General features: G+C 36.4%; 9 protein-coding genes across 24 annotated transcripts in view; 2 read left to right on the forward strand and 7 right to left on the reverse strand.

Annotated features, from left to right (window-relative positions):
• The first annotated feature begins 8,371 nt into the window (after positions 1-8,371).
• Positions 8,372-9,691, forward strand: LOC7479120 (protein MIZU-KUSSEI 1). Its single transcript, XM_002306976.4, has one exon. It carries the CDS (start codon positions 8,713-8,715, stop codon positions 9,424-9,426), a length of 714 nt encoding a protein of 237 aa, XP_002307012.1. The 5' UTR covers positions 8,372-8,712; the 3' UTR covers positions 9,427-9,691.
• An 8,096-nt stretch (positions 9,692-17,787) lies between these two features.
• LOC7479122 (protein LYK5) lies at positions 17,788-20,350 on the reverse strand. The gene has a single exon (XM_002307794.4). The coding sequence runs from the start codon at positions 20,003-20,005 to the stop codon at positions 18,041-18,043; it is 1,965 nt and encodes a 654-aa protein (XP_002307830.3). The 5' UTR covers positions 20,006-20,350; the 3' UTR covers positions 17,788-18,040.
• A 1,460-nt stretch (positions 20,351-21,810) lies between these two features.
• On the reverse strand, positions 21,811-24,759 carry LOC7458447 (uncharacterized). Of its 2 annotated transcripts, none has more exons than XM_052453056.1 (9): positions 24,586-24,759; positions 24,176-24,313; positions 23,954-24,075; positions 23,731-23,791; positions 23,482-23,622; positions 23,206-23,313; positions 22,791-23,019; positions 22,451-22,696; positions 21,811-22,154 (listed from the first exon to the last, which is right to left on the reverse strand). In XM_052453056.1, exons 1-9 carry the CDS (start codon positions 24,757-24,759, stop codon positions 22,072-22,074), a joined length of 1,302 nt encoding a protein of 433 aa, XP_052309016.1. In that variant the 3' UTR covers positions 21,811-22,071. The 2 variants fall into 2 exon arrangements, with proteins under 2 accessions (XP_052309016.1, XP_002307831.2); XM_002307795.4 differs by having other exon boundaries at positions 24,176-24,403.
• A 268-nt stretch (positions 24,760-25,027) lies between these two features.
• LOC18099719 (uncharacterized) lies at positions 25,028-26,270 on the forward strand. Of its 2 annotated transcripts, none has more exons than XM_024600633.2 (4): positions 25,028-25,192; positions 25,535-25,669; positions 25,779-25,811; positions 25,985-26,270. In XM_024600633.2, the coding sequence occupies exons 1-4, from the start codon at positions 25,028-25,030 to the stop codon at positions 26,075-26,077; spliced, it is 426 nt and encodes a 141-aa protein (XP_024456401.1). In that variant the 3' UTR covers positions 26,078-26,270. The 2 variants fall into 2 exon arrangements, with proteins under 2 accessions (XP_024456401.1, XP_024456402.1); XM_024600634.2 differs by having other exon boundaries at positions 25,575-25,669.
• Positions 26,177-27,215, reverse strand: LOC7479123 (probable calcium-binding protein CML31). The gene has a single exon (XM_002307796.4). The coding sequence runs from the start codon at positions 26,905-26,907 to the stop codon at positions 26,314-26,316; it is 594 nt and encodes a 197-aa protein (XP_002307832.1). The 5' UTR covers positions 26,908-27,215; the 3' UTR covers positions 26,177-26,313.
• Positions 27,216-28,325: 1,110 nt separating this feature from the next.
• Positions 28,326-32,192, reverse strand: LOC7458449 (uncharacterized protein At1g76660). Of its 5 annotated transcripts, XM_024600632.2 has the most exons (4): positions 30,958-31,193; positions 29,181-30,273; positions 28,872-28,986; positions 28,588-28,735 (listed from the first exon to the last, which is right to left on the reverse strand). In XM_024600632.2, exons 1-3 carry the CDS (start codon positions 31,039-31,041, stop codon positions 28,895-28,897), a joined length of 1,269 nt encoding a protein of 422 aa, XP_024456400.1. In that variant the 5' UTR covers positions 31,042-31,193; the 3' UTR covers positions 28,588-28,735; positions 28,872-28,894. The 5 variants fall into 5 exon arrangements, with proteins under 5 accessions (XP_024456399.1, XP_006383805.1, XP_024456398.1 ...); XM_024600631.2 differs by lacking the exons at positions 28,872-28,986; positions 30,958-31,193 and adding an exon at positions 31,213-32,192 and having other exon boundaries at positions 28,326-28,735; XM_006383743.3 differs by lacking the exons at positions 28,872-28,986; positions 30,958-31,193 and adding an exon at positions 31,213-32,172 and having other exon boundaries at positions 28,326-28,735; positions 29,181-30,270.
• Positions 32,193-35,443: 3,251 nt separating this feature from the next.
• On the reverse strand, positions 35,444-44,255 carry LOC7458450 (histone-lysine N-methyltransferase ATXR7). Of its 10 annotated transcripts, none has more exons than XM_024600623.2 (21): positions 44,115-44,252; positions 43,851-43,931; positions 43,391-43,588; positions 42,734-43,274; positions 42,496-42,612; positions 42,086-42,400; positions 41,674-41,991; positions 41,276-41,590; positions 40,645-41,145; positions 40,038-40,479; positions 39,811-39,939; positions 39,304-39,725; positions 39,102-39,224; positions 38,857-38,937; positions 38,235-38,288; positions 37,991-38,142; positions 37,859-37,905; positions 37,716-37,769; positions 37,153-37,300; positions 36,802-36,999; positions 35,444-36,658 (listed from the first exon to the last, which is right to left on the reverse strand). In XM_024600623.2, the coding sequence occupies exons 3-17, from the start codon at positions 43,567-43,569 to the stop codon at positions 37,884-37,886; spliced, it is 3,711 nt and encodes a 1,236-aa protein (XP_024456391.1). In that variant the 5' UTR covers positions 43,570-43,588; positions 43,851-43,931; positions 44,115-44,252; the 3' UTR covers positions 35,444-36,658; positions 36,802-36,999; positions 37,153-37,300; positions 37,716-37,769; positions 37,859-37,883. The 10 variants fall into 10 exon arrangements, with proteins under 10 accessions (XP_024456391.1, XP_024456393.1, XP_024456387.1 ...); XM_024600625.2 differs by having other exon boundaries at positions 43,851-43,910; positions 44,115-44,246; XM_024600619.2 differs by having other exon boundaries at positions 37,153-37,212; positions 43,851-44,255.
• Positions 44,256-64,324: 20,069 nt separating this feature from the next.
• Positions 64,325-67,283, reverse strand: LOC7458452 (UDP-rhamnose/UDP-galactose transporter 2). Its single transcript, XM_002307800.4, has 5 exons — positions 66,602-67,283; positions 66,338-66,522; positions 65,951-66,151; positions 65,107-65,268; positions 64,325-64,998 (listed from the first exon to the last, which is right to left on the reverse strand). The coding sequence occupies exons 1-5, from the start codon at positions 66,729-66,731 to the stop codon at positions 64,639-64,641; spliced, it is 1,038 nt and encodes a 345-aa protein (XP_002307836.1). The 5' UTR covers positions 66,732-67,283; the 3' UTR covers positions 64,325-64,638.
• Positions 67,284-68,479: 1,196 nt separating this feature from the next.
• Positions 68,480-69,906, reverse strand: part of LOC7458453 (chaperone protein dnaJ 10) — a 7,058-nt gene continuing 5,631 nt past the window's right edge. The window contains exon 10 of the mRNA XM_002307801.4: positions 68,480-68,990. Coding sequence (XP_002307837.2) covers positions 68,880-68,990 — 111 coding nt within the window. The 3' untranslated portion in view covers positions 68,480-68,879. The remainder of the gene's footprint in view (positions 68,991-69,906) is intronic.

Raw genomic sequence — 69,906 nt, forward strand, 5'->3', positions numbered from 1 at the left:
CTGCTTTTTTAGATCTTCCAGCACTCACCATCATCTTCAGTTGGTATGTGTGTTTATTGTCTGAATGGCCGTTTGGTCAATCTAGTCTTTTCAGACTGTGGAGAGCAAAGGCTCTCTTCTTACTCTTGCTCACAGATCTCTTCCAGTTGTTTTTCATGTACTGTTGAGGCAGGCAGTGTTTGTCGCATTTCATTCCATTATAGAAAATGAAAAGCAAAAAATTGATCAAGTTTCATGGTTTAGGATATTACTTAGCCCAAAAATTCTAGTAAAGTTCAGAAAGGATACGAACTTAGTTTCTTGCTCAAGATGAACGTCAGTAGCCATGTTGAGATCAAGAGGAAAAGTGGGTTCTGGAGAGCTCTTTAGTAATAATAATAAAAAAAAATACTTGGTGGATACCTGAAACCGAGTAGAATCGGGTTGGGTTCAGGTACGTAAAGAAATTAGATTCAAGTTTTTACACGAACATTGCATTAAAAACCAACCCGTATAATCCCGGACTGCAGCTTCTATGATATACTTGCTAAAATGCATTACAATATTGAAGCTGGGTTTATTGGCAATGCATTAAGACTACTGCTGAAGATGAAAAGAATTAACTTTAAAATTTGACTTCTTTCTCAGTTTCTTGTAATGTCTGATTCTCCTACGCTCATGCATTTGGAAAAGAAAAGAAACGAAAAGAAAAGAAAAACTCACTACTACTGTGATCATAGACTGTAGGAGCTGAAGTAATTAATCATGATGTGATTTATCTTTTAAATTCGATGTCCACTAGTTCACGGTTTGAGAGCATGCATTAATTAACGCAAGTTGAATGTTGCTAGGGCATCCATTATCCCATGTCAGAAAAACCCGTGCTGGTCGCTCTGACCTCTCCCGCCGGCATCCACAAATATTAATTACTACTACAAGTACAGCTTGTTCCGATGTCAACCTTGTTTTAATACGTGTCACCAGGAAAACAGTTAATTAGGCCGCTGAAGTCTAAAAACAGGAGTCCGTAAATTTTATTCAAGAGAGCATGCACCATAAATCATGCTCGCCGCAATTAGTTTACGGTCGTAATCAATTGATGGAGGTCAACAATCCCCTGCCATACAGGGTAAATGGAACGCAAAACGCCACCCCTGCTTGTTTTTTTTTTTTGCATGTTCAACGCTCTTATTATATGGTTTCATACTAACATAAATTTTTTAAATTTATTGACTATTCAAGTTCGATCATATACACACGTACACTCATACAAGGATCGATGGATATGTATACACGTCGTCGTCGTGATGAAAATCATATTTATGTTCATACTCAAAAGGATCATTCATGCATGTAATTGGGATCAAATTTGTGCCCTCCAAACCACATCTAGGGACCGCAACACTAATAGTAAACAAACTCCAGCTTGATGATTCATTCAGACGATAAACAATACGATCGAGGACCCAGAACCCTTTAAACATGCATGGAGATTTGATGCATTTCTCTTAATCTCCGGCCACTACTCATTTCCTTGATGATGTTCAGTGCCATGATGAAATTCAATTGATTAATTCTTGAGGGGCAAGGAACAATTTTCTCATCTCCTTTTCTCTGCACGTCTAACTTCTTACTATTTGTTATAAGCCGTTACGCTTCCCAAACATTAACTCCTTTCTATTAAACTTTGTCAGTATACCTAATTTAATATTCAAATATTAACCTGTCAATGCTGTAAAAAACTCATATCCACCTTGTCCGTTATAAGTCATGATTGTTATCAATTGTTAAGCTAAATAACTTATTAATTACTTTACATGACATCCTCAATTATTGTATTTTTTGAATAATGTAACATACACTCTATTTAACTTTTAGCAAAGTTTCTTCAGGATCGTACCAAATTATCAACATCTTCATTTATTTTACCATTCAATATAAATAACAGTTTTAATCTCACTATTTGCAACCCATGTATAAATCATGCATATCCTTTTATTTTTTAAGATTGATTTAATACCTTCATAAATAAACAAATATAATAATGTCACTGGCTCATTTTTCAGGAATTAGCTCCAATATCAAGTAACTAGTTCCACCGTTTATTATTGAGTAACTAGTTTCTCATACATTAATATTAATGTAGAAACATTTCACATTCAAAGAACTTGTAACTACTTGACTTGATAAATTTATTAAATAAAAGTATTAAGGTGTCAAGCACCTATCCCACGATAATATCCAACAACTTCTAATTAATAATAATAATTAGTGTACACTCCACTAATTTAAATTCAACCATGACATATCCATGTATCGCATTCTTAATTATACCCAAATCCTAATATTTACGCATTTATAATTTCTCATGCTATCTTCTCTATTTGGTATCCCTTTCTGATTTATTGCAAGTATCTCATATATATATATATTTCATAATAACATAACATTTTACTTCTTTCCTCATTTGTTACATCATTATCAATACCAATTATGTGTACTTTTCTCAAGTACATTTAAACTCATCTATTTATGTTTACTTTTCCCAATTACATGCATGTACACTAAATAAATACATCATTAAAATGATATCAACTACACATATGTACTCAAAATTCTTCTATTGTGAAAGGTGTTTCCCTTACTCTTTTTTATTATGGCCAAAATCCATGTCTCTTATTTATCAAGTGCCCTTCTTCCTATTCTTCTCAAGTTTAACATGTTCCTAGACTTCATAATATCCTTTGACTTCTATCATTCAATTTTCACAACAAGCATTCACTTACATTGAATAAATCCATTCAAGATTATATCCTTATAAATACACAATCTCATTCCATGACGTCACCATAAATTTACTAAAAAGGTATTCATCTTAAGCATGTATATACAAGATACACAAATGAAGAACCTCCCCGTAACTTTTCCATTTGGCTGAAATATAGGCTTTATGTTCATTAACACTCTTCTTCCATTCTTTCCTCAACTTTACATGTTATCAAGCCCATACAATATGTTATAGTTTATTTTACACAAATCATAGTCATACCTAAGCTTCACCCATTATTTGTTTAAGAATGTATTTTTTATGCTTATTCACATAATAATTATCCCTTCCAAACAAGAAATTACACCCCATTTCAAGCAAAAAATTAGAAATGACAAGTCCTGAATTGGTTTGGTCTAACCAAACATGAATATTGTTTGGTGTTTTGATCATAAACGGAGTTATTGGGCTTAGTTTGTCTTGTTGGAAAGCTAAGATATAAAATTACAACTTTTAGGAAGAACAAAACACCCAACTATACCGTTTGGAAGCTTAAAATAACAAATCACAGTAACATCCAAAATCTATCCAAGAGTTATATCGGTTTAGATATTTACTTAGTGTTTAGCTGATGTTAGGAGTCGCAGATATCAAGACCAGTTTTTGTGAAGGCCACTTTCATTTCAAAGTTAGCATTCATATCTATAACTTTTATGAAGAAACCTATCCAAAATGCCATTATTTTCAAGTTTTAATTTCTGTTAGAAGACAAGTAATAAATTTGTCTGAAATTTTAGCTTCATGGAGAACATAAGTTTGGCAAGCAACTAGATGTTTTCCTTAATCCTTAAATGATTTTACACACATGTACACATTCAATTCATCTTAATAACATATAATTTCAGTCCTAATATAACTCTTCCATGGACAACCACAACTTGATTAAATTCTCGAAGATTTTTTTTTTCAAAGCCTTTTTTTTTTTAATCTTAATTTGTTCATGTCTTTACAACCCTAACTTGTTATGAGTTCATTCAATTTAGAATTTCCATTCAAAATCACATGAACCCTAAAAAATCACAAATTAAAGATTTTGTTCCCCTAAGCATTAAATTAAACACAACTTAACAAGAAATTAGGTTACTAGAACACTTTACCTAATGATTTGAGAAGAGTTCCTTACAAGCTTCCTCCTCCTTCTACAACCATGTTTCTCTCTCTAATCATACCCCCCTCTCTCTCTTGTTCTTCTTAACCCATAAATTCTTGGTGTTAATCTCTTACAAGAAACCCTCACTCCTACTTTCCTAAGTTAAAGCTCCATTAACACTTTAAGGAAAGAAAAAGAATAAAGAAGATGAAAAGTTTTGATTTTTCTCTTTTCCTTTGCTGCTGGACCCATCAGGAGATAAACATGAAGGGGCTATTTATTTTGACCATTTACCCTTCATTTAATCCTTTATGTTTTTTTATCTGTTGAAACCCGCTACCGATTTCATCGATGTTACGAATTTTAAACTTAAAATTCGTAAATCTCTTTTCAACTTTTACAATACCTTTAGATTTATTTATGGAAGTAATCCTCTCCATTACTCGTCTTATTTATTATTATTTTTATCATTTATTAATTTCTCTTCATTCCAAGTTTTCATTACATCGCATCTATTAAGGTCCTGTTTGTCATTGCAGTCCAATCATGCTTTTGAAAATTTTAAAAAATATTTTAGCTTGAAATTAATTTTTATATGTTTTTGGATCGTTTTGATGTGCTAATATTAAAAATAAATATTATTTTAATATATTTCCAAATAAAAAATAATTTATAAAATAATGCATAATATACTCCAAGACATGCGCTATGCAGATGAAATCCAATAACGGCTTGAAATATTTAAAATCATGGAAGCGATACGTGGAGGAGGAGATGATGGGGACATTGGAAGCAAAAGTGAAGTTTGGGGATCCAGATTAGTTAAGTGGGAAGATCTGGCCTCAAAGGTACAGGCTGACCGTTGAATCTTTGTTTCGGCCTGTTAGTAACTGAAGCCCAAAGGCTATGCTTTAGGAGGCTAAGCCCAAAGTTGTTTTTCTTAGAGGCGGCGACAACGAAGAAGGGGGAAGAGCAAAAGGCAAGAAGCTCCTGCCTGCTACAGGCTACAGGCTACAGGCTAGAGCACAAGGGCTGCGTCAAAATGCAAAAGGCACCAAGGAGAAATATTTGGAGTTGATGCAAAAGTCAAATGGATGCGTAAATTCTCAATCAATATTCACTTTTGAGCGAAACAGGATGCAACTATTTGCCCCTACAAGTTTGCCACTAACCCTTCCTAATTACGTGGCATGTTGAGATAGAAACCTCCACTTTAACAGCAAAAACTATACTTGTCCCCCTCCCCCATGTAAAAGCTTGTTTGTACCCAACTCCATCGACATTTGTCACTCTGATCATGACAAGCGTTTTTGTAGTGTATATTTAACAGCCTGGGCGCCATAAGTCTTAAGGTTCGTCGTATCTATGTTCCATCACGACAAAAAGAAACATGTATAATGTAATTAATATCATGGATCAGTCATACATAATTTAAATTAAATTCAAATAAAATGTGCGATATAAAGCAAAGAGAGATTCCATCTTCCACTAATTATAGGTGCGAGCACTAGATCTTGCTCCTAAACCCGGCCCGATTATTTAATTATATGAATATACATGCATACTATGTTACAAACAAAGAAAAAAAGAAAGTCATTAAAAAATCTATTATATTCCGTGGTGGAAATGGAATGTAAAGGCATCCATTAGAACAATATATTAATCACAGATAAGTTAGAGTAATCATATTAATATGCCCGGTAAACCTGTATGTACGTAGACCAAGACGAGATACAATGATGATGAGGGAGAGCCAGATAATTCTGCCATGAATATTGTGAAATGAAGTCTCATGCGTTCGATCGATCGAAGCAGGCACATTTGAATGGGGGCAATGACATGATTGCAACCCATTATCAAAAGAACAAAAGGCAGGCTTTGCTTTTCATAAAGGAAAGAGGAATATATAATTATGTGGGGGAGATCCTGTCATTTTGTTTTGTTCTTGCAATGAGTCGACATAAAAAGTGCAGATGCTCTTTCCCGGCGCAGTTGGTTCGATGCAAAGCTGAGAAAATTGTGTTTTTCTTCTTCCATAATAGCAGCATTATATCGAACGTTTATAGTTAATTGTTTCTTTCAGACTAGTAGCTTTATATTTTGATGTCTTGATGAAAACTGATGGCATGTTTTCTTTCAAAAAAAGCATGCTTTTTTTTGTTGCTGTATCTGCGTGTGCTTGCTACCCTTTTCCAAGGTGGAGAGGAAAGTATATAGTGGTGGGGAAGCCTTGAATTATTGAATAATTAAGCTAAAAAGGTACCGAAGCGTGCAAAAACCTAAGTTCTGTTCCTGTGGGGGACAAAATTAATGTTCTGGACATGATTGCAATGGCTTCGTTTTTCTCCTCTAATTCCTGGGGACTCAACTAGCTTTACCACATGTTCAAAAAGAAACCTGCCTTTGCCACCCTTTGATTTTCCAGTGGCATCAAAACATTGTTTAGTTTGAATAATTACATGGTAATTACCTTTTTGTTCTAAACTATCATCGAAGCAACCCAAACCAAAAGCAAATATAACCTCGTATTCACACACACATACATGCACTCTGACAAATTAAGAAATTAATCTTAATTAGAACCATGATTATGTATGCCTACATTAATGATTATGATTAGTACTTCTTTGTGTTGGTCGATCTAATAAAACTTGTTAAACATGTTAAAAAATGAACTTTGTACGATCCCTTTTTATTAGTATTGCTATGCTCTTAAAACACCACAGTTATTATTATTTTTTTAAAACTAAAAGAAGCATTTGATTAATTAAGTTTCATTATAATATTCTAAAAGCAGCACACAATTCTTGTAACTTTGGCACTTGTCTTTTATAAGATATCGCGTTTGAAATTTGGAATTTTTACTGAAAAGTAAAAATTTTAGAGTGTTAAACAAGAAGCTATAAATTAGAACAATAAATAATTTAAAACCATTTTTAGGGTTGGTTTAGTATTAGAGTTAAGAGTGGTTGAAACTATTTTTTATCCTAATTATAATTTTTAAAGTATTTGATTAATTAATAGACATTAAAGTTTTATATGTACCCCGCTAGAAGCTTACAAAAAAAACTATAATTTATACTTTTTTTTTAAATATAATTTTTTAAATTGCAATTACAAAAGATATCATAATACCAAAAACACTCTTCTCAAAGTTTTTTAATTTTTTTTATATTTTTAGATTGTTTTGATTTAATTATATCAAAAATAATTTTTTTTTTAAAAATAAATAAATAATTTTAATATATTTAAAATAAAAAAAAACATTGAAAAACATTATTTAACCAATAAAAAAACGTTGCCTTGGCTCCCTTTTTTCCAGTCAAGAGGGGCATAACGTTTAAGTTAAAGAAGGAAAGATGAGTCGTAACGCGCAATCGCTGAGGAATGTGTAAATGTAAGGAAAAAAAACTTTTTATGCCGAGGTGATTACTAAATTTCTTTCTAACGAAAATATTATCTTACGAGAAAGGAACCTTTTTCTGTCCTGCCGGGTGAATGGTTGGATCACAATTGGGAAAGACATCAGAGTAACGTAGAGAAACAGCTCAGGAAAAGGGAGAGAGTGCATAGCGAATTATCCCACAATAATTGCTTTGTTAAGTAGCAGTTTAGGGGTAAATGGGAGGCAATTATTGTGAACTTGATTGATTCATTAGGGTGTCTATTATGGACAGTGAATTATTCATAATATCGTGAAATCCTGGTGTGAAATTTAGCAATCATACAAGTAAAGAGACTGGTGCCGTGCCGGGCCGGGGAGGGGAACATCAGGTCAGGTCGATATCTTTGAGCAGGAAATGGTTGGGACAGGGCAAGACTGGTCGGGTCTAATCATTGCCTCGTGCATGCCATCTCGATATCTATTACATTCTTAAAGTATTTGCATGGAAATTAAAAAATGAAAGTATTTTGGTGGTGGAAAAAGCAAAAGCAAAATCAAAATCCAAATACCCTTAGTAGTAGTATATTGTTTTAAACTTGCTTTGATCTAAAAGATTTATAATAAAAAATCCAATAAGTATAAATTGAATTCTTGATTAGTAATTTACGATTTGAAATCTAATTCAAAAGGGGTTTTAAGTAATAAGAACACGTAGATGATTTTTAGTAATTCAAGACTCATTCAAATTTAGCTCAAAAAATCCAATCTCTTAGAACAAAACGCAAATGTAACTAAAATAATTGATACTGATCACTCCGATAATCTACAAATTAACCTTATATTAACCCACCCTTTTCTGGTCTTACAGTCATGTTTTTTTTTTTTTAATCTTTGTTTCACAATCCAAGAAGTCATATCACGCGCTCCACCCTCACAAGTGCTTCCAAGAGCAGACCCCACATTCCCTCGTGGGCAGAATTATTGCCCCCGATTCCAGGGCCCACCCACCACCCACACCACCCTTTTTGCCCCTGTCCCTCTCTCATCGACGCCTTTGCTTCCTCTGCTTCTGCTTATTTATTGGCTCTACGACTCCCTCCCCTCTTCATAACCATAATCCATCCCTTCTCTTTAGCTACTACCACTGCCTCTTTCCTCGTCTACTTTGAGCTTTCCAGTTCACTAGTACTAACAATATTATTCTCTCGCAGCACCCACAGGTATCATCCTACCTACAGTAAAATACATTACCTAATCATATATAATTATATTCTTTCTTGAATTAATCCCTCCCGCTCAAATATATATCTGCGGAGTAGGAGTACTATATTCTCCCTTAATTTCTAGCTAGCTTGCTAATGCTTATATAATTACCTTGACTATATAGATAGATAGATTCCTAGGATCGATTTATTCAGCAATATATAGAAGATGAGGATGATGATAGATTTGGGCAACCAAAGAGGTATGGTCCCTATAATGGACACCCCGACCTCCGTAGATTGTGGTAGGGAAGTGAGGTTCCGCAGGTCCTTCAGGTCTCTTGTGGAATGTATGGTCCCTGCCTGTTGTGGCTTTCAAGCATCCGCAGATTCCCTTGCCAGTGATACCGACGAACGATACACATCATCATCACCTTCCATCACCACCACCACCGTAACAGGCACCTTTTTCGGTTACAGGAAAGGTCGGGTGAGTTTTTGCCTCCAAGACGACACGCGTAGCTCTCCTCTCTTACTGCTAGAATTCGCAGTCCCCACAGCCTACCTTGCAAAGGAGATGCAGCACGGGTTGCTCCGCATAGCACTGGAGTGCTGCCACCCAAGGCAAAATGATTCCCAAAAGGAGCGCTGCTCTCTCCTTGAAGTGCCAGTTTGGTCCATGTACTGCAATGGAAGGAAGGTTGGTTTTGCTATTCGGAGGAAGATGAGTGTGAGCGATGTGGCTGTACTCAAACTCATGCAGTCTGTCTCAGTAGGTGCTGGTGTTTTGCCATTGGCAGCCGGGGAGGCAGGGGACCTCCTCATGTACTTGAGAGCCAGTTTCGATCGAGTTGTTGGCTCTGCTGATTCCGAGTCCTTTCACATGATTAATCCTGTTGGCAGTTCTGGACAAGAACTCTCTATATTTCTCCTGCGATCATGACAATAGAATCTATATATCCAGTATCAATTAATTTCTACCATGCATATTGGATTCTACTCTCCATATAGTGCATATAAATTATTATTATTATTTAGGATTTGTATTTCTGTAAATTATGATGATCAATTGCCTTAATGTAGTCCTTACTCGATTGGTAGCTAGCTAGCTCTAGTTAATTAGTTTATGCTGGAGGGAGTATCAACTGCACTGTACTGTGATATGTATAAACCTCTCGCTAATTAAATCCCATCCAGTTAGTGCACTAGCCGGTACCCTTTACTGCAACATTCCAAATCTACTCCATTTCGTTTCGATCATCTATAAATAGTCGCCTTCCTGTCTCTGATCGCCCCGCTGCTGATCCTACATCACTGACAGTAATTTTGCATCTTGCCATACCCCTCATTGTATAAACTGATAGGGTCTTGGTATTTTCCTGAATTACTAAGAATGAAGCTTGATTTTCCAGGGGTTCTGGAGCAATAATAAAGAACAAATGCCAGCACTTTTGAGCAATTCTATAGTTGGCTTTCGTTTTCCTTAACCAAATTGTTTAGATTGCAAGAAGTTAACAAACAAGCAATTGGATAACAGTTTAGCGGCGTGACAATTGCAATCTTCTCCTTTACCAATACAAGGCATTATTATGCTAAGCACGTACGTCTGGATGAACATGATTGAATGAGCAGGTTGCCTAACATGCATAATCCCTATCAATCTCCCACTGAGTCTCATTTCGAACGTTATGTGTGTGTGATTTGGATTGATAATTACTTGAGAGAAAGAGGTCGATTGCCAGGCTAGAACTTATGCAATCGATACATCGCTTGGGTTGGGCATGGCGTATGAAAACAAATAAAAAATGGAAGTTTGCTTCTTCTCCTTACAAAATATAGGTTGAAATTCGGAATTTCATTAATATTGAGCTACTGAGATACGAGATAAATTAAGGCCATCCATATGAATTAAGGATCGGGACAAAAGGAATGCTTGGGGTTTAGTGGACGGATTCATATCTATAATTAATGCGCTCCGGGTTCAATAGCCCTGTCCATGTAAGGACGATGAATCAAGCTTCCCACTGACTATTCTTTTGCCGTCTAGTGCGAAATTCTACGAACTAGAGCTGGCAGGGGAAGAAAATAAAAACAAATGGGAAAAAGAGACTAAACAAGGCTAGCGATGCACGCCCTATTTTGTAATTTAGCTCTGGAACAAGAAGATTTTATGGTCCAATTCATTATTCATCCTTGGATTGCTCGCACGAGATTTGTAAGGTGTAACTAACATGAGTAGAAGCTGAGTTGTCCCATGAAAAGCGTCGTCCCTGGCTTCTACTCCCTATCGATATACCAAGGAAAGAATCAATAGAGATGGATTTGCGTTACGTTGCAATGTGATTGACCGTTTGACTGAATACCACTTTAATTATCAAGTGGCTGGCTCTTTAGATCTGGGAGGGATGTTGTTGGTTGTTAGCTAGTGGAGTAGTGGTGGCTAGATGACGATGATGGTGAGTTCCAGCAAGGTTGTGGTTGTTTTTTCCGTGTCCCCTGCAGAAGACTCCTCCGATGGATCCTGGCACCATTCCACTGGTCAAAAAAATCGAAAAAGGGTGGATAAGATGGAAATATCATACGGACATGCACACGAGTGGTCATGGCGTGGTTTCCGACATGAGGGCTCCACGCCCTCCCGCCCATCTCATCTCACTGGAGAGTGAGTGACCTTTCTGGAATTGAATGGAAGCCCGGGCTCCAGAGATGTCCAGTACTCTAATCTGATGTATACTTGATAATGGGCTTAAAGCACCCTCTCAACTTCAAGGTCCTTACCAGTTTAAGGTTGGGCCTCTGCTTTCCTCCGACCCACTAGTAATCTAATCCATCTTGTCTCTTTGATTTTTTCATCAATGGGCTTGTGCTTACCTAGCCTTTGAAATATTGGGCCCTTGCATCTTTCTAAAGGTCCCCAGCCTAGACCAAAGCTATCTGTCCTTGCAAACATAAAATGAAAAATTAACAAACAACAAGTTATATAGCACGGGGGTGAATGGAATGGCATGGATCACTGCATGAAATATGAAAGGAACGGTTAATTTTGATGAGTAGTAGTGCAGTTAATATAGTTGAATGTTTTATTAATTATAAACCCCTTTGTCTCATTTCTTATTTTGATCTTTGTTAACAGAAGGTGTTGTTAGCAGAGGCAATCTACACCCCTGACTGCCTGGCTGCTAAACTTCTTAAGGACATCGACTTGCTTGGGTTCTAGACAATGCCTTGGTCATGCATGTGTGTAGAATAATTTTGTTGATAGAACGAAAGAAGAAAAGTGAGTAGCTCATGTGGTAGCAACCTCTTGTTCTTTGTAGTTTCTTGTAAATGATGCACATCAAATGCCAAAGCTTCCAAATGATACGAGCTTGTCCTTTAAACAATCTGAAACTGAAAGAGCAGAAACAACCGGTGGATGTTCCATATTTTGCTTTTCAATCCAGATGGTAGTGATTATCTTGTCTCGTTTTATTGGCTTTATAGCCTGTAGTGACATGTATGTTGAATCACCCTTTTTTTTTTTTTTTTTTTGTTATGTGTAATTGTATTAAAGGTAAAACTGTATAAAATATTTGGAGCAAACACCAAGAAGTACAAAGTTTCGTTACCCAGATCTAAATGACCTTAAGCAACATAAAACAAAGCAAAAGTTAAAGAAAACTCAAAACTCTAGAAAATAGATAGCCGAAGCAATAATATGATAACTAGTTAACTCGTTTATAAAAAACCTAGAATCGGACAACCGGTTATTCAAACAAAAAACCAAAAACCTGGGAACCAGTCGACTGGTTTATAAAAAACCCAGAATCAGTCAATCGGGTAAGCAACAACAACAAACCTAAAAATCAGAACTCGGGTAACAACAAAAGCAAAATACCTTATAACACTGGAAGACGCCAAATGGACTTGAGATTAAGAGGAATTTGATACCTTGGTTCTAACTCCACCAAACAAGACCAGACAAGCTCAAGAATCTCCTCACTAACATCCTGATGAGGTCAACAAAACTAGTGGAAGACATGGCTTATACCAGATGAGATAAATTGTGGCTGAGATGACTAACTGAGCAAATAGATAAATGAACTCCTTTTTCTTCCTTAAGTGTAAGGATGCCCATTGAAGTAAATATCACCATGTCATAGTAGGCTAACCCAGAAGGGTCCAATTCATAATAGCAATGTATAAGCTCCTGAGTCAATAAAATGACATCTGATATCCGTCTACCAGGAACAAAAGTAGTAAGAGTAGGACAAATTAGGAAAAATCCTTTTCAATCTACTCATAATGACTTTAAAGATGCATTTGTACATCATATTACAACATGAGATAGGTCTAAAGTCATTCATAGTGACAAGATTCTCAATCTTAAGAACGAGAACAATCCTAGTAGCATTAATACATCTAGGAATAACATAAGAAGGAAAGAAGTACCTCACAATAGCTAGCAATGAAGTCCTTACTAACAATGTCCCAACTTCTCTTGTAAAACAAAAAAGTATAACCATTTAAATCAGGAGCCTTTTCATCTAGGATGAAGAATAAAGTTTATTTGATCTCATCATCAATGATATCAGAATCCAAGATAGGCACCATGTCAAGAGGAGTCTTACTAGAAAAGTGCTTGGAGGCATACCCGATAAGAATGGACGAGTGAGAAAAGAGTAGACCTTGAAAGTAACGAACTGTCAACTGACCTAGGCCCTGCTGATCATGAACCTGAATTTTTGCCTCACCAGTCAACCCATGAATTTTGTTCTTAACCTATATGTGGAGTAATAACTTATGAAAGAACTTAGTGTTTTTGTCTTCCAAGTTTAGCCACTGAATTCTGGACCTCTGCTTGTAAAAAGCCTCCTCATCCTTACTTAATTGGAAAACTTCCTAATAAGTTCCCTCTCATCCTTCACATACTCCTCCGACTAAGGAAAACCATCAAGAAGGACTTGTGATATATCTCATTTCGCTTTTGCCTCCACCACACGGCTAGATATATGGCTAGTGTGATGGTGATGCAAGGACTTCAGCTTAGGCTTTAACAAATCCAATCTTTTAGTAAACTTGTACATAGGGTTTCCATCTACAGGGGTTTGCAAGGTATCCCCAACTAAATCCAAGAAATCATCCATGTCAGCCCATAGATTTAAGAACTTAAATGAAGTTTTGAACTTGGAAGGAGGAGGACCAAGTTGTACTATCATGACACTATGATCATAGGCATTTTTGGGTAAGAACACCAAGCATGTAGTCGGGCAAACAGAGAACCAAGTTGTGTTCCTGAATATTTAATCGAACTTCTCAAGAATAGTATTCCGACCATGTTGACTATTGTGCCAAGTGAACCTTAACCTTAAATAAAGAACTTTAAGTAGTTTCACTTCCCACTCATAACAACCAAAGTCATCCATATACCCATGCCAAGTAGGATCACCCTAGATTTATCCCTCTAACTCATAATTGCATTAAATTCACCCAATATGAGTCAAGGTTTAGATTGAAAGGCTAGTGCATGTTGTCTCAAGTAAGCCTAAAGATCTTGACAACCAATAGGAATGTTGAGACTATACATATAATTGACAACAAAATCATAGCCATCGACCAGACCTTACATGTGACAATTCATTGGAGAAAGGAGTGCAAGCAAGAGACATTATATACAATTGGATTCCATCTGATAAGAATACAACAACTAAAAGTATTAGAGATATTTGATATAAATGGCCAAGAAGATGGGTTTATAGAAGACTCAACTTTCCCCATCTGATTAGAGGTAACTTTAGTCTCCACCAAATGCTCAAACCATGTATGTTGAATCACCTATACATGTGCCATGATTTATCTACCTTGATTCATCCCGCTAGTGTTTTGCACATTGATATCATTATTGCTCTTGTTGTCAATGCATATTAGATGTGCTTGTGAGGTTTTCATGGCAGGCATATTTAGCATATGGGACGTATAATATCTGGTGAGAAGTGCTTCCATTTTGAAGGTCAAGAATGTTTACACCAATATACCTATAACTTTGTAGTCAGAAATCTTATTTTGTACCTGTTCTTGTGTCGTTGTATTCTCTTATTTCAGGCAGCATACAATGTGGGTGGACATTGCATGGACGCATGCATTATAAAAAGCTTCATCTTAGGAATTCTGTCACACTACTCATCCAATATGCCTTTCACTTTTAAATCCTAATAGAAGTTATATACTGATCACATCCAAGGATGTTCCTGCATATATAATAAGAGGGCGTACATGATTGTGTTGTGAACGAATACACAGAGAATTTATTGGACAATAAAATCCAAACATAATGGAAAACATCAGGTTCTATGTTGCTTGTTCCTCTGTGTTCTTACAGCTTTTGGTTTCTTAAGTTGGAAAAGTATCAGAGGCCAGAGGAATGATCAAAATGCCTTGGTTTAAAGGGCAGTAAGGCAACTTTAGGATGAAGGAGGGTGTTAAAGATGCGCTGTGATGCGATGCAAAGAGTATTGAAAAGCGATCAAGTTGATGACATTCTCAATGATAGGCTGAAGTGGAGGGCAAGTTGCACTGTATCATGATGTTTTTTTTTTCTATTTTCTGTTCAGCTACTGTCTATGGTGGTTAGGTTGATAACGTTTCGTTAAAATTTAAATCTAAGACTATAAAAAAGGTGTATTGAGTGTATGATCTGTTAATCCTATTACACATTACTTTGACGCCGCCTTAATAATGAGCCGAGTCATTGTATACAAGAAATAGAGCAAATCTATTCATAGAGTTATTCTACTTTCAAATAAGCAATTATGTTCTTTGAAATATTTTCATGCGTTATTTTCCTTTCTTAACCCTCGTGAATGCAGTGGCTAAAGGGAATTTTTTCTGCAGGAAGGAGATCTGAGACGCGGAGCATCAGACATGTACTATGTCTTGGAATACCCAGAGCCACTCGTTCATTTTGCGCTTTGTTAATTAGGGGGGCACCCAGCAGGATGAACATTCCTCTTCAAATTCTTTAAAATTCCTTAACTCCATTAATTATATATGTTGCATGCATTCAGTCTTGTATAAAGTGAACTTACAACTGGTTTCAAAATAAGTTTCGAGTTTACACGGAAAAGAATATCTTTCAGGAATTAAAGCGTTCTAAAGAAGAGTTCATTCAATCCAAGGTTAACGTGCACAAGGAGTCAAAGATTTTTCTACTGTCAATAGATACGAGAGGGGTGATTGTGATTGAGTTGATAAGTGAGTGTCTGACAGAAATGCAACTGAAGGCTATGAGAAAATGCATGAGGGGAAAGGTTAACGAATGCATCATCCAATGGTTGTCAAAGAGTACATCCTTTCGGTATGTGATCCATGGAGAATTAGCAAAAGGGAGAATAATGGTCTGATCTCATCCGAGGAACACTGTCCCAGCTGTATTTGTATCTCTGCAAATTCTCTCTCTCTTTTTCCCCCCTTGAACAAAATAATGAGCAAATGTTAAGAATGTTGTATAGAAACAAGTAGTACTAAACTATCTAATGAGATTGGAGAGGTTTTGTGAATCTACTACAACGTTAAAAGTTGTGGGATGTCCTAATGAGTAATTTGTTTATTTTAAAAAGACTTTGATAGGGGTGACTAGTGTAGTTATAACAAACTTTTGAAGTTATCCTAGAAATTTACCTTAATGATTAAAAAAACTGCTTGGTTATTTTCATTTATTTTTTTCGATGTAATTGAATCATTAATGATTTCAGGTGTCGCATGGATGGAACTTGCCTTCCAGACAGTTTTGTAGCTCTGATACTTATCTCTTGCCTCAAGGAGCCTCACCAGTGCTCATGCAAATTCCGTCATTCCCTTGCCTGCTGTATTGTTGTTGTTAGCACAAGCAGAAGGGAGATCTTTTTACTGGGAGAAGAACCTCCGCCTTGAATGGTATTCTTGGCCACCAGGTGTGAACAGTTTAAGATACTGGAGATCTTTTTATTATTTACATTATTCTGAAATGCCGATTTTCTTGCAAGTTCATTTTGCATCAAATTGCACTGCTATTAGTGGTGCTGTGGTACTAGAATTCCACAAGCCAGACGTTTTTACTTGATGGTTTTGTCAATAACTGCTAGCTATATCAATTTTGAAGATGCGCAGGTAAAATCTTTTAATGTCAAATCAAGAACTGTTGGTTACGATGACATAAAAGGCCAAGAAAAAACGTATGAAATGCATTATTGATGGGCTATATGATGGGTAGAGGGCCAAAAGTGCAGATGAAAATAGACACGGTTGGCTGTTGTGTATGTAGGGGGAGGTAGTCTTTAGCTTTTAGTTTGCATTTCTTCTTAAATAAAATTGCAAACCAACGCATCATGTGACCACTTCAAATGATTTGTCTTTTGATATAAATTTGAAGGCAAAAAGCTTTGATTTTGCAGTTTTACAATGTTACGATCAGCATTTTGGAATCTTCATCCATCATATCAATGTGGTTCAACCATTCTAGATAAGAAATTTGTTTAAACAATGACATGCATAGCATTCAAGATTTTGAACTGTCAAAAATTATACTCGTGCCCGCCCAAAAAAAAAAGGATCAGAAGGCCCAGGTAGATATTGATCTGGTCACTGGCTGCATATCTGGTGGTAGATGCATATTATTTCTGAGCTCTGATTAATTAATCATTAGTGGTGTTTAACAAACACACTCGTGGTTTTTTTTTGTATGGTTCACGTTTGTACAGAAATGAGACCTGCGGAACTCTTCGTTCAAATGCATTTGCTTGCAAGACATTCAGAAGCTGGGTTTAAATCTCCATCCAGGGTGGAATTCTGTCAAAGCCAACTTAAATGGGTTCTCCGGGCAATCCATGCAAATCCTTCTTCTTTGAGCTATTGGAAAATTTTGCATAAGCTTACGGAATGAGTTCCATGCTCAAAGATGCTAGTTTGGAAAGGATGGTGCAGAGGCAAAATCCTGCATTGTATGGCTTAGAAGAACTTGTTTCACCCTCCGGTTTTTATATATATATATATGATTTACCAGCATTAGTCGAATAGTCTGTAAATTATAGTATCATGTTGTATCCTACTGGTTAAAAAACCTAACGATTGTAATGTACTTACAGCATGCTAGAACCTCAAGGTTGGGTTTTACTCATTGGAGTAGCTCAAGAGGAGAAATTGCACGGTTGTAAATTATGTTAACTAACAACTGCAATGTGTTATTATACTATGTTCCTTTAAAACCTGGAATTCCCTTGTTCATGGCCAAAAGCATAACTGGCAGGAGTAGATGTTGGTAACTGGTATCCTTAGGAAAATTTTACACGGGTTGTAAGCTCGAGAAATCAAGTAGAATAAGAAGACAGTGACAATGACACTCTTGGGAACATGTTGTGTTAAGAAAGTACATTTCAGGTGTCCAGTTGCATGTCTGATAAAATGTAATAGCTAATGCCAACAACATTGGCATGTCTGAGAAAACGTAATGGCTTCACTGATATGTGAGAAGTAGCCTTGTGCTCTATCTACCTGCTATTTCATGTTCTTAATACTGATGTGAATTCAAACGTGCTATTATTTATCTACCTGCCACTGTCTATAGACCTAGATCGATTGAGCTCATCGGATGGATCCCAGTCCAACGAAGACGAGAGGATCTTGGACAACATCATGAAAACTTGAGGCATTGAAGGTCGTGTATTGAGATCATGCTCGACACAGCTTTTAGCCAGTTGGGCCATTGAGAAAGCTAGATCCAAGGGGTACTCGTCTCTTAGGCAAGGGTCCAGGAAGGCAGAGAGTTTCTCTCTCACATTGTCCCCCTCAAGCACACGCATTATCATTACAGAGAGCAAGTCGTCTCCTGCAATCTTGTCAATAGCTGTAGCAGCTGCTTCCTTCCCAGATAAGAGCTCCAACATCACAACCCCGAAAGCAAAAACATCTAATTTCGGGGTGATAACTCCATTCTCGATGTACTCGGGGGCCAAATAACCTTGAGTGCCTACCACATGTCTTGTCAGTTGCAGTCCACCATCTTGGCCATTTTCCAGTGTTCTTGCCAAGCCGAAATTAGCAACCTTGGCTCTCAAGTTGGCATCCAAAAGAATGTTGCTGGTCTTCAAGTTCTTATGGATATAGGACGGGTTGGTGTAGTTGTGAAGGTAATTGAGGGCATCAGCCACATCGTAGGCAATCCGAACTCTCTGCTTCCAAGCAAGAATTCGGTATATGTTGTTAGAGTGAAGCCAATCAGTGAGAGAGCCATTGTCGGCGTACTCATAAACAAGGTAAGTGTTGCCCTCATGTAAGCAGAAACCAGAGAGCCTGACGACGTTGGAGTGATTGATCATCTTCAAAATGTTGATCTCGCTGGAGACATCTCCTTTCACAACCTTGACTGCGGCTGTGTCACCCTTGAAAGATCCCCTATAAACCGAGCCCTTGATCAGATTAGCTTGGGCGAAGTACCCGGTGGCCACTTGTAAGTCCTCGTATTTGTAGACAGTCAAGGACTCAATAGCATATCGGGCGTCATGAGAAGAGAGAGACCAAGATTTGTTGTTGGAGACTGGGAGTACAGTGAAATCAGTAGAGACTGATGGCAGCGTTTCGGGTTCTGAAGTGGAGACAGGCTTCTGTTGCTTACGAGATTTGCGGTGCCAAAACAGAAATCCAAACGCAGCAAATAAAAGAATGAGGAAAGCAGCTCCTATCCCAACACCCACATACAAGGCTTTGTGATCGGAAGAGCCCCCAACGGAAACATTGGGAGTCTGCGGAGATGGTGCGGCAGGCGGAGGGGCTGCCGATGGCTGTTCAATTTTGGTGGGCTCAGTGGGCAGAGGAACCAGAATCGGAGTGAAGGGGAAAATGATATTGGAGGAAGACAGCTTGTTTGCATCAAGTACCCTCTGCTTGTCAACGCCAAACAGCTGGGCAATGGAAGAGATGGAATCGCCCCAAGTGACCATGTAGGTGAGCAAGTGGTTGATCCCTGAAGCATTCTGGTTGGAAGTTGGGCAAGCACACCTCAGGGGTATTTGGAGAGTGAGACCGAGTGACAGATTCCGATCGCCGTAGGGATTCTGAGACATCAAGGACTGGCATGTGGTGAGGCCTTGGTAGGTGTTGTTGGCCACGCTGAAGTAGGTTTCGGATTTGTCCTTGAGCTGATAGGTGGAATTGTGCTGGTAATATTGACGGGCATAACAGGAGCAGTTGACTGGAACCACGACCTGGGTGTTGGTGGGAATAGTGGCAGTGTCAGAGGAGAGGTTATTGATGGAGGCGATGCGAGTGGCGGATTGTGGGACGCCTAAGAGATAGGCAATAAGGACAGGAGAATTGTAGGGAGGCATAGATCGGAAGGTGAGGTAGGATTGGCATGATGATTGAACTCCGTTGCACAGAAATCCCTTGGTCGTTTCATTGAAGGCATTGTTGTAGCAGTCCAGTTGGTGGTTGGCTACATAGGTTTGTTGCCCTTGTACCAGTGCTGGTGAGAGCAGCAGCACCACATACAGATACAGTAGAAGAAAGTCCATGGAACAGGAGCTCAGGTGAGGGATGGATGGATCAAGCAACTCAAGATCTGTTAATTCACTAATTAATCAGTTCTGTGGTTGAATAATAAATATATGGTTAACAAGGGGGTGGAGGATGTTGATTGGATCCGGGTGGAAAGAATTAGTTTCAGCGAGAAGATAATTTTTTTCTTTGGTTTTGGTTTTGACTATGGATATCGATTCCGAGAACATGGAAAGCAAGGAAGGGGAGTGGATGATAGGCATAGCAGTCGTGGGCGTGGGTTTTGGTCTTAAACTGTCATTGTCTTGAATTGATTTAACAATGGGGGGAGGGAGAGAGAGAGAGAGGGCTTGGAAATTAGGGATCAACAGGCAAGTCAATAATATAAACGCGTTAGCTATTGCTGCTGCTATTATGAATGATTCCGTAGTTTGACCCACCACCCTTCTTTCCTGTCAAACAAAATATTTCCAAGTCCTCGGAGAATTTGCTAAACCTTAACACGCAATAAACTTCTTTTCTTCTTAACTTTCATGTAAGGTTAATCAAAACGAATTGTCTTCTTCTTTATTTTATTTTTTTAAATTAAATTTTTTGTTGTTATCAAATTTTATCCATATTATTTAATATCTATTTATTTTATATAAATAATTTATAAAATTATATATTTTTTAATTTCATCAATTTTTATCTTTATTATTTTAATTATTATTTATTTTATTTAAAATAATTTATGAAAATATTTTTTTCTTTAATTTCATCCTCCTTTAACCTTTTTATCTATAAGATTTGATTATTATTATTTTAATAAACTTGAAAAAAAAAACTAAAACATTAATAAGTTATTTTTCGTATCAATTCCAAACACTGAAAAAAATTCCCAGCTTATTTTTCATAATACTAGCAAATATTAAAAAATAATTCATTTTTTAGAAATTTATTTTTCATAAAAACTAGTTTTCAATAAATAAACATGCAATTAACTGTAACTTGGTAAATCTAAATTCATTGTCGAGCAAGTCTAGGATTCTACTCCATTCAGCCTTATCATGGCTGGTTGAGGTTAGAATTCAAAACGATGGATAGAAATGTTTACAATCAGTTAAGAGCCGACCACTCTACCACCAGAACACTATTTGGCAAGGCGGTGCGCACCACAACAAAATCATTATTTTTTATGTTTTTGTTGGCGAAACACAGATAGATACAAGTTTAAGACACCGCGTTGCCAAGGGTTGCCCATGCGTCTATCAAGAGGTGCTTCTAAGCTAAATCACTTCTTTCGCCTTTTGCGGAATGTGATCTTTGCAATTGAATTGAAGCTAGCTATTCTCAAATAAGCTCTTAGCCTTGAGGGGGTGGAAAGGTCCTAACATAGTAAAAAAAAAAAAGTAGGTTCGAAGAAGAAGGCATGTAACCCTAGATTGCATCACCTACTCACTCAGGAGGAAAGTCAGAAGGGAGGCATACCTGATAGCAAACACAGGAAAGATCCAAGTAATGGATATTCCAATTTCCAACTCTCTCTTTGCTTATTTGACTAGAGTACCAAATTCATATAAAACATTGTACGCAAGTTCGTACAGCGCTTTCCCGGTTGAACTACCTGAACCACTTATCCCCCGGGCAAAAGAAAAAATGTCCAACTTGCATGTGTGTGTGTGTATATATATATATCGCTAGGATGGCAACCACAATTCCATCCCAAGTTCGCAACTGTTACTTCCTAATTGCGCGATCCATAACTAGTAACCACCACATCATATATATATATATCTATATATAGACACACACACACACACACACACACACACACATAACAAAAAAGGAATGGAATTCTTTGTTAGACTAAACAACCCATTACATGTTTGTTATAAGCAATTGTTCAGTGGAGGACTATGACAGCGAAATGTAGAATGTAGAGCCATGGAACCAGTAAAAGATGGAATCCACATTAATAAGATTAAAAAAAAAGCTCACGAATTTGAGGTTGAAAAATTGTACCCATTTGTGAGTCTTTGATATCAGCACCATGATGGCAAGAACCTGTATCCTAAATCTTATCCTCTCCACTAAGGCGTATTCAATCTAGCTTGCATTTGTGGAGGAACAGTCTGAAGGCTAATGTGGCTGCATAAGCCAGCCCAATCATAGCAAGAAGCAATGCTGCAACAAACAATAGTATAACAATTAATAAAATGGAGCGCAAGAATATAATATAACCGAATACTCCACTTCGTTTTTGTATATTGCCAGCAAGAAGATTGAAAAAGTTGGCTATCCATTGATCCAACTAAAATAAAATGGTTCAAAATTAGGGATTTCAGCATGGAATACAAGGCTCAAAACCCATTAGAATAACTCAACATGAAATGGCATGCGGGCAAAAAATTTCTACCAATGAGAAAAATTCATATGAGATGAACAGGATATGGATGCTGCTAGTATGAGAGATAGCATACCAGATACAGAACAGTAGAATAAAATTGCCAGGCGATATTTGATCATCCATGGCAGATTAACTTCAAGGGAGCAATGCCTTCGATGTTCCCCTGCTTTAACTGATGGCACTGAGCCACGTGATTGCAATTCCACTAATGGAAATTTTACACCAGTGACGGGGTACCCTACGATGTCCCTGACCTCAAGTTTCAAGGTTACTGGGGTTGTGCTCCAGTCAATTTCAATTGCTCCAAAATTTGGCTGACCTAAAAGAAATTTACAGTTGATATACCAAGAAACGCTTTAAAAATAGAACCAGAAGCATTATCATAAAAGAAACCTGAAAAAGCCACTCCTTACCATACGTGCATGACTTGAATCTGCAATTTGTGCTGATCACTCTCATTGTCGTTGGTGTCAGCCATGCCACAAATCTCACTATCAAACTAAATACATGTGGGACCGCTTTCTCAACAGCTTGTGTAAGCCCACTTGCAGTAACATCATATAGTGGATATCCAGTAGCACAGTCATATCTAGAAATTTCTCCAAAATGAACATCTCCACTGATGAAGAAGACACCTTCTCTCTGCACAGGAACGCAGTAATGGAAAACATGTAATGCGCACAGATAATAGGCATTTATTACTCTCTGGAATAAAAAAATCAAATGCTCCACACCGGCTTGTATTAATACACTCGAGATCATTAGTGCTACTGAAAGCAGTTCGTTTCCTCAGGGATATGCATTGCGGCGATAATTAAAGGCTATTACCTTAGTATCTGCTATCAATTTGAAAAGACGATCCCTTTCCTTTGGGAAACGTCCCCAGGACTCCAAAGAAAACAATGGGCGAGTGGTTGCTGAAAGATTTGATATAACCTGAATTATGGGGAAAAGGAGATTGCAGGATTAACAGTGAATAACAGACAAAATATGTCTCTACAGCTTGCTTGCATGGGTGCTCGCATCAATGCTTCCTTGTGCATGGATATAGAACTATTCAATCGCAAATCTGATAATTTTTAGACAGTAAAAACCCTACAATACCTGCACTGAAGACCCAATGATGGTAATGGCTGATTTCGGTCCGTTCAACTCCTTTTCTAACCATGTCCACTGAGAACTTCCCAGGACACTTCCATCGCTGCGCAAAGGGTCTCTGTGGTACCTCGTGTCTAAAAGGATGACCTAAAGAAAAATGGCCAGTAAGGATATGGGTTCGTCCCCAGGAAAATCACAATTGAACTGCATATCTAAGAGGACTAAGGAAGTATGTGAAGGCATTCTCTTTCGCACCTTGATTTGTCTGCCCACTGGGCCAAACATATATGAAGTATATACACCCTCCTGGTTGCGCCTATAAATATAATAACGTAGAAACAATGATTAAATTGGCCATCTAAGCATTGTAGGGTGCTTATAATTTACAAACTCGCAGCATGATCAAGTTTTTCATAACTTGATACAAGTGAAAACAAAAGGAAAGGATAAGGAATTTTAAAGGAAAAGACTTAATCACCGAGGACTGTCTTGAGGCTCGTCTAAGAAATCGAGGAGAAGCTTTTGGTTAGTGATTTTACCACCAAACTCTTTTCCAGCATCATTTAATCCATAGTCATGGTCATCCCAGGTACCAATAACCTGCGATATTGGTAAGACAAGTGTGAAGAGAGGGATCACTTGTTACTATTGTAATTATAAGGTGAGGTGAGGTTTAAGGAAAGTAGTAGGTAGGTGGTACCTGTGTAGTGTGTCGAAGACGAGAATAACCGGGATTACTCTTAGCTTTCTGGTATCTGGATTCCAATTCCTTTGGGGAGGAAGGGATAAACCTAGGAGCATTCTTCCAAGGCCCAATAGTCCTTTCCTTTCCAAATAACTTAAAAGGACGTTTAGTGTCTCCATAAACGTTGTCTCCCAGCCAAATAAAAACTTGGGGATCAAAGTCAATTATGGCATTCCAAATGGGCTGCCAATTGCATAACAATAATATCATTGATTGACTGACGAGGAGTGAATATATGTGTTCAGCCATGGGTGAGAGAAGAGTAAGAGGAAACAGTGAGTGAGCTATCTATAGGTGATGTGAAGGGATGTGTCGAATGATGATGAGAAGGAAAAGCAAAATATGAAATTGGAGCTTACGATTACCTGAGGAGCGCTTTGGTTGGCGCAGGATCCAAAGGCAATTCTGGTGACGAGAGGCTCTAACACTTTCCCTTTTCCTTCCCCTTCCCCCGCGCCGCTCTTTGTGCCTGTCGCCACCACTCCTACTACACCTACAGCCACCACCATCCACCACAACCACCGACTCCTCTTGCCCATTTATTACTCCTACTACTATTAGCAGCACTGTTGTATTAATAAAAGATACTATAGATTAAAGCACCGTAGAGTAGACATATCGAAAAATGTCGACGACAGGGAGAAGGGCAGCCACAGAAACAGGGCCTGTGAATGGACTAAGGAGCCCATTAAACCTTTCAATAAAATTAATTTTGCACGCTTGGGCTTCTTCTAATATCCATCACCAACTAAATTTGTGGGCCTTTTTTCTTGTTCTTCAACAAATCATGTCCTCCACGCTTCTTCCATGCTCTTCTCCTCCTCGCCTCCTCCTCCGCTGCTCCGTGTCAACTCCCTCTACACAGCAAAGCCTCCCTTCACCGATTCCATGGTTGCTGATGCTCCCAGGTGGGCTCAGAAGACTATTACTCTACTCCCACACCGCCGTGGCTGTCATCTTATTACTCCAAAGGTTTTCTTTTTTTCTTTGTATCGAAATTTTACTTGGGAGTAGTTTGTTAGCAAGAATATATTCAAACATTTATGCATCGTGTAGATATTGAATGAAATTGGGAGTGACTTGTCAGAATTCAAGAGCGGCCTTGCTCATCTCTTTTGCAAGTGAATCAAAATTTTTCCTCACCTCTCTCTCTCTGTTTTATTTTTTTATTTTTTTTTATTAATATAGATATTCGGCCAAGATTAATTTTACGGGCTCTAAAATAAACCGAAGAATAGTTTTATTTTATTATTGATTGAATTATATCATCTCAGTGCATCACACAATTTTTATTTATTGAATTGATGAATGCAGATTGAATTATATATGTTTACATATATTTATATCATCTCAGTGCATCAAACAAGCGCCTCTCTCACTATCAATGAGAATTACGACTCTGATGTTCGAGACGACACTGAGACTTTCCTCAACAAAATTGTTCCCGAGGTAAAAAAAAAAAAACCCACCTTGTTTCATACTTTTATTATTTAGGTTGTGTATTTGCTTCCTGTTTTCCTTTATAGATAGTATATCATACACGTGTCTATGTTTTCAGGGAAGATCTGCCCTTGGAAGCATACCCTCGAAGGTCAGTTGTCCTCTACTTCACTCTTAATTTTAAACGCAATGAATCATCTTTATCATTTTGGTTTCTTTCCTCCCACTCGAGGGATTGCAAAAAGTAATGCTATTTTTACCAAGTTTCTATTCTTGTGGTTTGCTTACTATTGCGATGGCAATGCTTTATGAGATGAATTATAGTGCTGGGGGATCAACTGCTTCCCCTTCACAGAGGGGCCAAGTGAAAAGTGGGTGGAAAATATGGGAGCAGCAGAAATTTTCGTTCTCTGTTAGTACTTCATCATTTTCAGGGTGATATTGGGTAGCAAATGATTTCTAAGTTTAGCAGGCAATAAGATTGCGAAGAATAAATGCATGCAAGTAAAACAGATATTGATCTCCCGAACGAACTTAAAGTTGATAAAATTCAAGTATGTGTGTACAGAAAAAGAATGAATAATTAAGCACTTGAACGAGAACAAATGAATTGAATGTATATATAAGGGCAGGGCATGGATGAGAATATTGGGCTAGCGCATCATGACAGAAAACTCGTGGAAGCTAAGGACACCGTCTCCATTAAGGTCAAAGGTACGAATCATAGCCTTGCAGTCGTTGATGGACCTAGACTTCCCCAGTCGACTCAACATCCTCTTCAGGCTGGTAGGAGTGATGCAGCCTGAGCCAGGCTCAGTCTCGTACATTCCAAAAGCCTGTCTGAGCTCTTCTGTCTTCTCCTCCTCTGAAGCACTCCCTGCCATCAAGCATTGGAAATCCTGGAATCCCAACAACCCATCTCCATCCATATCAGAGAAGCTGACGGCGGCCTCAGCTTCCTCGATGGAAAGCTGACCTCCAACAGTAGTAATACAGCTCCGCAACTCAGCAGGAGATATCCTTCCATCTCCATCTTCGTCAAAGTAATTGAAGACCCTTTGTAGCTGGTTGTTTCCAATTACATTAATAGCACTAGTCGAGTTATTAACGTTTGTGGGAGCTGGAAGAGAAACTGGGTGGTTATTGTCGGGTTTCCGGGGAGATAGTTTACGCCGTAATCTTGCAAGAGGAGATGAGTTGCCGGAAGGTGAAGATGAAGGTGAGGATGAAACTGAGTGTGACTTCATGATAACAGACAGGTAAAATATATAGAGATATTCAGATAGGTAGTTTGAGGTTTCAACTAATTAACTACTAGAACGTGCGTGCGTACTCGAGTATAAGTTGTAGAGGAAGAAACGGGAGATGGAATTAGATAGATAGAGAAGAGAAATTGTTGTTTGTATTGGGTTTTCCGAAAGAAGATTGGTGATGGCTATATATATCAGTTTGGTTTCTTGGGGATATTGATGGCCTGATCTGGTCAGCAATCGGGTGTCAGACGTGGCGGAAAGACACGAATGGATTAGAGAGAGAGAGGACACGGTTTTTGTTGGGCAATAAAATATGGCTGGCTTGGCCAGGCAACTTGTTTTTCTTAAATAGGTGAAGTTCCAGGGGCGGCGAGGCAGCGCGTGGCGGAACCTTCCTCCTTGACTTCTATTTCCTCCATTTTCCAAGTTCTGGGGATTTCTGGAATTTTCTATTCGGAAAAATATCTAATAGGACTGGACGGGCTTGAATCCTGATTAATTGACACGTGTTGCTTTTTTACTTTTATTTAATAAGCTTGTGGAGCATGATGGCCATTAGCAAGCAAGGAAAATATGGAACAAATCCAGTGGTAGTAATGGCCAATAGTATGCTGTCGGTCACCGTCAGGTATGCAGTCATGGTCAAAGCGGGGGGGGTCTTCATTTCGTCACGCATTGCCTTTGCAAAACTCCTCACTCGTCACTCCTAATTTCCTCAAACAGATTTCTGGAAGTTATGGTTGAAATTATAAGTTCCTGTTCATTAATTTTTTTTCGTTGATAAAATTAGTTGGTTAATATATTGCTACAATCTTGGGTTTAGGGTCCGCAATTCAATCCATTGCTCGCAATATTCGAAACAAAATCCATATAAAAAATAAAATCCCCAGCAAATCCACTACTTCCTCGTGTCACGTTGATGACTCTTTTCCATGATAACAATTAGCACAGAGAAAGGAGATGGAAGGAATAAAGCCTTTTCCTTTCTTTGCCAAGTAAAGGCAAAGTTTTGGATTAAAAAAATATGATTCATTTACCTAGGCCTTTGTTTTTATTAAAAATTCAAAAAGAAAGAAAAATCGATACCAAGATTGTGCTGCCGTAAACCTACTGCCACCACCCTCGTGTATTATCAGGTATCGCTGATTGATGCCTCGTTTTCCATTTTATCAAATAAAAAGCTAATCATACGATACGCACAGGTCTCTTCGACACATGATAGATGAAGATATCCACCAGAAGGTTGCTATTGCTCAACTGATCTTCCAGAAGACATGACATCGAAGCGCACTTGAGATGAAAATTGCATTTTCACCACTTAAGTGTAAATAATTAGGCATCGCATATATATATATATATATATATATATATATATATATATATATATATATATAACTTATAGAGAAGTGGAATTTTAGGAACAAAAGCAATACACTCATCAATCAGAGATACCAGGCCACACACCTGAAAGAGCAGCAGGGAAGACAGAATAGGTTAGATCACAGGTTAGATCATGCCACCTGTCACAGGAACGCAAACAGAGGAGTATGACAAAGAAACCTTCAATTTAATACACATGGAAAACAAAAGGCAGCTTGCTTTTCTCTACTCTAGTCATGCCATGCAAAATCTCCTTTGCCTTCTCTTAAGCTTCTTCCCCTTCTGTAGTCAATTTCTGCATCAGAGGTCGATATTCCCAAATGATATTTCCGGCTAATTTTGGATGATGCCATCTTTGAGAATATGTCATCATCAGTCACAACATGGTTGCCGGGTGTTCTTGATCCAGATATATTCCCAGGTTGCCGTCTTGATTTTGGATCTGAGTTAAATACAACAAAGGATGACTATGAGAGTACATCTTAAAAAAATGGATGTTTTGTACATGGTCACAGCATTATAGTTGCAAATAAAAGCACAGAGACATGTGAGGAGATGAAGGTGCTCTGTTCACAGACATGAGGGAACAAAAGCCTTGGCGTTAACATTCCAATATCATCGAGAATATCCCTTGCCATGCTCCCTTTCTTATCCACCCGAAGGCACAGATCTTTCTAACAGGAGCTTTCCCCACTACATTTTAAAGTTTAGAACATCGAACAGCAAATTGGAAAAACATAATCAAATAGTTGATTGTTGAGAAAACATAGATAAAAAGATACTTGGGAACCTAGGTCGAGTTACATTTCAATGCCACTGTTCTGAGATTTCAATTTTTTTTCTCTTTTCATGATTTTCAGAACAAGAAACAAAGTTAGAGAATTCACCTTCATAGTTTGCATATGCTTTTTGGCCCTCATCTGGAGACAAGGCTTCCACGCTTTCTTCCATTGTAGGTTTGGTTGAAGTAAAAGGAGTCATGCTAAATGAGTCCTCCGTTACATCAGAAATCTCTACATATTGAGGAGTAGTGATAATCTCATCAGCACTGAACCCAAAGGATGCTCTGTAAGCTTCTAATTCTTCTGCATCTTGCTTGGTACTTTTATTATGCCTGTTCTGGTGTCCATTTCCACCAGCAGGATAAGCATCCGAATCCTTGGAAACACTTAATCTCCCACCAGTATTAGGAAATGGTGGGTTATGGTCCAGGTAGAACTGTGCAAATGTAGCAGGACAGAAGAAATTTGAATCTTGCGACACCATGGAGGCACCGGCAGTCTCGGGCCCAAAATGCCTGCCAGGTCCATTCCTTGAATATTTTCCATTTTGGGGAGAAACTGACGGATCCCAGTGTGTGGGGAAATCTCGTTCGGGAAAAGATGCTGACAAACAGTCACCTGAAGTCCTAGAAATTGGTGATCTGAGACTGCTTGCAGGACTTCCAGGATAGAGTGAATATGTTGCTTGAAGATCAGATGCAACGATGTAATTGTTCTTTTCAGCACTTTTGAGATCCCTAGATGATGTAAGGAATTGAGCAAAAGGAACATCTGGGGAAGAGGGTGTAGTTAAGTGAGCCAGCTCTGGTGGGGGTGTAAGAGGAGCAGAAGACGGCTCTGTTGTGAAGGTTGAGAAGACAGGAGGAGAAACCAGTTGGGTTTCATGAGCATAAGGTCCAGTGGCAAACATTGTGGATGAAGGACCCCCAGGTGAATTAGCAGAAAGGAAGCAGCTAGGAGACTGAGCAGTTGATGGGAGAGCAGAATTTGTAAATGAGGCTGGTGAAGATGGGGGAGCTAGAAGTGACGGAGCTAGCGCTGTAGCTTGATTGGTTAGGCCAACAGGTTGAGGTCCATTTGGTTGGGCTGCTGATGCATTGCCCTCAGGAATACGAGATGCAGGCATAATGCGCTTTCCACCTTTCTGCACACTGAAACAAGACAATGCCCCCCAGCATTTTCCCCATCTCTTGCTCTGCTAAATATACAGTCAAGACAAATTATAACTAGATGGCAAATTGCAAATGTGAAAAATGAAAATCAAATCCAAATGCTAGAAATCAAGAGCTTGTGTAGCGAGTAATTCAAAAGGAAAATTCAAATGAAATAGATATAGAATCACCTTGTACACACACATACATACATGAATAGTATTTATCACATCACTAAATGAAAAATAAAATAAAAAATCAAAAGATAAATTTTTCTAATTGATCCAATTCTATTATACATTATTACCCAGAAAATTAAAAGATGCGGGAAAAAGAGCTTCATCACAACTTGGTACTACAGTTTCATTAATTTGAAGAGAAAAAAAGGTGGGTTTAAAAAAAGTTACAAGTTGTAGCATTTTCAAATACAAGTTTATTCCATAATTTGAGATGAAATTCATGTTCAAGCAATGAAAACCAAAAAAAAACATGAAGTGGAGTGGAGTAGCATCTCCAACCGCACGCACCACAATGTCAAATGGAGAAACTTGGTGTATATATATAGAACGTAATAAATTAATCATACATGGTTTCTGAGGGTAATTAAACAAAATAATCCGAGAGAAAGGAAGGCTATCCTATGACGTTAGTGATATAGTGATAGCATGTGTTGTTTGTTTGATCTGGAAATACAATAATGAAAACAATTAGTAGATAAAGATGGTCCTTACCATCAGATCTGTGCTCTTTTTTTCATTCGATACATATGATTTGCAAAATTTCATTTGCTCGATGATTAAGAAGACGATAAGCATTGAGTAACAAATAAAATAAGATTACAGATCTATCTATTCATCTGAGGAAGGAATGAAGGAAAAAGAAGATTGAAACAAAAAGAAAAGCAAAGGGCATTTATGAGAAAGATGGTATAGAGGCATCAGATCCAGATCTACTGGAAATTGAAAGAAAGAAAAAGAAAGACGTACCTGTTGTTCCTGCTGCTGTTGCTGCTGAGGGAATCTATTCTGCTCCGACCCCATAACCGAGTCTGATAGATTACCCACCCACCCACCACTACTACTAGTTGCACCTTTGACTTCAACTCTCAACTCTACACACTACACACACTCTTTCTTCTTCTTCTTCTTCTTCTTCTTCTTCTTCAAATTGCTATTACTAATATTGGTCGTGGATTTAGAAAAGAAAGATCGCTGACTTCACTTCACCCTATCAAATAAATATCACTTTCTCTTTGTCTCTTTCTCTCTCTCTCTCGCACACATTTCATATTTCCTCTCTGTACTCTACTGTACTATACTATATTATATACTACGTAGTTTATATGTATTAGATTTTGATCAATTTTCAATCAAATACTACTATTAAACAACATTTCTTTCTCCTTTCTTTCCTCCCTTCAACACACTATTACCATCAATACCATTACTACTGCTACCAACAGCCGCCGCCGCCAAAACCTAGATGCTGACACCCTCTAGATTTTACCCTCAACCCAGAGATTTCTATCCATAGCACTCACACTCGAAATTAAAAAAAAAAAAAGTGTAAAGAAAGAGGACCAAAGAGATAAGGAAGGAAGGAAGGAAGAGAGAGAGAGAACTGGAAAAAAAAATGAAAGTACTACAAAATTACTAATAATCTAGCATTCCTTTATTTAATTGTCAAAAAGATTTTCTTTTTTCTTTTTTTTGTTTTGCTCTTTAGTAAGATAAAAACAATAAAGGGAAAGACAAGGCAAGACAAAAGAAAAGAAAGCGAAAAGGATTGAAGTGATTGAAGAGAGATGCTGTTCTGCTGATTTTAACAAGGGAGAAACACAGACCCAGACAAACTCACTTTTCCCTCACCCCTCACCCCTCACCATAGACTTGTAGTATGCTTTTCTTTTGTTGATGAATGCTTGTAAGTTGTAATATGCTTTTCGTCTTTTCTCTTCTTCTATTTTTTTAACAACAACAATAATAAAAGAAAAAAATAGACGTGAGTATCACTATCATTATTATTTTTTACGACACCGGACCTATTTTTACTCTCTTTTTTTTTTTTACACAAAATAAATGAAAAGGACGCCGTCCCAGTGGAGGCGCCTCAGCGCTATCCTTCAAAAGAGACGATCGGCCTTTTTTACCTCTTATTTGAGGGAATAGAGGTTTAAAAGAAAAGAAACCAGGAAATAAAAAAAATAAAATAAAGAAAGAGCTAAGGCCTAAGGGGAGTAAGAGTTAAATGCAGGTAAAATAAAATAAAAAGAGCATTGAAGTTAGAGTTGGTATGGTAAATGCTTATCGATGTGGGGTTCATGGACATTGGCCCACCTCTCATGGGACCAATATCCCGTGCTTGCATGTTTTGCTTTTGACCTCCCCCAGGCCCAGCCCCACTCTCTTTTCCATTTTGGCCCAGACTTGCCCCTTTCTACCTTGGCAATTTGGCATTGCATTTGCTTACGATTCTCATCTGAAACCAAAACCGAACACCATCTTCACTTATGCATTCCTTAAAAAAAAAAAAAAAAAAAAAACCAATCAGCACTACTTACCTGTGTCAAAAACTTGCAAAGTATGGGTCTAAAAACACAGAAACATGCAGATTATATATATCACCCCAATTGTTTCTTCTCTCTCAACTCACAACATTCCTTTATTATCAGTAGATTTGTGGGCCACAAAAAGGTTTCTGCTTTAACAATCGTTGGCTTGTTCTATAGTTATTCCTTCTCTTATATTGTGGATTGTGGCCTCAGCAATAGCACAAGCTTCTCGATATTCCCACTACAACGTGAATTACAACAAAGGGTAGGACATCTCAACCTAAAAACCATATTTGCTTAAAAAAAATAAAAATAGTTATAAGAGACCAGATTTGCACTGCTATCATCACCGTGGCAATCACTTGCACAACGCTACGATCTTCCCAGGCTACGAAACAAACCCCTAATCACACAAAAGTTGAACCCTTCCAGTCTTCTCAAGTCCCCAACTCCAATAAAGGGACATTAATTCAACCCTTCCGATTCTCTCTCTCAGGCCACCGGAAGAACAGTTAAAAAAAAACCCATAAAGCATTTTTAGGTATTTTGATCCAACTTGTAATATCAAAACCATGTTATCTTAATTCATATTATGAATAAAGCCGAGAAACACTAACTTCTAACGATGATTTATTAAAATTGTTAGTTTTCCTGACATTGTTCCTAACAAATTTGTTCATTTGCCAAGTCATTTGAAGTTTTAACACATCATCTTTTAAAATCCAATTGAACCATGATTCAAGTTTTAAGACTAGTGAAAAGCATGCATATGTTTTTGTTGCAAGGTTCATAATCTATTAACCACACCCTCCTCCTTTGTCCGGGCTTGGGACCGGCTGTGATGTGCAATGACAAACCATGAAACAACACAGGCGGAGTTACTCTTGTGCTATTAAAATGGGCAGCAAACATTGTGCGAGGAACACCGAACTCTAGATGATGGAACAGACTAATGTATTTTAAATCCTCTCCTTTTCTCAAATCCAGAGCATTGCCATGGAGGTTCGAACCTATGTACTCCTTTTGATCTCGCATTGGAACTAATCCTAGCAATGGACACCATGTGGCGACCTAGAAAAGGAGTGTCCTCGTTGCCAATATCTGCTAGCATTCATTATTAGCATTACACCAATACAACACGAAAATAAAAACCATGTATATTGGGCTTCCCCAATGTGTTCGAACCACTTGGTCACCTTATTTTGTGCTGCAAGAAAGTCAAATGTTCAGAGCTTTAAAAAATGTCTCATAATAAAAGAAGCCACATTAGCCCCTCAACTTCGTCACAATAGCGGCCAATTTCATCTGTCGTGGTGATACAATTCTCCTGTTCCGCTAACTACTCTAGATCACCTAATTATTAATTGTGAACCGGGATTGAATTCAAGTGTTAAATCAATTTTTGTATTTGGAATTTTTGTTTTAGGGTATGGATTTGAATTCCGAATAGAATTCAATTTTAAAAATATATGTAAAAGCAAATAAGCGGGTTTGCTACATTATTTCTCTTTGGAATTGACAATAAAAACAATATTAAAAAAATACCATTAACAACAAAAAACCATATTTTTTTTTTTACAAAATCCCCCACCATCTCTTTCCTTCTCTTCTTCCAAGTTCTAACCCCATCATCTCTTCATGTTTACAGAGTGACTAGGATTCTAAAAAACTTAGCAAGAGATCATATTGTAAACAATACCAAGAAAATTCCTAAAATACCTCGACAGAGCAAACCAAATTCACTGGTGCACTGGTGCATCGGTTATTTTTAGAAGGTAACATAAATGTGCAACAAAGAAACATACAATGAGAGTATTCAATAAAGATGCGGTTGTGTGGCTTATAGATCATTCTGATTTTATTGGAATATTTTTCATTGAAAATTTAGTTAAAAAGATGGGTTGATAGTATTTTATTAAGGAGTTAAAGTTAAGCATGAACATTAAAACTAACATTTATATAATTTTCACAAACTTATTTATACAATTGTCAAAAACTTATTTTATCCGGTGATCTTTGAATTATTAGAACTAAAAATTATAATTCTTCGTCATTAACTTGTCTATTTAGTAATGTGATTTGTGTTGATTTGATATTTATCTATTTAAACTTGATTTGAGTAAAATGTTTTTTGAAATATTTCTGGAATTTTTTTTCTCAACATTTCAATGAAAAGATTAATTTGATTGAACTTTTTTTAACAAATATATATATAATAAAAAAAAAATTAATATCAAATAGATCCATTTATATCTTCTTTAAAATATCTATATTTTATATCATTAAAATAAATATAAGATGCTTGTAAAAAAAATGTTTTTTTTAACAAAAAAATTTATTTCTGAATTAAAGGCAAAATGATCAAGATTACTAATTTAATTCATTTCTAAATGTATCACAAAAAATATAATTAAATTAAATTCCATGGTTTAGTATTTTATTTCAAACTTTGTAATGGTTATCAATTGAATTCCTCGTATGATTTGGTTACAAAGTGTCATAAAAAAAAAACCCATCAACTAATGTCTGCCTAAAAAAAAAACTTTTAGTCAAGCCTAACTTGGTTTGGATTTGAGATTTGATTGAGTTAAATTAGGTTTAAAAATTAATTAAAGAACCCCGGCTCTCGACACTTGCACTAATTAATTATAAGAGAAGTATGTATATGCATGAAGTTTGACCATGATTTTATAAATTGTTTTCAAATTAGCAATTGCCATTGGTTGGTAACTTCCATAACTGCACAAACCAACATAGTAGTGGCCACTGGCGTTAGCTTTTATACATAGGAGAGGAGAAGCAGACACATACCAGGGGGCACAAGGAAACCTCCGCCCCAACCCAGCAGCTACAGTGAATCTCTACCAGATGCACTCCTGCAGCCAAAAAGAAATGTAAGGAAAAAGATGAACAATCAAACACTTACCCAACACCAAAGAAAAGCTGTTGCATGAAACTATCATGTACCAAAGGCTCAAATTTCAATATTAAACAACCAAAATAGCGTGGGACATTGGTCATCAACATTCCCATTTGATCTCTTTTTGGTGCATCGCCACTTTTAACCACATCTTCAAATTGTGACCAATAAATCCTAAACAATTTTTCCCTTGGTTTCAGCGTCTTTCAACCCTAGATGTTCCATTTACCTGGTAAAATTATGGAACTCTCATCATGACGGTGACTTGAAATATTTAGAAATTATAATCTAAAAGCTAGACTGCTAGGGTGGCGTCAGTTTTTATCTCACAACTTCGCTAGTCAAGGCACAAAGACCGATAGGATTCAGTAAATGGCAAAGCGAAACTTAAAATTGGTTCCGTCATGCAGCAGGATTCATGTCAGCCCTCAAAATGGCTACTCATGAGTATTGGAATGACAGAAAAAAAGCTGAGAACCATGCCCTTGAAAAAAATTTTACCAACTGACAGCTAGTCCATTCATGACCAGGCCCCTCCTGTAGTCAATATTTGGTTCAAAGGGCGTAAGCACCACATGCTCCAAAAACTCTTCTGTTTCTCTAATTTAATTTTGCAACAAAAAAACATGTTGAAGCAGTGATCACCTACTAACGTTACCAATAGAAGAAAAAATTAAATTTATTCACAAGATTCATCATCTATATTATATTTTCACTTGTATTGAATTAATAAAAAAAAATAATGCATGTCTGTACAACAAATTGATACTCCAGAAATGTAAAGTACGGAAACAATATATTGATTTGGTGTTTCTAAGAGGAGAAACTCATCTGCAGCAGAGAGATCTACAAGAATGCACAGGTCACTAATTCATCTTCGACTAGTAGGGAGGGGAATTCAACATAGAAAGATCTCCACAATCACACCATCCAGCTTTTATCAATACCTACGATTCACAGCCTGAAACAACACAATAATTCAATCAATGATTGAAATGCACAAAAAGCATCATCCTCTCAATAGATAAACCAAGAGGCAAAATTAACCGATTCTTGGTGTCAATTGACGATATAAAAGCGACTGAACTCAAGATGCCTTGATACCATTTTATTTTTTCCTTTAGCCGTCAGCCATACCCAGTTGCTTGTCCTCAAGTCCAGACTTCATCCTCAAATAGCACTTTGGAACCAGGGGATATGCCATCGTGCCTTAATGCCAACATATTTTCTTGTTTTCACATTTGCTTTCCGAATTTTCAGTTATCAACCTCACATCTATAAGCTAAACTCACGCAAGACAAACTGCAGGTATCACATGTAACATTCCAAGTTATTATTGATCTCAGAATTAGTTCATTAACCAGAAAAGGATGCCAATAAAAAATTGTAAAGTGGTCGATAATAGGAGTACTATAAATTACTCATACACAAAGTGATCAGCAATTAAAAACATACAATGGAAGATAAACCATGCTAATGTTCTCTGCTGCTAGTCTGCACCCCGATTCATCTCATCTGAACACCAAAGAAATCTTTCAAGCAACAGTTTGTGAAGGGTTTCAAATCTCAAGAAAACAATCCCGGCTCTTCCAAAAGCATCAAACTACAACAAAAAACTGAATTGCTAAATTCTCAGTTGCTAAAACATGAAATGAAATAGCTAGATACAATTTCCCCATTCCAGTTTTGAAAGGAAAAAAAATTGTAAACTAAGAAATCATTCCAGTTTTAAATTACTGCAAATCCATTATTTGTCCCCTACGTTTCAAATAATATAAAATTTGCATTTATGTCCTATTTTTAATTTTACACCATGTGATCATCCATGGGGCAATTATCTGTCATGTGGTTACAAAAAAAAGAAAAAAAATAATAGCCACATCAGCTGTATCCTACAGTAGATCTTAATCAGATGCAGTAGGAGGTGAAAGAGAAAAAAGAAGCAGCAGCTAAACTGAACAAATTTAATTGAGTAAACTATACACATGCATTGAAGATAAATCAATAAGATAACATACCTATATACTGATTCTGTCAACCATGCAAAGTGAGACCAAACTCTAAAATACGGCCTACAAAATAATACATAGATCATATGACATCAGAAGGCAATGAACAAAATTCATGTCTCATAACGAACAATAATGAAAACTACGCTTACAATAATTGGCATCTCAGGATAATTCCTAATTCAATGATCCCCGGCACCTGAACAAAAAAGATGTTGAATTAAATGTAAGATCAAACTTGAAGAACACACAAACAAGATAACAAAGTTATAGTCACATCTTACTTCCTAGAACCACAGTTGCAAGGTATCTTTTTATCCTCCAGAGGAAATTTGTAATTGTAAGTAATTTCTTCACCAGCAGCTATATGGCGTTTTGCATAGATGAAAATTTTTTTCTGACCTTCAACGCTTATAACCTTGGTGTAGCAGTTGGGCTACATATGACAGTCAATTCATATCATAAGAATTGATAAATAACAACAATTTTAGTAAATGAAATCATCTGCAAAATAATTTATGTACCTACCTCGCAAGAATGGTTTATAAATCTTGCAATCCCACCACGCTTTGTGGCATCAACCTATACAATTTAGGAAGGGCATACAAAAATAACTTATTTGCCCTCATAGTTCATAACAAGCATCAAAGAAGAAAATTCAATGGTGATAACAGCAGGTCATAGTTGCCCTCCAATCCCAATATAAACTTTGTGGTTTGCATACAACAGTAGTATTCACTAGAGGGACCACATGCCAGAAATAAATTGAAGCACAGTTTTGCAACAATAAAATAACATGAAAACACGTCTTAAAAAGATCATCCATCTCCAATTAGGTTTTTAGATTTTGTAATCAACAGTTGATGCCACCCGCCAACAAACCTTAACCAGAAGCCCCATTAGGCAGTCCATTAATATGAACATTGCTGGGGAAGAAAACAAAGCTATATGAAAATCCTGGGGTTCAGTATACCAGAGATCTGGGGTACATTATAGACTTGGTCCACATGAATAGGTCATTAACTCAACATATGGTCACATAAATTGATTGGGAAAGAGGGCACCTCTTGCTAAAAAATAGCCTTAAAAATCACAAAATTGAAATTTGGTAGCAAAATCATAAACATGACATAATATTTGATCTACTTACCACATAACCATCATCAAGTCTAAAAAGATAACTGCTGCCAATTCCCATCTTCTCATAAAGACGTTCACGTATATCAGATATCTGTGGAAAGTAGAAAGACAATGAAAGGCCATCAATGAAATTGAGAGAAAATAGCAAAAGAAAATGAATAATTAAAAGCTCAAAGGAATGGGGGGAAAGTTTAGGAATTACAATTAAATTATGTTAACACACTGCAACCATTATTTAAAATAAGTCAAACTTACTTGTGGACGAATCAGTTCACCAACATATTCAATTACAAAGTCCTCAGCCTCAATTGGCTCAAGAGCAACAAGACCCCAGTCATGTATTTTGCTTCGCTGGAAACGTAAATGCTTTTTTCTTGCCTAAATGAAACATGAAATAATTATAATTTGAAAAAGCATAATATTAGCAGTTCATAGATGAGCTTCATTTTTCAATTACCTTCAACTGTGTTGCTTTCAAAAGCTCAGCACCTTCTGCAGCAGCAACAAGATTGCGAAGCTTCACCCTGTTTGTCCTTGCAGAAAGGGCCTTGCCATTTGACAACTGAGATGTGTATGCCTCGGGAAATGAATACTTGGCATGAACGTGTGGCACTCCCCTAACACGAGCTCTTTCAGCAGGACTAGCATTAATTGACCATGCATGCCATTCCCAACCATTAATTGAAGACCGAGCACAACCATCAGATATAGGGCAGGGATTTAATGTCCTGGATTTACTGGACTTTGTCTTCCGAACTGAAACCTGTCTACTTGCTGCTTGCTTGATAGCACTGTTTTCTACTTTTAGAAACTTCATAGGATGTGATACAGATCCACCATCTACTGTGCTTTTCCTTTTCAACTTTGACACCTTATTTGCTATGCACAAGATGAAACAATCAATAACAAGGAGATAAAGAAAAATGTTTTATGCACAACACAACGTAATCATAGCATTTCTTACTGTTTAGAGTCTTCTTAGAACATTCAGTAGTCTCTGCATTTTCAATTTCAACATCACAGCCATTGCAATCAAAAACTTTCCCAGCCCTCTCTCTTGAGGTTTTTATGGCTTCTTCGGCAACTTTATCATCTGAATAATAAATCATTAACGGTTTAAATTATATGACTTCATGATTTTTAAGGCTTTTCATCTACAAAGAAACAAGAAGTTTTAAGAAAGAATCATACCATTAACTGCTTGTGCAATCTTCATTACTTTCCGATGACCAGCATTTTTGGGCAATGATTGAACCCTTTTTACAGTGCTTCTAACAGTGGCTTTTGAAGACCTGGCATTAACAGGTAATTCAGCGAAAGTGGCTTTTGAAGGCCTACCATTAACAGATGATTCAGCCTGGCCCTTGATTCTTTCCTTCTTCTTAGGAGTCCCTACAGGTTGAACTACTACATTCTCAGAGACATTTCTAAGAAAGTTTTGCTTTCTTGACTTCTCCACGGGCCGTTTCTGCAACCCAGCATCTGTAGTAGTAGAATGAGAAGATGAACCCAACTTCTTTCCTGCCAACTTTTTCTTCCGGTGATATGTGTATTTACTTGAAACCAATGACAACACTGAAGAGTCTGGACTGTGAAATTTCCTTGACCCTTCTGTGAATTTGAAAACTCCTTCCTAAATTTTTTAAAACAGATATACACATCAATTCAAAGAATCTAAACACTTCAAAATTCCAAAAGGCATGCCATCAAAATACAGCAACCAACAAAAATGCAATAGATGTAAATCTGAATTATTTTCCTTATAAAAGAACTTCAGTCAAAACTAACAAATCCCTACCTCATTGCTATCAGGCTCAGTATGCTTTTCTGAAGTACAGCATAATCCAGGAAATCGATGAAGAACATCATTGACAAACAACGATTTCCAAACACTAAGTACATCATCATGCAGCTTCTGCTTGCACATTGCAATGGCAACATAGGCTCCATTCTTGGAAGTCGATTCAAGTGATTTTGAAGGTTGGAATTTACTTATAGTGGGAGGGAAAATAGCACTATCTTTGAATCCAGGAGGTGGTGGCTCATCGATGTTTTCAACATCAATTGCATTGTCAACAGAAGCATGTGTTCTTTCAAAAGCAATTGCCAGAACATTGGATATAGCATTCCCAGATTGAAATGGAAAAAATGATTTTTCTGCTTGTAGAGAACTTTGAGAATCACCAGAAAAATTTATCTTGCCCGAAATTTGGTTGGAATCAATCATCCGCTCATATTTCATTTCAATAGAACCATACTCACTTGCCTGGCTGAATGGAATAGAAAAGTTAACAGTTTCCTGCAGCAGAAGTAAAAGGCATAAACAATAGAGATAAAGCTGCAAATTGACAACCACAATCAAGTTCCCTTTATTTTCTTTAACCGCGATGGAAAAAAATTGAGAGAGAGCACAATATCCTTAATGTTACCTCATTTAATCTCTTCTCCTCTGAAAAATTAACTAATTTATTCATTTCCTCTTCCACAAGAATTTCAACATACTCAGCCAAAGACACCTTTGTGGACTTATGTAACTCATTTGCTACACTTTCTAAGAAGCATTTCAGGTCATCATCTGGACACTCTTTGAACAATAGGATATTCTGTTTGCATGGCTTTTCTTCCATACAGGCACATGAAGATCCAATAGATGATGGTGCAGTACGATCTGATTCAGTTTTGAGAAGCTCAAAACCAGGAGGGCAGTCAACACTACTAGCAGGAGATTCTTGACGAGAAAAATACTGCAAAACCATTTAAAACTGTTTCAGATTTTTTAAATACATGGAACTAGGAAAAAGAAAACCTGAATTAACTCCCAACATACTGGTTTACTGGGTAATTCTTCAATCTTCTTGCACAAATATGGATGACTGAACCAAAGTTTGCTCTTTCTCCAGTAAGTTGTATACTCTGCTATGGTATCATAAAAGACAGCATTCCACAGGACTTCCATGCAATAATCAGAAAGAAATCTACAAACAACCGCATAAGACCCCCAAAAATCATCGATGTTACCAACAGATTTTGTACGTCTCAGTAACTGCATGGACAACTCATCAACACATGCCTGATCAGGGTTATAATTGCAGACAGAGGCCTCACACTTGGCAATAGAATAATCCATCTCACTGGCAAATTGAGACTGAAAAAAATATGAAGACATTAGTGAGGTAGGGCATGGAGAGGCATGAAGAAATTCAAGAACGTATAAAATCCCTAGAATTTCTAAGCATTACCATTCTACCATTTGCAGAAAAACTTATGGCAGCCTGATTATCAAGCTTATGATATATCTCTGTTCTCTTTGTATTAGCAAACTCTGAAATAACATTGCTGATTATCTCATCTAATACAACTCTACGAGCAGCTTTCAATATTCCAGAGTGCAGTTGACAGGAAACTTCTTCAGAAATTACGGACATGAAGCTCGGAGATGAGCCAGTTTCAGTGTTTGCATCAGTCTTGGAGAAAGATTCAGGTTTATCCAATCTCCAAGCATTCATAATAGATAGCAAAGGAAGGGGTCTAAACTTATTTTGAGCATGATATATCTGCCAAATGAAATGCACAGCGATGGTTAAAATACAAGCAAAAATGTATTATATGGTGAGAAACACGGTTGAACAAGTTTGAGGCAACTGCTTACCATTAAAGAATCCTTAAGATATCCATACCAATACCAAGAATAAAGCTGCATAAGAGAATGTGGCCCATGTCTCCTCCCTTCATCATCCTTGAATAGCCAACAGGAATCCTCACCTGACTGGGAAAAAAAAAGTAGAGAAGCATTTCAGAGGTGGAAGTGAGCTGGAAGGGTCAGGGAGGGAAAGAGATAGGAAAGAGGTATGAACCCGCGACCATCCAGGAAAAAAAAATTACAGTACCACAAGTGAAACTGGTGTAGCATAGTCAGCTGCTTCAGGGTTGGGGGTTGGTTGGTTGGAGCCATAAGTATGGTGTTGAACACAAGAATCAGTTACCGATTCTGCAACAGGATAAGTAGAGACTGGAGTAGCATACTGAACGCATTGCCTATATGCCACCAAATCTGTGGAATAATTTGTTGGCATAGTTGTGCCTGAAGTACCAGAAGAAAGATATGTAAAACCAGTGGAAACATGGTCAGGAAACTGCTTAAAGTACTTGAGAGGAACCGGATTGATCAATGCTCCATTTACAATGGGATAAACAGGAAGATCCTCAGGCAGAAAACCTGTAGATAAGCCCTCGTACAGTTGTTGGTGGATATAAGGACCACACATTTGTCCATTTTCATTAAGGTACATCCATCCACTAACAAAAGCAGGTGGTAAGTAGCCAGAACAACTATTTCCCTGGTATGAAGACCTGCCCGTAATAGACAACTCAGGAATACCATCACTGTTTCCATTAGAATTGCAACTCATCTCTGGTAGGGAATTTGAACTAAATATTTCATCATAAATGAAGCAGCAGTGGCAGACACAGACAGACAGGGAGAGAATTAGATAAATAAAAATCAAGAAGTTGAAAAAAGAAAACGATTGAGAGTAACGCAATACCCATTGAATGAGCATTCTTCTGCGTTGTTCATCGGCATGAATGTGACGTCATCACAGTTGCCAATGGAGATATATGCATCTTGTTGTTCTTGGTGCTGAAAATCTGAAATCTTCAGCCTCTTTCTAGAGGAGAAAGGGAAATCGTCTTCTTGCTCGAGGAGGAGTGTTGAGGAGACCATGTTTCTCCTTAGACCTCACCTGGATTAGGACAGATCCTAATAAGCTTGGACAATAATAAATTGATAAAACAAGATGGATGATCAGAGATCCTATGTGATATTAAATTAGTTAGGGTTAAGATTACCCATAGAGAAGGAGCGAACGTGCATGAACAGTATATTATTTGTTCAGCCGATCGCAAATCTTTGATCTCAATGAAAAAAAAAATCATCTCCTAACCTAATCTAATTAGGACCGAAAGAAAAGTAGATAACTCAAGGTTAAGTCGGCACAGGTTTACCTCGTGGCGCTGCTGTTGTTCGAAGGCGATTAGGGTTGGGCTACCGGAGGACAAGAGGATCTTCTCGCTCACACGCACCAGCTAAATTAGTAAGGGTTAAGATTATCCGCGGAGAAGGAGCGAACGAGCATGAACAGTAAATTATGTGCTCAGCCGATCGTAAATCTTTGATCTCAATGAAAAACAAAATCATCTCCTAACCTAATATAAAGAGGACCGAGAGAAAAAATATATAATTCAAGGTTAAGTCGGCGGCAGGTTCACCTGGTGGCGCTGCCGTTGTTTGAAGGCGATTAGGGTTGGGCTACCGGAGGACAAGAAGATCTTCTCGCTCACACGCACCCACTATAGCAACACCCCACATTTTTCTTTAATCTTTGTTATTGCTATAATCAGAGATTTTGCTTCATTCAAGCCTCCGTATTTATATATACACAAGTAAAAGAGTGTTTTTCTTTTATTATGATATTTTTTTAGGTATCATTAAGTGTAAATAGAAACTAAGGTTTTTTTTTTCAAGCGTTTTTAAGAAAATAAAATAAAAAATTATAAATTTTTTTAATACTGATTCAAAATTTAAACTTAAAGAATTAAGGGGAAAAAACAGATTTTTTTAACAACCAGGCCAACTCTTCAGGTTGTTGTGGTTGTTTTTTTTTTTTTTTTTTTCCTTTCAGAATTATTTTACTATGGTTATTGAATTAGTTCTTTTTATTTTCTTTTATATTATTGGTTCTAACAATATTTAATATAATATTCCAAAAAAAATAAACAAATACAATTCTTGCTTCTCCTCGATCTTCTTCTTCTTCTTCTTCTTCTGATTTAATGTGCGACTTTGTGTATTTTCCTTTATGAAAAGATGGTTTTTGTTGGAGAGAAATTTCTAAACGGTGTTCTTAAGAAGGCAAATAAAACAATACTTTTTATCACCTAAAAATACATTAAAAGGAATTTAGCATTCTAAAAATAAAATATCATGTTGTAAAAAAATAAAAAATAAAAACTTTCTTTTTAGAACAAAGGTCCATTAATGCAAATGACATAACAATTAACTCATACTAGCTATCTAACAATTAACTAAAATAAAATATTTTTCAAAAAGCACCGCCTATGCAGATTATTTCAATATATTTTCTTACATAAAAAATTAAAAGTATAAATTAAAAAGTTAATACAAGCATTTAATTAAAAAAACAATAATTATTTATATAAATAAATAAATAAAATAATTAACAATAACCAAAAGAAAATTGAAAAAAATAAAAAATGAATGTAGATTAAGATATTCAATCAAATAAAATAAGACATTTACCTTGTTGTATTTGTTGAATTTATTTATTTAAATCAATAAAAGATAAATTCACACTCTAAAAAAACTCAGGTTGTGTTCTTATTAATGGTTGCATTAGGCATAGGATTAGTTTGGTGTGATTATTTTTTGTTTGGTTTGGTTTTTATTTTAAAAAAGGTAATCAAACTGATTTTTTTTATAAAAAAAACGAAACCGGTTTAAACTGACCGGTTTCTGTTCGGTTCGGTTTTTTAGGACAAAAACCGGTTCAAGCTGGTTTGGCTTGGTTTGGGTTCGGTTTGGTTTTTTCGGTTTTAGGCTTATAAAACCGAAATCGAACCGAACCGGTCAGTTTTTTCAAAATTTTAATCAATCTTGTTTTACGATTCAGTTTTTTCAGTTATTTTTTTAAAATTTTTTTAATTTAATCAATTTTTTAATTTTTTTACTCATCATTAAAGGTAGCATCAGCCCCCAACAGGACAAATTCAAGCATATACCGTGAATTTGTATGTGATTGTAATTTTGCCTACACAAGTAAACTTGTCATTTATTTGGTTCTTCTCTGTTTGCTAAATTCTAGTAAACTTGAGTTAGGTATATTTAATATTATTATAAATATTATTATTTTTATTTTTATTAATATAATTATTAATAAATTTAAAAATAAAATTATTACTATTAAAAAAATCATAAATTTGATTTAAAAATTATTAAAAACTATAAGACTTTGAAAAAAAAGCCAAAAAAATAAAGAAATTAAAAATAGAAGGACTAAATTAAAAAGTATCATGGGTCTGGCATGCTTGCCAAAGCCATAAGTGCCTAACTTTGTTTTTTTTTTTTTAATTTTTCAGTTTAAAAAAAATGCATTATTTGTGTATATTTTTTCAAATAAATTTTTGGTTTATGTTTTGGTACGTATAATTCATCTGTGGTTTTTTTTTTAATTTTATATACATCAATTTTTTTTAATATTGTTTTTTTGTAAGATTTTTCATGTATGCAGCCTTGCATTGTTTTTTTTTAATTATTGTTCAATAAGTTTTATATGTGTGTCGGTTTCTATTATAAATTTTATATGTTTTTCTATTACAAATTTATTTTGATAGAGAAATTTATTAAACATAACCAGGTAAATTACCCGTGTTGCGATGTAAGATATCTTGATCTTTGTTTTTCACTTGGTTCTCTCAATTTCAATTCTCTTTATTGTTAATATTTTTTTTCATTACTTTACACAATAATTAGATGCGTGCATAGTTTTTTCGATTTACATCTAGAAAAGCTCTCTCTCTCTCTCTCTCTCTATATATATATATATATATATATATATATATATATATATATATATATATATATATATATCCAGAATCTGGTGGAGGAGGAAACTATTTGGTTAATGCTTGCCTAAGAAAGTTTAAAGGCTTTAAATGCTTTTATGTTGCTTTCTCTTGGGAGAAAAATTTATCTTTTAAGACGAGCGTTTGAGGTATGTATCATACTCATTTTATACTACCAGTCTAGATACATAGATGGACATATAAAATATTTTTACAGATACTTAACTAAGTTATTTAGATATTTGCAATAACAAGGAGTTGACAAACATTTATTAGTCTTCACTTGCTAACAATTATTGGGACTTTATTTCTCACTCGAAACTTGGGCTTCTATACTATTTTTGTTCATCATGCCACTTTTTGTTTTGAATTGCTTAAACAATGTCTATGTTAGATTAATGCCTTTTTATATTTTACAATTTGATTCTTATATAAAATTCGAGATAGTTTAAGCAAATATTTAAATTTTACTTATTTGTTGCTTGAAAACCAAATTGTATATCTTTTAATGCTATCAGCTCTTGATTACATATATTAGAAAGTGTTTTTGTTCATCATGCCACCTTTTGTTTTAAATTGCTTAAACAATGTCTATGTTAGATTAATGTCCTTTTACATTTTACAATTTGATTCTTATATAAAATTCGAGATAGTTTAAGCAAGTTTTTAAATTTTACTTATTTGTTGCTTGAAAACCAAATTATATATCTTTTAATGCTATCAGCTCTTGATTACATATTTAGAAAGCGTTTTTCTTTTCTTGTAATTGTTTTACAATTAAAAACAGTACATGTTTTTAAAAATAACTCGTGGCAACGCGCGGTTAACCTATGTATTTGTAAAGTAAACATAACTAAAGCGTGCCTAACTTCACCAACACTAATCATAAGAAGTTTAGCATCATCATCATGCTTCACTACTGGTAAGGAAACCCATTTGTTATATATTGTATGAACGTGCTATATTTATAGCTTACCAAAGTTGACAAGTCCTCACATGGCGAGATATCAAGGAACAAAAAAATGTGCTGGACGGTTCCTGTCGCCAAACTTTCGATCATCGAACATGTATTTGATATTTGTTATCCATGGCTTAGTAGGAGAACTTTTAGAAGATATCAACTATGATCGAAACATTTTTGTCCTTTTTAATGCAATTTCTGAAACTGTTTTGACATCACATGATTTGGATACTATTGGTTCTCCAATAAGTACTCTTGGTTTGGTCATCTTCATATACTTCACTCTGGTTCTAGACATCGTGATTCTGGAAATGAATGGGTGCTGCCAATTGTGCTAACTGCTTCCTACCAAGATTGATACAAGTTCCATGGAGATAAATGTTTGTTTATTGAAAAGCCTTCCTCTTTAAAAATGTATACAAGTTGATGTTTTTTTGCTTCATTAGCTGCCTCAGCCTCTGCAAGTAGGAGGTTAGTTTCTTCAATGTCCCCCGGCTCTAGAGCAGCAAATCTTTCAGCTGTGGCAGCACCAGCAATTAAAAGCAGCCTTTGGAATCTAGTCATTGCAGCCTCCTTTTCCTTGGATAATATCAGTCCCTCGGTAGTTTGCAATCTGTTAGCAGTGTCTTTAATATCTTCCTCAAGCTTTTGAAGCTCTAAAGTGGCCTTTTCCAAGTCAATCTGCAAACAATTTCAACACTCAATGACTTTGACTCAGCAGCTATTCGTACAGCTTCCTTGAAGTTTCTCGCTTCAGCAGTAACTTTCTTTTTGTTGGGCTATTTCCAGAACTCAATCACACACAATTTACGTGGTTCGGCAACTTGCCTACTCCACGGAGCTACTGGTTTGTATTAATCAAGCTTAGAAACAATACAAACAACAAAACAAGGAGGAGGAGAAAATCTTCTCTACTCAACTCAAGCTCTCTCTCTCACGTTTTTCTCTCTGTGTTTTCACTCTTCTCTGCGTTCTTCACACACCAACACTACAGCTCTTCACTGAGCATACATATATATTAAGCTAGGAGTGAAGGGCATAAATCATGCCATGATTTATGCCCACCGTTTGCCTCCACTTGTGCTAAGTGGAGATTAGGTATTCCCACTAAGCACATAGTGGAGGTGGGACATTGCTTGTCTCCAAATAGCTAACAATCTCCCACTTGGAGACAAACAATGAAATCATCATTTATCCTTGAAGACCAACTGAAGTTTTACACAACTTCAGTTTATCAAGTGTAACTCCTTTGGTTAACATGTCAGCTGGATTCTTGCTTCCACAGACCTTTTCTAGCATCAGTTGTTCATCGTCTAGCAATTGTCGGATGAAGTGATATTTGATCTGAATATGCTTCGTCCTGGAGTGAAATGCTGGATTCTTGGCAAGGAAGATTGCACTCTGACTGTCGCTATACAAAGTACCTTTTCCATTCAACTTGCCCAATTCCTTCAGGAAACTCTGTAACCATACTATCTCTTTTGCAGATTCTGAGACTGCAACATATTCAGCTTCTGTTGTTGAAAGAGCGACAATCTTTTGCAAGGTAGAACTCCAGGAAACAGCAGTACCTCCTAGAGTATACACATATCCTGTAGTGCTCTTTCTGCTATCAACATCTCCTGCTAGATCAGCGTCTACAAAACCTTCAAGTTTCAAACCACCAGCTGTGAAGGTAAGACATGTCTCTGATGAACCTTTTAAGTACCTCATGATCCATTTGACCGCCTCCCAATGCTGCTTTCCAGGATTGCTCATATATCGGCTTACAACTCCCACTGCATGGGCAATGTCTGGTCTGGTACAGACCATAGCATACATCAAAGAGCCGATAGCTGAGGCGTATGGAATCTTATCCATGTATCCACTTTCTAGCTCAGTTTTTGGTGACTGATCTTTGCTGAGCTTGAAATGATTCCCCAGAGGTGTACTTACTGGTTTAGCATTATCCATACTAAACCTGCTGAGAACCTTCTTGACATACTCTGTTTGTGAGAGCTTTAGTATGCCTTTGTCTTTATCTCTGATGATTCTCATGCCAAGTATTTGTTTAGCAGCTCCCAGATCCTTCATTTCAAACTGTTTTGACAATTGTTGTTTCAGCTTGTCAATCTCCTCAATGCTGGATCCTGCAATCAACATATCATCCACATATAATAGTAGAATGATGTAGGAGTTGTCAAAATGTTTGACATAGCAACAATGATCAGCCTGGCATCTTGTGTATCCCGAACTACACATGAAGTTGTCAAACTTCTTGTACCACTGTCTTGGAGCTTGCTTCAAGCCGTATAAGCTTTTCTTTAGCTTGCAGACTTGTTTCTCCTTTCCTTGTATTTCAAACCCCTCTGGCTGTTGCATGTAAATGTCTTCCTCCAATTCTCCATGAAGAAAGGCTGTTTTTACATCTAATTGTTCAAGATGTAAATTCTCTGCTGCTACTATCCCCAGAACAACTCTGATTGTTGTGAGCTTCACAACTGGAGAAAATATCTCAGAGTAGTCAATCCCTTTCTTTTGTTGAAACCCTTTTACAACAAGTCTTGCCTTGAACCGTTTGCTTCCGTCATGCTCAGTCTTTACTCTGTAAACCCACTTGTTTTGCAAAGCCTTCTTTCCTTCAGGCAGTGTGGTTAGCTCCCAAGTCTTGTTCTTCAGCAACGAACTCATCTCATCCTTCATGGCTAACTCCCACTTGCTTGAGTTTCCATCTTGTAAGGATTCTTCATAACTTAGCGGCTCACCACCATCTGTCAGCAAAATATAATTCAGTAGAAGTGTGAACCGTTGTAGGGGCTTTACAGTCCTTGAAGACCTGCGAACATAAACAATTGGTTCACTTGGCTCTGCATCTTCTTGTGTAGTGGTGGGTACAGATGTGCTTGAATCTTCTTGTAAAGACTCTCGAGTTTTGTTCTGCTCGGTAACATCGGGAAGCCCTTCTAATCTTATGAATTCAGATTTTTGTGGACTTGTATCTGAATCAGTCATATCTGTTTCTGCACTTGATCTGTCTTTGTACAAAACTTTCTCATTGAAGATCACGTTCCTGCTTCTGATAATCTTTCTATTCTGATCATCCCAGAACCGATATCCAAATTCTTCATCTCCATAGCCGATGAAGAAACATTTCTTGGATTTGGCATCCAACTTGTTGCGAGCATCAGAATCTATATGAACATAGGAAACACACCCAAAGACCTTTAAATGAGAGAGTTGTACCTCTTTTCCTCTCCATACTTCCTCGGGCAGTCTGAACTCCAAAGGAACTGATGGTCCACGGTTGATCAAGTAAACTGCGGTATGAACTGCGTCGGCCCAGAATGTTTGAGGTAACCCTGAATGCAACCTCATGCTTCTAGCTCGTTCATTGATGGTCCTGTTCATCCGTTCAGCAACGCCATTCTGTTGCGGTGTGCCTGGAACGGTCTTTTCCATTCTGATACCATTAACAGCACAATACTCTTTGAAACCTCCATCAATGTATTCTCCTCCGTTATCGGATCTCAAGCATTTCAACTTCAGACCTGATTCAGTCTCAACCATAGCCTTCCACTTCTTGAATGTTTCAAACACATCAGATTTATTTTTCAGAAAGTAAACCCATACCTTCCTGCTGAAATCATCAATGAAAGTCACGTAATACCGAGAACCTCCAAGAGATGCTACTGGAGACGGTCCCCATAAATCTGTGTGTACCAGCTCTAGCTTTCTTGGTCTTAAGGTCCTGCCAACCTTCAAGAAACTGAGCTTTTTCTGTTTTCCAAGAACACAGCTTTCACAAATGTCTAGATCAACATTTTTAAGCTCTGGCAGCTTTCCCTTCGATTGAAGTACCTTCATCCCCTTTTGACTCATATGGCCGAGTCTACAGTGCCATAGATGTGCTTGATTTTCTGCTTCAGTAGAGGCAATAATGTCTGCAAATCTTGTGGTCATATACAGGGTGCCGGTTTTCTTTCCACGAGCCAAAACCATTGCTCCCTTTGAAACCTTCCACATACCTCCAGAAAAAAGGATTGAATGACCACTATCATCAAGTTGTCCGACCGAGATCAGCTTCTTCTTTAGATCAGGAACATGCCTTACATTTTGCAAGTTCCATATAGATCCATTCATTGTCTTGATTTGTACATCTCCTATACCCACAATATCCAATGGTTGTCCATCGGCCAGATAGACTACACCGTGATCTCCAGCAATATAGTTTTGCATCATTTCATGGTGTGGTGTACAGTGAAATGAAGCACCAGAATCAAGAACCCAATCATCAACAGGACTATGCACAGCAAGAATCAAAGCATCTTGTACCTCGTCTGTAGTGGCGTTTGCAGAGTCAGCTTCAGGTTTTTTCGGTTTTGTGCAATTCCTCATGAAATGACCAGGTTTGCCACAATTCCAACATTCAACCTGCTTTCTGGGTCCGAACTTGCTTTTACTTCTGTATCTTGATTTGGATCTGCCTCTGGATAAGCCTCTATCCTGTCTCCTCCCTCGAGTGTTAATGTTGAGAGCTGATCCTGAACTTGAACTTTCACCTGAGTCTTTCCTTCGCACTTCTTCAGCTAAAATCAAGTCTCGGATGTCATCATATTTCAGTTTGGATTTTCCAGCTGAGTTGCTCACGGCTGTCCTCATACCTTCCCAACTGCTTGGAAGTGAAGCTAGCAAAATGAGTGCACGGATCTCATCATCAAACTCAATCTCAACAGATGACAATTGATTTGTAATGGTATTGAAGTTGTTGAGATGTTGTGTCACAGAGGTGCTTTCTGTCATCTTCAAGTTGAACAACTTCTTCATCAGGTGCACTTTGTTATTTGCTGAGGGCTTCTCATACATCCCAGACAAAGCTTCCATTAGTCTTGCAGTGGATCTTTCTTTTGTAACATTGTGAGCAACTCTTCTCGATAAGGATAGCCGGATAATGCCCAAAACCTGTCTATCAAGAAGTTGCCAATCTTCTTCTGGCATATTTTCTGGTTTGCTCCCCAACAGAGGAAGATGAAGTTTCTTCCCATATAAATAGTCTTCAATTTGCATTTTCCAATATCCAAAATCTGTTCCATCAAATTTTTCAATTCCCGCAGCTTTTATTTCATCTGTCATTTTAATATGTCTCGGATTTAAATCTGTCAAATCTGACCTTACAGATGTGTCCGGAACGGCCAAAACTATTGGAAACGACACTGAGATCACCCCAATCGGACTTCGGATGGCTCAGATCTTAACAGTCAAAGTTTTAGGTCAACAGACGGTGCTGATGAAGCCACGTGTCAGGCGGAAATAGTGTCTGCGAAACACTGAATCAAAACCCACTGTGATGACGTGGATAGATGACGTGTCATCCACGTCAGAAATCCGGACCCACCTTAGATGACGTGGCAAATACACGCACTTTTTTGCTGACGTGGCAGGTGATGACGTGTTTGCTGACTGGTCTGATGACGTGGCGGATGACTGTGCAGAATTGCTGGCGTGGCTGATGACTGGCTGCTTGCGTGGCGGGTCAACCCGGTTCAGTTGCAGACAATCGGGTGAAGACGACGCGTGGAGAGCGTGTCGCGAGTGGTCGCGCGTGGGCAGTGCTGTCGTCGGCGCGTGTTGGAGCGTGCGGTCATGCAGGACGTCGGTTCTTCGCCGGAATTTCACCAGTGAATGCGTCTCTACTTCCTCTACGTGATGGTAATGTCAAAAACACGTTTTGAGAACTTTGATTTTTGAGTTTGGATCAAACACCCTCTTTTTCAAGAACAAGCTCTGATACCAGTTGTTGGGCTATTTCCAGAACTCAATCACACACAATTTACGTGGTTCGGCAACTTGCCTACTCCACGGAGCTACTGGTTTGTATTAATCAAGCTTAGAAACAATACAAACAACAAAACAAGGAGGAGGAGAAAATCTTCTCTACTCAACTCAAGCTCTCTCTCTCACGTTTTTCTCTCTGTGTTTTCACTCTTCTCTGCGTTCTTCACACACCAACACTACAGCTCTTCACTGAGCATACATATATATTAAGCTAGGAGTGAAGGGCATAAATCATGCCATGATTTATGCCCACCGTTTGCCTCCACTTGTGCTAAGTGGAGATTAGGTATTCCCACTAAGCACATAGTGGAGGTGGGACATTGCTTGTCTCCAAATAGCTAACACTTTTCTGCCTCCAGCTCATGGATTCGTTTATCTTAAATAAAATTCTCTGCTTGAAGGATGATAAATTTTGCTGGATGTTGGAATAGAAGGGGTCCCCAAACTAGTTTCACCACTGAATTTTAATACCCCTTTCCCACGAGAACTCCTTGGTGCTACTGGAAAAGCAAACCCCATCTGGGGTGAGCTTCCAAATAAACTGATCCTCAGCTTCAGAAGGAACTATTAAACTGTAAGCGCACTGGACCTCCTCCATATCCTCTGGCATTGCATTAGGCCAACACCAAGCACTATGACGAATAACATCAGCTACTTCAGCATCAGCAGAGAGCCCAGACTTCATAGCAATTCTGGAGCCGTGTGTCTTAATTAAAGGGCCATGAGAAAGCCAGCAATCCCACCACAAGTGAGTATTTTTGCCATTACCAATAACCACCTCAATCAATAGATTCAATACCCAAGCAACGCTTCTTAGCTTGAGAAGCTTTCTCCAATTCCAAGAACAATCTGTAGGAATTTTCAAGCTCCAAATATTGCTACCCTTTATCTTATAAGCATAAAGATCCAGATTTCAGAAACAAACACCAAATATTCCTTAAAATCACAACAACATTCCACTCTTTAAGCTTTTTTAAACCTAAACCACCTTCTTGCTTAGGAAGAGTAATCATATTCCAAGCAACTTGCCTCACAAGCAGAGCCTTCCTTACCTTTCCACAAAAACGCATTACATTTCTGTCAATGGCTTTAACCACCTGATTGGGCAGACAAAAAAAAGGAGCTCCAAAAACTTTGAATACTGAAAATCACTGAGGAAATAAGCTGCAATATCCCAGCGAATGATAAAAGCTTGGGTGCCCAATGTTGCATTCTAGCAGAAATCTTCTGCAATCAGAAATTCTTAGCTTGCCAGTAACAAGAGAAATACCAGGTACCTTACTGGAAGCTTGCCAACTTGAACTCAGAAGAGACTAGAAGATGATTGACAATAGAGGAGGAGATGCCAGCACAAAAAATCTCACACATGAGTTGAATCTAAGGCCAGACATGTTAATATGACATTACACGGGATATTATTATTATTAAATATTTAATTTATTTTTAATATTTATATAATATTAGATTAATGAATTAAATATTTGATTTATAAATATTCATGTGACAAAAATATTTTACAAAAAAATTATAAAGTTGTTATAATTATAAAATTCTTATTGTATCGAAACATTATTTCAAAAATATTCATGGTCAATGCTCTTTTAAATATTGAACTTTTATTAGAGTCGTAGAAACTAATACATATCATGTTTTTTTTTAATGAAAGGAAATAGTTATTTTCATAAACTAAGGTATAAGAGATACTTAGAACTAAAATATAGTTGTTTGTCATAAGACATGTATATTGAATTGACCCGCATTAGAATTTCATATGAAAATATTGCATGTGTCAATGAAAAGGCTCACATAACAGTTGTATAAGTAATTCTTAGACTTGAGACCACTAAGTTATCTTATATAAGAAATATTATGTTTTGATCTTGTTATATGTTATCTTGATAAATATAACAAATTGACAAACATTGGATATAACATAAACTATATGAAAGTATTTGAGTGATCAAGAGAAGATTCATCATCCTGGGTGAATTAAGAAAAATATTTCACATGTTCTCAATAGTATTGATTGTTAAATCCCTGCGTATAAGGTGAAATGAGATTTGAAAAAAAAGTTCAAAATCTTATTCAAATGATCAATGACTATAATGTTGTAAACAAATATGATTTGACATGACAAACACACTTTATGCCAAAATATATAAATCAAAATATTATTGATGAAGGGATAATAATTACACTGAAAAACTGGTCACTAAAAGGTTATGTCAAACCACTTATGACTTTCCTAATATTTGAAGGATCATAACATGTATTCAAATGATCAATGACTATAATGTTGCAAACAAATATGATTTGACGTGACAGATATACTATATGCTAAAATGTCTAAATCGAAACATTATTAATGAAGGGATAATAATTTCATTGAGAAACTGGTTACTGAAAGGTTAATCCAAACCACTTATGACTTTTCTAATATTTGGGGATCATGACATGTTACTAGACGGTGTACTTGATTGATCTTAAGATATAAATTAATCAATTATTGAATTAATAATAAATTAAATTGTTTGATTTATTTAATTCTATTTATTTAGAATTATAATTGATATTTAGGTCAACATATTAGGAACTTAATAGGTAACACACATTAAGACTCATTAGTCAGAAATTAAACGGAGATAATTAATTAAGTGTGACTAGATTGAGAATAATTTTAGAAATTAAGCACTAGAATGTATTTAATTCAAATATTATAATTTTAGTATTAGAATAATCAAGGAGGGACTTGATTGATTAAATTTCTAAAATTATCTTTAAATAATATATATGGATATTATTTAAGGGGCAAATAGATATTTTATCATTTATAGAATTTTAAGGATTCTCTATAAATATAAAGTTATGTCTCTTATTTTTTAAGAGATTGTATGTTAAACACAAAAACTACGTAAGCCACAGAATACAGACCTAACACTCTAGGCATAACAATCCATCTCTCCTAAATAGAAATTTAGAAGATTTCTTACTAGTGGTTCGTGTGGATTACCATTGGAGGCTGAATAATTTGCGAAAACCTAGTCTTTAAAGAGTTCAAATCTTATTCAATGATCAATAACTATAATGTTACGAATAAATATAATTTGACATGACAGATACACTTCATGCCAAAATATCTAAATCAAAACATTATTGATGACCGAATAATAATTACACAGAGAAACCGGTCACCGAAAGGTTAAGCCAAATCACATATGACTTTCTTAATATTTTGGGGATCATGACATGTTGTTAGACGATGCATTTGATCTTAAGATATAAATTATTAAATTATTAATTTGATAATAAATTAAATTGTTTGATTTATTTAATTCTATTTATTTAGAATTATAATTTATATTTGGGCTAACATATTAGTAACCTAACGCGTCACACACATTAAGAACTATTAGTCAGAAATTAAAATGAGATAATTAATCAAGTGTGAATTGATTGAAAATAATTTTAGAAATTAAGCATTAGAATGTATTTAATTCAGGGATTATAATTATAATCCTAGAGTAATCAAGTAGGGACTTGATTGATTAAATTTCTAAAATTATCCTTAAATAATATATGTGGATATTATTTAAAGGGCAAATAAATATTTTGTCATTTATAGGGTTTTTAAGATTCCATATAAATATAAAGTTATGTCTCTTATTTTTTAAGAGATTGTCTGTTTGACACAAAAATTATGTAAATCACATAATAGAGAGATAACACTCTAAGCATAACAATCTCTCTCTTCTAAATAGGAATTTAGAAGATTTTTTATTAGTGGTTCGTGTGAATTATCGTTGGAAGCTAGACAATTAGATGATTTGTGGTTTGTGACAACCCAATTTTTAAAAAATTATTCAAAAGCCAAAAAATATCATATCTTCATATAGTAAATCCATTAATAATTCTAGATTTATTTAACATAATCTTATAGACTTTCAAATATTATTTTAAATTTATTATTTCCACTACAATTTCGAGACCCAACAAGAAATCCTGCAAGCTACAGAAGTAACACTGCTGATTGAACTTTGGAGTGCCACTAGTGAAGATCATCCGCAAAACATAGATGAGAGTGAGGGCAATCTTCTTGCATCTAGGATGGAAACCAATCTCCCCGTCAGCTACTGTTGAGTCTAGAACACTAAAGAGAACCTCCATGGAAATAAGAAAAGGATAGGGAGAGAGAGGATCGCATTGTCTCAACCCTCTTTCCCCTTTAAAATAACCACATAGACCTCCATTAACTGCAATCAAGAAATTGGAGGTTGTAATGCAGGCCTTGATTCAATTAATGAATTGAGAAGGAAAATTCATTGCAGCCAGCACATTCAAAATGAAATTCCAGTGAACATCAAAGGCCTTCATTGAGTCAATTTTCAAAGTGCAAGGAGAGAGATTTTGTCTGTCATAGCCTCTAACCTCTTCTTGAGCAAGAATGATATTATCACCTATCCTTCCACCGTGCACAAAAGCTGATTGATTTGGACTCATAAGGCTAGGCAGAACATGTCTTGCTCTATTAGCCAAGATTTTGAGATGCATTTGTACAGAATAAAGCAGCAGGAGATGGGCCTATAATCTAAAGCTTTGCTAGCATTTCGGATTTTAGGAACCAAGGTGATAGAAGTAGAATTAATTGCTTTTAGAATCTTTCCATTCTGGAAGAAATGAAGCACAGCCTCAGTGACATCAACTCCCATAATTCCCCAAGATTTCTTATAAAAGTCTGCAGAAACTCCATCTGGATCGGGAGCTTTGCTACCATTATATGAGAACATCACTCTCTTAATGTCTTCAAGAGTAACTTCAGCTAACAAAGAATGATGTTGATCCGAAGAAAGTTTTCTCCTAAACAGACACTGCAACTTCTCAATGCTGACGCCAGTAACATTAGCATCCTCCTTACCAAATAGGTTAGAGTAAAAGTCAACAAGCTCTTTCTTAATTTCATCAAAAGTAGTCAGTCGAACACCACCTGCATTATAAAGCATAGAGATGGTGTTTCTGACTTGCGAGCTGTGGAAAAAAGCTTTTTCTGATCTCTTTCTTGTACCCACAAGATTCTGGGTTTTTGCTTATAGGAAGACTCCCTAGCATTCATTTAATCAATGAGCAAGCCAGATAAACGCTTCTACTCAGTAACAAGAATATTAGAGGGGTTTTCCAGCAGCCTAGGTTGAATATCATATAATTCTTGCCTTACCTTTTGAGCTTTTCCAGAATATCTCCATGAAGAATTAAGGTGCTTGAGAGGTTGCACAAGAGCTTGCAGTTTTTTTCAAACCTTAAACATAGTAACTCCAGCAATATCCAAGTTCTAATACCTTCTTGACTTCGTTAGACCGGTAATCCCACTGCCCAAAACATGCAACTTCCTGATCTCATTTCCAACATCTGCTCTACTACCACTCACCATATAATCCTCCTCCGCTTGGAAATACTTCACCTTATTGTCAACATTGTCATTGTTGACCAGTACATGTATAAATACTTGTTTGTGTGCGTGTATATTCATTTTTCCATTCTTTTACATGTAATTTTTTGTTTGGATATTGAGTTTTTAGCAGTCTTCGTTTCTTTTCTGCTTCATACATACATGTACTGATCATCAAATTTAAGGCTCCGTTTGTTTGCAGGAAAGTTGTTTCCTTTTGAAAAGTGAATTCCGGGAAAGTGAATTCCGATATTTGGTAGTGTTATGGAAAATGAACTGGAAAACACTTTCCTGTGTTTGGTTATGTTATGGAAAAGAAACTGGAAAATAATTTATTAATGAATTAATTTTTTTTTCAAGTTTATCTAATATATATAAAATATTTATTATAAAAATTTAATCAGTTACAATAAAAGAATGAAATCTAAAAAGTATAATGATGAATTTTTTTTATTATAATAAGCTTGTGAAATATTTTTTAAGTAAAACCTATTACTATATTTTTTTCAATTTTAAAAGCTTAAAATAAGTTTTTTTTTCATATGAAGAAAGCCAAATTAGTTTATGGTAAGAGTTATATATTTGGGGTTTTTTTTTTTGGTATGAAGTTTTTTTAAAAAGATAAATAGATTCAAAAAATATTTTGATGGGTTTTTTTGATAAATATTTTTTTTTACAAGTAAAGACAATTATCCCTTTAATATCCCTTTAATATATATCGAATAAGCATCAAGAAATACATATAAATATCTAACATCAAACAAAATCATGCATAAATATTAAGTTTCGATGTCATATACATACATATTAGTTCAAATTACAAACATAAATATGCTAGACCGAATTAAACAAGTAAACATACTTGTCAAATAACAAACATAGTCTGAACCCAAATTTTAAACATAGTCCAAACCATCTTAGCAAGCAGGCCTGTAGTAGTGTTGATTCACAAAATTCTAAACCCAAATTTTCCTCAAATTAGCATTTTTTGCCATAAATGCTTTTGCCAACATTTCATTTTGGACCAAATGATCAAATGCCTCCCCAAGAGTGATCTCATCAAAGCCTTCAATTTTCATCACTTCCGCATACAACGCATTAACATCAAGTTGATTTTTGCTGAGGCTTTGAATTGCAAGTGCTACATCTCCAATCTGTTTAGACAACTTTTCAACACCATCATCTTCATACATGCGATTTCTCTTCCTATGTTGCCTCTTTTGCGTACTAGAGGAAGATGTCTCTTTTCCCTTAGAAGTTTCTTCATATTCCCCTTCATTTTCAATTGAAATTGATTGCTCTTCAGTGTTCTCTTTCAAGTTGACATCAGCATATGATTTGGCATAATTCCCGGTTGCCATGTCTTTTCCAACAACAATTGCCATTGCCTCGTATATATCGAGTTTTTTGTTGAGATACTTGTCATGATTGGGATGTGCCTGTTCATAAAATTTAGAATATGTAATTTTTTAGTTCATTGTATAACATTTTAGAAACAAAAGTAAATATAAAAATTACAAAGAGTATAATATTTATCATACCTTTACTTCTTCATAATATACATCTTTCGAAACAGTAATCATCTTCAAACAATCATCCCAGCCAAAGCCACTTTTATTTTTAAGTTTGGTTATTATTCCCCATTCTTTTTTCACAAGTCTTGAGATGATTGTCCACATGTTTAGGCTCGCATTGCACGTTGAACTTTTGACTGATTTCTGTAGCCACCTTAACAAAAGATTCTGCTTTAAAGGTGGAAGAAGGTTTGCTTCCTTTAAGTGCCTCCTCAGCTAATATCTCAAGTAACATGTGAGACATAGGCTTAGACCATGTGAAGTGCTTGCCCTTGCATTTTACATTCTGTGTGGAACTCATTTCTACAAAAAAAGAAATTACAAATTTATACAAAATAACATCATACAATATTTAGATATAATAAATTTCATATAACAACTACCATTAATAATTAAAAGATAAATTATAATAAAGTCAACATCTACTCCAAATACATAACAAATATAATACAAACTCAAACAAGACATAATAAAAACAAACACATATAACTAACACTCAATTACTAGTTTCTTTGAGTGTTATAATCATTCCACATGGTTGATGCAATCATTTCTCTTTTTGTTATCCACTCCCTATTCTCTTTCCTCTCCTCCCGTTGACTTAAGTTGATTGTTCGTCTAATTAGTTCACTTTCCGAACATATTTCTTCCATAAGAAAGTCATAAGGATCAACCCCCATTATGTGATTATGAATAATACAACTTGCAAGCACAACATCTACTTGTGTTTCATAAGACCAAAAAGATTTTCCATCAATTGATCTAAAACGACTCTTCAAAATACCAAACCCTCGCTCAATAGCGGTTCTCAAAGAAGAGTGTCGAAGATTAAATAGCTCCTTTTCATTTTCTGGTGAATGTTCTGTAAACTCGTTCAAGTGATATCGAACTCCACGAAAAGGAGAAATGATTCCTTTTCGAATACCGTAACCAGCATCACCAAGATAATATTTCCCTACAAGTTAGAAAAAAAAACCTATTACTATCTTTAGCTAATTAAACATTTTATATGTTTATTGCATATAATAAATATTTTATTATATACCTTCTGGAATTTTTAGACCACTAGGTCTTGATAATGCATCACCTAAAACCCGTGAATCATGTGCACTTCCTTCCCAGCCAGCTAAAACATATATAAACTTCAAATCAAAAGTTATAGCTGCTAAAACATTTTGTGTTGTTCCTTCTTTTCGACCTCGAAACTTTCCTTGAATCTCAACAGGAACATTTGCAGGAACATGAGTACCATCAATTGCTCCCATACAATCCTATAAAAACATGAAAAAATAATTTATAACCTTTTCCTCTAGATGTAATTAATTAATGTATAAAAATATTGGTATTGTTCTCATACCTTAAAATAAGGATAGAATCTTTGATTATTCATTATCTCTGCGGGAACTGTATCGCCTGGGTCTTTAATTAGGTGTTTGTATAACTTAAGAACTGCTTTTAAAACAATTCTAAAGTAACGATGGATAGTTTCAACAGACCTATAGTATATACCACTAATAAAACGAAATCTTTGGTTTTGGCCTACAATTTGTAAGAACACAATTACTTGCTCCCTAATAGACACATTTTGAGTTGATCGTAATAGGTCATGACTTGTGAGAACATCACATAATTTATATAAGACAATTGGTTTCATACGAATTTGTTCAACGCAATGTCTATCACCTCGATTCAAAATGCTATCCATATAGAATTCTCGTTGAGCAATTGCATTTATACGTGGTTCTCTTGGTATATAATTTCTATTTCTTTCTTGTTCAATAATAGCTACCCCTGTAGCTATCACAGTTACAGCTGCTCCCATACATGCTGCATGAATAATCTTACTATCCATAACAAAAAAGTGAAGTTTTCTGCTAACAAAACCTAAAAATTTAAAGAAATAAACATTAAAAAAGCATATAAGATACTTACATAATCAATACAATAAATTATGCGCAAAGAAGCTGATTCCCAACACAAACAATGCCTTAAAGGATATAATTAAATGAATTCTGTATCCCATAACAAACAATACAATAATTTCTTAATGAATTCTGTATAAAAATATTAATGGACTCAAGTTTTCTACCGAAACCATTTCAGTTTTTTATAACTGTGTATAATCATCATCATCAATACACATAATATTTCACTGTCTAATATTTCTACCAAAATCAATTCTTGAACAATTACTGCAGCATCATCAACCGTTTACAATAGTTAATCACTTTCAATTAATACCCGGCTTAACCACTAATAAGGAACCATTGTCTATTTCTACCCAAACCAATTCCTACTGTGCAACTACATAAGAAATAAACGGGTATTCCTTTTCACAATCAAGATTTCTACAGAAATCACTTCCCCTTTCATCATCAACGCACACATCACTGTGCATCATCATCAACGCACACACATCACGCCCACAAAGCAAAGGAAACGCACAAAACACAGGAAACACATATCATCAACTCAGCAACAGAGAAGGAAAATCACATCGGGTGGGTTGAGAGTCTACTGGAAGAGAAGCAGTTAAAGAAAATGAGAGGAAGATGAAGAGATGGAGGGGAATTGAAAGCATCTGTTTTCGATTAATGCAAAAGAAGAAACAGAGCATGGGTTTGCTGTGTTTTTTTCACAGAAACCAAACAAATTGTTTTGTTTGGTTTCTGTGAAAAAAACACAGCAAACCCGATTTCTGTGAAAATAGCATAGCATGGGAAAAATGGGTGTGGGTTTGCTGTGTATGGGTTTGCAGTGTTTGGTTTATGGGAAAAATGCAGGGGTTTTGGTTTTCTATGTATGGGTTGCCTGACGAAGAGGTTGGGAAGGAAACGGGGCCGAAGGGTACTGTGTATGGGTTGCTGTGTATGGGTTTGCAATGTTTGGTTTATGGGAAAAATGCAGGGGTTTTGGTTTTCTATGTATGGGTTGCCTGGCGAAGATGTTGGGAAGGAAACGGGGCCGAAGGGTGCCTTCGGCTTAAGGAAAGAATGGTGATTCTTTGCTGTGATAGCAACAGTGGTGATTCTTTGCTGTGATAGCAACAATGGCGAAAGAATGAAGTTTGTCGTGTTTGTGTATGGGTCTGTGTTTGGTTTCTGGGAAAAATTTTGGGTTTGCTGTGGTTGAATGGGTTGCCTTCCCATGGGTTTCGGTTTACACAGAGCATGGGAGCATCGGTTGCAGTCAACAAGATAAACAAGGAAAAAAACGCAGCACAAGATTTATGCCATTATAATAACTACAAATTAAAAATAAAAAGGATGAAAACATAAGATAAATAAAGACATTTGAGAAATAAAATTACCTGGAAAATGAGAAATGCTTGCAATTGATCTGTGTAAATTATTTGGGAGAGAAAGAGAGTTTAGAGATTTGCTTTTTGGGACAGAGAACACTTTTTGCCAGTAAAGAAAAGGAAAGTGTTCCGGGCCTAAAACTTTATTTTTTCTATTGACTGGAATTGAGTTTCCTTTGACCGATTTTCCTTATGCTTACCAAACATGGAAAAGTGGGGAAAATGGTTTCCAGAAAAATGAATTCCTGAAAACAAACAAGGCATAAGATGAGCCCGTCCACTTAGCATCTGTTTGGGTTTGGAATTATAGTAATAATTACAGTATAAAGTGTTTTTTGATTTAGAAATAATTTAAAATATATTTTTTTTAATTTTTAAAAATTATTTTTAAAATCAATACATCAAAACAATTAAAAATATTAAAAAAAATAATTTTTAGTAAAAAAAAATTAAAATTTAAAAAATTCAGTTTCAACTGCATTTATGGTATATTGCTCATTCACTTGACAACCAACGAGAAATAGCTGGACATTAGTTGAGATGCACAAGAAAAAAAAAATATATATCAAAAGAAACCAGGATGCCGGACCAGAAAAAATAAAGTAAAAAACGAAAAGCAGTGAAGAAAACCAACGATAAGAATGAGCTCCAAATACAACCACAGCAAGTTTGACGCCGCTTTTTAACTGCCAAAATCGCAGTCATGATGGTTCAGGTTCTGGCAAAGAACCAGACACCACTTTCGACATATTGGAAAACATAATTCTATTAGCTTACTAAGAGCTTTTTTTTCTTCCAATATATGGAGTTTACAGTTTCTTTATCATATCACTGTTCCGTTGCTAATCTCTTTCCACATACAAAAAAATAATAATTTAAAAGATAAGCAATAATTAATAAAAGAACAAATGGTTTACATAAATAGAACACGATTTCTAAGACTGTGTGAGGGTGGTCAGCTGACGGAGACCGGTCTTGCAATGCCATAAATGAGGCAAAGATGCCAACCATGCTGAAGCGAAACAAATAAAAATACCTATATTCCCAGCCAAGTGCAAGCATGCCTACCCCTTAGACACTGAAAGTTCAAGATCCTTCAGAGGCATGCTTTCCACACCCTCCTTCAGAAGTCTGATTTCCTCTTCTGTCAAACTGTTCTTTGTATGGGGAACAGTCTTGGCATTTGAACTCTTTTCAGCCTCCACCGCCCAACTATAAACTACCATACCAACAACTGCAATAACCATCCCCATTATGTTCTTGAAAGTCAGCTCAGAGTCAAAAAGAAGCCACCCCAGTGTGAGAACGCAAATTGTTTTCATGTGACCTAAAACCTGGAAAGAAGTAGCTGAGAACCTTCCAATGCAGAGGTATTGGCTCACATTGCAGAACACAGCAAGGGAGCATGAAAGAATTATAAACAACTGCACAAATTCAAACTTGTTATTAGTTAAAAATGTTGGCAAAACTTGTTCCAGTGTATAAATGATCCATTGAAGAATGAGAATGGAAAAAAAAGCGGATGGGCTTACAATGGCACCAGAAGATATCTTATAGTGTGTAATGAATTTGCCATTAAGGTAGTAATCAATGAATGGACCAAGAATAAGGAGAGAGAGGGCTTGAATTGGCGCTGTTCTACTCAGCAACTCGAAAGATCCAATTGAGTACTTCTTCTGCAAGGAACCGATAGTCTGTTCCACAAAGTAAAACGAAAAGAAATGAAATTTGTTCCACAAACATTATCATGATGAAACACAGTATTATGCGACAATGTGCTTTGATATCATAACATGGTCACGCGTGCTGATTGGACTACATTCCATACCTCAGTATCATGCCCTGGAAACAGTTAATTGAAAAGGTTATGACTCTTGCATACTACATATTTTCTTTCAAAACCTTTTACAAAAAGATTTTTCCGTCTTTGTTGAAGCTCTTCCTTGTAGCCCAGAGTGCATTGGAAACAGCAGTTAAATTTTAGTTCACAAGAATGCAGACACTCCTCTCTCTCACTCTATAATAACCGAAGCCAATTCATTGGGTTATTGAGATAGAAAGATATCTACAAATGCTGCATTGACATCTGTATGGGAAGAAACCATATCAAATGGTTTGGCTTCCCTATTTATTGATCCTTAGAATCCTCGATCTCTATCTTACAGGCTAGCATGTGCCACAAATTCATTTTCCCACAAGAAGTCTCGAGGTGTAGGTGGAATCAAAATCATATGCATCTCAAAAAATCAACAAAGTTCAAATGTCACAAAACTGATTATTAATATAGCACTTCTGTCCTGGGATGGTATGGGGCTTGCAGGCAGAAAGAAGGAAAGATATAATAAAGGGAAAGGAATGTTTACAAAAAATACTCACAATCTGTTGCAAAGAGGTGGACAAAACAGCTAAACAGGCGCATATAAAACCTTTGGCATTAACCTTGACATCAGTGACAGTGCAAACACCAACACCTATGACGACAACGAGAACAGATAACTTGACTTCCTTGGAGTATTGTTTACTGTGAATGATCCACTCCATTATGCAAACCACTGGGATCATACTGAGCTTAGAAATCTGAACCATGCACCAATTAATTAATTGCACCATTTAGCTGCTATGATGGAAAATAAAAAATCACTAGTAATGGAAAATGTAGGATGCGAGTCCCTATAGCGTTGAATAAAAAAAGAAGGCAGGGAAAAGTAGATCTGGCAGGTAGGTGTTGGGTTGAGCAATAATAATAATAGAAGCAGCACATACTTGGTAGAATCCGACAGAGTTAAGCATGAGACTCAGGTTCATGCCAGTGATGGAGACATTGGCAACAATTGAGAACCAGAAGAGCTCCCACATAGGGACGTGCTTTGATACAGAGAGACCAGTAGCATTTGAAACGAGGCCGACAAGAGCCGTTACAGCAAAGTGGAAGCCGGTTAGGGTTGTGGCTGCAAAATAATAGATTCAACGGATCAAATATTAGTAGTATGATTAGATCTAGAGATAGAGTAGAGATAATAACAATACCAAAACTGAAAGCATAACCGCTGGAGGACATGAGCTGCTTATTGGCCATGATAATACCAACGGAACTGATGACGTTCATTGCCCAGGCTCCCACATCCGACACCGCCGACTTCTTGTTCTCGCTCTCCATTATTTTTATCACTTTTTTTTTTTAATTTCTAGATTAAGATTTGATATTCTAACAAACAGATCTCTCAATTACAGAAATCAAATCAAATAATAATAATAACAACTAATATTACTAGAAAGGAAAAAATAAAAAGGGACACAACAGAGAAAAGAGGAGGCGGATTTTGCTTTTGAAAGGTGAAAAGGAGGGAATCAGCCTCCGCCAAAACAGAACAGAGTATGTAATTAGCAGGAGTGGAGAAGATCCAGCATTGATTCAACAATAACAATAATACTCTAAAAGGAAGGAAAGAAAGGAATGTAGTGGAAGAGGCAGTGAGCAACCGTGCGTTTGTGTTTGTGTTGTGTCCGTTTTAATTTGAGTTGAGATGGGGTGGCTTGCGAGTTGGGTGGGGAAGCAAATTGTTCCTTTTCAGTTTTCCACTTTCACGCTCTAAGAAAATCACCATCCCCAGTCTCCTCTCCCTCTCCCTCTCCCTCTCCCTCACTCTTATTTATCTATCTATCTATCCGTCCCCTCGCTAGGTTGGCTACCCGTTTGTCACCTTTCACTATTCTCAACGCACATGCATTTTGCTTCTATTTTACCTTAAATCCTTTTATAATTACATTTTACTAACACAACAGGCAGAGTAAGGAAATACCCTGTATCCTTCCTCCCCCTATTTTTTGCCTTTTTATTTTCTTCATTCCTTTTCTGTTTGTTTTTAGATTTCGGGAGTAATTAATACACGATAAAATTTGCCAGCCCAAATCCTTCTTCCTATGCATACAAACAAATCATACAGGGGCATCTTACTATCTCCGTGTGCCAAGCAAGCCATGAGTGTTAGTGCTATGTAAATAATTTGTTTTTCATATAAATGGCTAGTTAATAAAAGCATTACTTTAGATTAAATGTTATTAATGTCAGTAAGCAGAGCTTAAGAAATCAGGGGAAGTATTCGCTAATTAAATAAACTCCTAATTGTTTTTCCCCCCTTCAATAAATTGTATCCCAAACTCCTAATTGTTCTCCACGGTCATTCCCTCCCTCACTACGTGTTTGGTCTGTTTTTTCTTTCTCCTTTCAAGTTTAGCTCTTTAATTGATCATTTGATTGTGTAGAAGAAGAAAATTACAGCGAGCCGGGTTGGGGACACCAGCACAGCAACTCATTTTCTGTTGCCACACATTTTGTAATCTCTGCACATGGATTGAAGGATTTGATCTATTTTCATGTTGCAATTAAGCATCTTGTGCATATGGTAGCAAGCCAGGCCAAGGCCGAGCACTTGCTGTACATCTACCGCCACACTAATTATTGCTCTGGAGGAGGAGAATACCAACAGAGGTCAATCAAGAATAGCAAAATTTATCTATTTACATGATTATTAACTTTAAAATTTATAGAATTAATTAATTTACATGATGATTAAAATTAAAGTTTTTTTAAGATGCTGAATATTCATATTAATAAAAAATTAAAAAAAAAAGAATTGCAACATTTGGTTGGCACTCTTAGTGATGCAAAACATTTTTTAAGAGTTAATTTTTTTTTTTTCAAAAAATCAAATACCATACATGGTATTTCTGTAATTTTTTGGAACTTTTTTTTTTCTAATTTATTTGGAACTTTTATTGCAAACCTTATTCAACTTTTATAGTATTTCTGTAATTTACTGCAACCACAGTAATCATGATTCTTTTAAAGGCGTCATCCATTCTTTCAAGGTTGACAAAACTTCTTCCAAGCACCATACACAAATGTTAGGTAGCTCCGAAGGCAAACATACCAATCCTGCTTGCTTTATCTACTAGAGTAGCAACAATACATCAATACACTAAGCAAAAAACTGATCCTGAATGTACATCTGTGAAAGCATATAACAAACAGAGACATGAGAACTACAGAATAATACAGCACAAGCCAGCCATCTAGAGAAAATATAAAGAAACACCATCGCCTTCTACAACCACCTCTCCTTTTCTCGTTGTGTATTAATATTTTTCTTCCATAAGTACATAAATATATAAATCACACAGTGCCAGCTAAAAATGGCGAGATGGGCTTCTCCATGAATACTCAACAAATGAAAATTCACACCTTCCCACATGCCACAACATTGCTATACAAGCTTCTCACACATGGGATCATCATTTTCCACCATCAGTTGCTGCCTGTTGAAGAATGTCTCTGTGCACCAGGAGGTGCCGTTGGCCTTGGGAAGTTGTAGTTAAACTGAGCACCATTAAATTGCGGGGCTTCCACGTAGGGGCTCTAAGATGTCCAATAAATTCACAGGCAACAAAAGAAAAAATAAGAAAAGGAAAGGAAAAAGAAATCAGTAACATGAACGATAGAAATTGTAAATTATATTAGATGAACAAGAGCTTTTACTCTCTCAATCTCCCATCCTCCCTTCCATTATTCTACCATGTAAAAAAGTCAGGGACTGTTCAGGCATTCATCGGAGATACATTAAACATAACATTAAACATAAAAATCCAACGCATCAATAACTCCCCTTTTTTTACACTTTGGTTAGGCAATAATTAAACCTTAAACATTCTAAATTATAACCTAATCACTCTAGATGGCTATATGTGGGCGGGAGGGTTTGTCATGTACATGTGTGTCTATGAAAAGTGAAAATCGTTATTTCTATTTAATATTTTCTAATTTAGTTCATTTTTTTAGTCAAAAGTCATTCCATTGCTCAGTAAAAGTCATGCCAAATAAGCTCTGCAAAAATCATCACATGAACACAACCCAACACAGCTTGGTCTCTACTGCAGACAAGTCCCATCACCCCATCTCAGCAAAGGGAATAAGAATAAAAGTAAAGTCAGTACCATCTTTGTCAATTTAACTTCCTAGTACAACCTTTGGACAAATTAGCTCACAACATACACTTCCACATCTGTGGTGGCATTGTCTATGCTCACTTACATAGTTTTACCAAAACTTGTTTGGTTCTATAACCCAGTTTCCAATTAACACGCAAACATCTTCCCCCTAGTTTGTTCTTAGAAGCACTATTAATTGTAAGAACTTTTTCTTATCCTGGTTGTTCTACTTCTGCACACACACAACACAGCATGAAGAAAGCCAAAGCTACCTTCACTTTACTTCAGCACTTCAGTACTATGAAAATGTTTATGCATGAAAGGGCCCTGTCTACACAATCATGTCC

The sequence above is a fragment of the Populus trichocarpa genome, chromosome 5 (assembly GCF_000002775.5).
Source record: "Populus trichocarpa isolate Nisqually-1 chromosome 5, P.trichocarpa_v4.1, whole genome shotgun sequence".
Taxonomy (NCBI): Eukaryota; Viridiplantae; Streptophyta; class Magnoliopsida; order Malpighiales; family Salicaceae; genus Populus; species Populus trichocarpa.

Coding starts and splice junctions, on each gene's coding strand:
- LOC7479120 (XM_002306976.4), top strand. CDS start 8,713: ATGAGGATGATGATAGATTTGGGCAACCAAAGAGGTATGGTCCCTATA.
- LOC7479122 (XM_002307794.4), bottom strand. CDS start 20,005: ATGGACTTTCTTCTACTGTATCTGTATGTGGTGCTGCTGCTCTCACCA.
- LOC7458447 (XM_002307795.4), bottom strand. CDS start 24,759: ATGGGCAAGAGGAGTCGGTGGTTGTGGTGGATGGTGGTGGCTGTAGGT. Junction 24,076..24,175: donor GTCTTCGACACACTACACAG/GTACCACCTACC, acceptor CCAATATCGCAG/GTTATTGGTACCTGGGATGA. Junction 23,792..23,953: donor GAGCCTCAAGACAGTCCTCG/GTGATTAAGTCT, acceptor TTATATTTATAG/GCGCAACCAGGAGGGTGTAT.
- LOC7458450 (XM_052453055.1), bottom strand. CDS start 43,569: ATGGTCTCCTCAACACTCCTCCTCGAGCAAGAAGACGATTTCCCTTTC. Junction 39,225..39,303: donor TGAAAGCAACACAGTTGAAG/GTAATTGAAAAA, acceptor TGTTTCATTTAG/GCAAGAAAAAAGCATTTACG. Junction 38,289..38,856: donor GACTTGATGATGGTTATGTG/GTAAGTAGATCA, acceptor TAAATTGTATAG/GTTGATGCCACAAAGCGTGG.
- LOC7479123 (XM_002307796.4), bottom strand. CDS start 26,907: ATGAAGTCACACTCAGTTTCATCCTCACCTTCATCTTCACCTTCCGGC.
- LOC18099719 (XM_024600633.2), top strand. CDS start 25,028: ATGCTCTTCTCCTCCTCGCCTCCTCCTCCGCTGCTCCGTGTCAACTCC. Junction 25,193..25,534: donor GTCATCTTATTACTCCAAAG/GTTTTCTTTTTT, acceptor TGATGAATGCAG/ATTGAATTATATATGTTTAC. Junction 25,670..25,778: donor TCAACAAAATTGTTCCCGAG/GTAAAAAAAAAA, acceptor CTATGTTTTCAG/GGAAGATCTGCCCTTGGAAG.
- LOC7458449 (XM_024600630.2), bottom strand. CDS start 31,041: ATGCTTATCGTCTTCTTAATCATCGAGCAAATGAAATTTTGCAAATCA. Junction 30,274..30,957: donor AAAAGAGCACAGATCTGATG/GTAAGGACCATC, acceptor CTGTATATTTAG/CAGAGCAAGAGATGGGGAAA. Junction 28,736..29,180: donor AGCATATGCAAACTATGAAG/GTGAATTCTCTA, acceptor TATTTAACTCAG/ATCCAAAATCAAGACGGCAA.
- LOC7458452 (XM_002307800.4), bottom strand. CDS start 66,731: ATGGAGAGCGAGAACAAGAAGTCGGCGGTGTCGGATGTGGGAGCCTGG. Junction 65,269..65,950: donor CCACCTCTTTGCAACAGATT/GTGAGTATTTTT, acceptor TTTGTGGAACAG/ACTATCGGTTCCTTGCAGAA. Junction 64,999..65,106: donor AGATATCTTCTGGTGCCATT/GTAAGCCCATCC, acceptor GAATTTGTGCAG/TTGTTTATAATTCTTTCATG.